This window comes from Thalia democratica, chromosome 3 (genome assembly GCF_965202585.1).
Source record: "Thalia democratica chromosome 3, ktThaDemo2.hap1.1, whole genome shotgun sequence".
Taxonomy (NCBI): domain Eukaryota; kingdom Metazoa; phylum Chordata; class Thaliacea; order Salpida; family Salpidae; genus Thalia; species Thalia democratica.
Window position 1 is genome coordinate 50,246,612 of NC_139167.1, and position 72,089 is coordinate 50,318,700.

Sequence of the window (72,089 nt, forward strand, 5' to 3'; positions counted from 1 at the left end):
GTTTTTTTTAATTTAATAATAACAAGTATTTTTAACAGGAGTAAAAACAACCTTTATGGATTTAACTTTTTCTCTAACTTTTTGCATTTTGTTCATCTGTTTATATTCAGTTATAACATAAGAAGGTCGGCATAACTTAAACTGCTTGACCAACTCCGCTATTGTTAGTCATTAAAAAAATATAATTTAAAATTAGAAAAATTGAGTTATAAGTTTGGTGTACATTTATTAAGGAACACTTACATTCAGTGTAATTCGGATTACAGGGTGACATGATTGCATTGCAAGCATTTATTGCAAACAGTATAACGGGATAGTAAATTGAATTTCCAACGCAGACGGCTACTACTTCTTGTTTTCTTAGACCTTTGTTTGCTAATGCACTTGCTAACTGTTTAATTTTTTCAACTACATCTGCACATGTGAACACTGTATCAGTTTTGTTTTCTACCTGTAAAGTTTTTGTATGTTTACAAACGTGTATAAAAACTAGTCAAACATAAGTAATCTAACAATAGATACATTCGATTATTAGTTTTACTGAAACGTTATTTCCATACGTATAATGTTTTTTAAGAAGTTTAAACCCATATCTTTAATACAAAGGATTTATTTTATGAATGATAATTTAGATAAAGTTAAACAAAAACTTGAACAGTTAGTAAAACTTCATCATAGTTTTATTTACTTGTTCAGTAAACAAACGAAATATTTTACCTAGGACTTAAGTTTTTGTTTACTCTTTCGTATGTTCATACAGAATTCTAAAAGTTCCTAGCTTGTTGTTAATAGTATTGTTAACTACGTAAAAGCTGTATTTTTAAGTCATGTTATGTGAAAAAAAAGGAAAAAAATACTATTCCGTACAAATATCTAGTACTAATGCTAACTTACGAATGCAACAGAATTTCCTCCTTTTTTGTACAGTTCTAAAAAGTAGTTTGAGGTAGACATACTTGGTATAGTAACATCTGGAAACTTGCTTTTTAATACCATTGTGGAGTTTTTATTTTAATTAGCTATACAAATAATACTGAAAATAATTTACTTATTAGAAAGTTGATTCTTAAATAAACCTTGTTTATTATTTTAGTATATACTGTACTACTTATAAATTTTTTAAGTGAAACAATTTTATAAACTGTCTCACAGTTCTTAGTATAACTCATAGCTTTTGAAAATATTTTCTGAAAATAATTATATTTCGTAAGTTCTTAAATTGTCAGTGGACCTTTTATGGATGCATTACTATTCAAATTCGAAAAAATCAACTTCTTTTTAAACTTTTTTAAAGGGCCACCACTAAAAAAGTGACGTATATTTGGATAAAAATTAAGAAAACAACTTAGGTCCTACAAACCACCGTTTTTTTGTGCAAATTTTGAGAATTTTTTGAGATATGGCTAAAATTAGTTATAAAACATAGTTTTTTTTAGAACTTTCTTTAAATAATTGTTTCTTTATCATTGTTGATTTAATCAGTCCTACAACCGTTTTTTTTATGTTTAGTTGTGGCCCTTAAAACACTTTTTTTTAAATATTTGAATTGTCATGAAACCACTTTTGATACAGTTTTATTAGCATGTTTAACAGTTGAAACAATTATTCTTGTTTAAAAACAAAGGCAATTTTTTGAAACATTTAACTTATTTTAATTTAACTTTTTATACTTAAACTTTTTATTGGCACGTTAAGATATTTTCAACAGTTAAAATAAACTGTCTTAGAGATACGTTAAACTTTTCTTCTACTCATTTTTGAAAAATAATGTTTTATGTATAATTTTTAGTTAAGACATGTTTGAAAAACACTTGAAATTTCTTTTGCACAATATACAATAACTTTAACATCTAAATCAATAACAGATTAAAAAAATTCTTAGTTAATTTAATTTCGTTAAAAATTAATTCATCTAAAACAATTTTTTTCCGATTCATTTCATAAAAATTTTTATTTGAGCTTAACATACTTCAAAGCAAAAACGTGTTTGTACTTAAAGTACTTAGTATTTTGCTTGAATATATATATATACGTTTTTTTATTAAAACTGTACTTTTTGTTATACTGATTTGTGTGGAAAAATTGTAGAAGTAGTGTTGAGTACACACTTACAGCACTTCTTAATATTTAAAGTTGTAAACACAAATAAGTTAAGCTAATCAATTTATTTTTTCAAAACTTATGAAATACTAGATTAATGTATACAAATTTCATTTTTGTACGAACTTTTCTTTGTACAATTTAAAACGTATCAAATGTAAAGAAATACTACCATATTTCTCACTTAAAAAATTTATATGCTAAAAAACCAAAATAATGTTACAACTATGATTCAGAAAATTGCATAATTAAAAACTAAAACGATATTCATTGCATATCACAAAATAATAAATCAATTTAAAAAATTATATTTAATTTTGGCAGGGATATTCGAAAATCTACAAAAAGTTTACAGATGGTATTACGATTCAAAAGTAGCAAAAGGTTAAAGTATAAATCTTAACATAATTGTTATGATCTAAATATATGTTTTAACATAAATGCATAGTATTTCGTAACAGCAAAATAAAAATTAGTAATATAATACTAATTTTAGTTACTAATATAATAATTAGTAATGATATAAATTATATTACACAACAAATAACAAACATTAAGAAAATTTACTGGGAATTAAAAAAAAAACTAAAACTAAATATTTTCAAAGTCTTACACAAAAGTTGAAAACTTATAAAACAGCTCTGAAGGAACTAGATAAAACACATAACTAAGTATTTTTTATGGCTGTAATTTTGAAAATGGACATATGAAATTTTAATGGATTGGAATGGTATCCTCACAGTTTTGATTTATTTGCAAGAACCTTCAACTCTCTCCTTAGTATCTTTCCAGTTGGGTTTCTTGGAATTTTATCAACAAACTTAATTCCTCCCCGTAAACGCTTGTAACTGATTACTCTTTCTGTTAGAAAATATCATTATTACTTTATTTTCAATTTATCATTTAACATGAGGTCAAGTAAATTTCATTTTGATGAATATAAGTCAAATTGTAAATTTCAATTATTTTAAATAGAAAGACAAAGGTTTTTTAAGAAGCTTATAAAGTTTCTATATAGTAAAAAAATGTATAGTTTATAAAACACGCGCTCATATCAACAAAAAGTGGAATAACAAATAAAACTAACTAGCTTGTTTAGGAATATTGAAGATTACAACTTGAAAGTTTGAATAACAAATTTTAGCAAAAACATTTTATTTCAGTAAGCAAACACAATTATTCAAATGCTAACTAATTTTCAAATCAAACAAATTAATAATATTCCTATTTCAAAACCCATAACATGTATACTAGTGTACTTGAAATTGTTCCAAGTTTAAACTAATAAACTTTTCCTACCATTGACGTAGCTGTGAAGCTCCTCTTCAGTCAAACTTTCATCACTCCTCACTACATAAGCTCTGGGTAATTCCCCACAATTGAAATCAGCAACTCCAACCACTCCGCAGTCAGAAACCCCCTCATGTGCAACTATAACGCCTTCCAACTCTGCCGGTGGAACCTGCAATTATGTCAATAGTGTAAAGGCTCGATAAATTTTATAATGTAAACAGTTACATGACAATTCAAATTCCGACAATTAAAATTGTAAAAAAAATATTTAAATGGTAATATCTCAAAAATTAATATACTTTTGAAAAAAACGAAAAACAAAAACGGGTGCACATCTAGTTAAAAGATTAAAATAGTAAAAAACAATTACAAGAAAAATAGATAATAAAAGACAGCTTTTAAAATTACTAAAAATTTATGTTCTAAAGCTTACTTTACCCGTATCTCAAAAATTACTTTTAATTCATCAAACAAAGTCCTTGTAGGCAATTTATAAATTTGCAATCGTTTTTTTATCTAACACTTTTTGAGATATGGCCTCTTAATTTTTTTAAGAATTTGAGTTATCAAATTATAAATTGACCGAGTTTGAACAGTCGTGCACCCAACTCAAACGTACCTGAAATCCTTTGTACTTTATGAGTTCTTTTAGCCTGTCAACAAGGAATATGAAGCCTTCTTCGGTGTAGTAACCGATGTCTCCTGTTCTGAACCATCCTTGCTCGTCAAACGCTTCTAAGTTCTTTTCCGGGTTTTCAAAGTAGCCTTTCATCACCTGTCGTATTTAATTTTAAATAACAAATTAAATAAAAGTAGTATAATACTAACAGTTTAAATTTACTTGTTTTGTGTCATATATTGTTTTACATGTTATTTGGCTCAAAAATAAAAATATCTTAAAGAGAATTACGAAAAAAAAATTATTTCACCGGTTTAAAATACTAAACTTTTAATATCTTTACATACTTTAAATTTTGGTAAACCAAATTTAGTAATAGTTGAGTACTGTACATCTTACGTTTTAACGAAAGTATATGCGAAATTGTAATTAAAAAATTTTAGAATGAAAACAATTAATATATAAAAAACCTGCGGACCAGTAACGCAAATTTCTCCACTTTTATTAGAGCCAAGCTCCTTGTTTGTTTTTGGGTCGACGACCTTTTAAAAACAATATAAAAAAAGTTTATAAGTTTAAATCTCTTGTAAATATTTATTACATCAATAGTTAAATATTAACTTATAAGTGGAGATAACATGTTGATGATATTTACTTAACCTCACTGGTGCAACAAAATTTATTATCTTTTTTGTTTAATGATCATTATTTTACCTAATGGATTTCTTATAATTTGTTTATAAAAACCTAAAACCTCTTTTTATAATATTTCGAAACACCTTGTATCAAAAAGGAATTATTTGATAAACCACTTTTTAAAAATAAGAACTTTAATCTTTTTAAGTTTTACTACTAATAAACATTTTATAAAAAATTAAAGAATTTCATCCTTTTTACATTTTTTAACCTCCTACTGAAATATAAAACATTTTAAACCTTTAGTTTTCTAGATAAAAAAAGCAATCAATGGTTACGGAAATGAATTAAAAAAAATTAACTAAAAAATATAGGAAACTATAACTACCTTTTATAATTTCGTAAATAAAAATACAGTGCTAAATCTATTGAAATCTTAAATACAAAAAAAAAATCTATACTATTTAAATGTATAGAGAAAACATAGAGGTAAAACAAAATTTTTAAGTAGTTTTACCTATTATTTTGCGAGAAATAAAATTACTTTATTGAATAGTATTCTACAATCTTTTTGAAAAATTAAGAGTGATATTTTGTACCCCTTCTTATAAGGTCAGTGGTTGTAATTAATAATTTGGTTTTAAAATTTTCAACTTGCAATATATTTTTTACCAAAAGTAGAAGATAAATTGTTAAAATAGATATAAATTTTTTAAACCAAAAATTTCTAGGTTTGTTCTATAAATGTCAACAAAAATTAATTTTGTAAGCATGTTTTCATTGATGATTTTCTTACTTTTCAAATGCAAAATAATAATAAAACTATATTTCAATAAATACTAAAAAGCAAGCAGTGTTTGAGAACTTTATTTTTAAGAAGCTTGAAATTAAAACAATTCAAACTTTTAATTTCGTGTGGGGCATTAGTAACCCAACGGATCCAATCGGACATCCCGGGATTTTTGAAGTTGCTATGACTGTACATTCTGTCAATCCCCAACCTTTATATAGATTAAAATAATGTTGAGATTTAATGAACTGCTTAATATAAATTTGTTAATAAATAATGTTTTACTTTTCGTATTTATTGATCAAAGCTGTTGTTAGTGTTCTCTTCCTTAAGTTTAACTATTTTTTGTTAGCAAAAAAAAAGTTAAGTTTTTTATCGTCTGCTATTTAAATAATAATGGTGATATTAATTTTTATTATCATAACCAGGGTGCCACTCATTTTTTCCAAATTTTTTCCAGGTTTTCCAAATTTCTTCCAGGTTTTTAAAAGTAAACATTTTTGGGTCTATTTTTAGTATTAAATTAATTTCTATAAAAGAAACTGTGTTAAATAGTACAAAAACATTTAAAAGATGCTGTAAAGTTACTTTAAATTTGTTTTTTAATAAAAATTTTTTTTATCATGTCAAAAAAAATTCATTTATATGATAGATTTTTTGTGTCAAATTGAAATTTTAGTACTGAAAATGTTAAAATTATTAAAAATTCCAGGTTTTTCGATCAAAATTCCAGGTTTTTCCAGGTGTTTTTCAAAATTTCTCAAATTCCAGGTTTTTCCAGATTATTTTTGCCTAAATTGTCGAATTCCAGGTTTTTCAAGGTTTTTCCAGGTTTCCAGGTAAAGTGGCAACCCTGTCATAACCTATCGAAAAATCTTTATGAAAAAAATGAATTATGAAAATATATAAATACACCCAAAAATCTGTAAGCATATACGAAAAAGGTTTTTAAGAAATACAAATAGTCATCGTTGTACAACAAAAATTAATTAAGGTGAGTTATAATAAATTTTACTCTACATTATTAGAACCTTTTGTATAAGTTTAATTTACAAAAGGATTAAAATTTCATTCGATTTGTTTTGCTCACTATTTTAAATAAAAAAACCTTGCGCAACTTGTACGTTCATTTTGTCTTGGGTATTCTTTTGAACTTCAGGAGACAGGGCTGCAGCCCCGCTACTAACAAACTTCAAGGAAGAAAGATCATATTCGTTCACTAGGGTGCTCTTGCTCAACGCAGTTAAAACGGATGGTACCCCACCTAGTGAGGTAATCTGTAAAAAATGAAAAAAATGTTTTAAAAGAGGTAAGATTAATATATTACATCTATAACTTAATTTATAGAAAAATCTTTTCAATGTATTCTATAGTGTAGTAGTGTACTTAAAAACAACTGAATATAGTTTATCTTACCTTGTACTTTTCAACGGCGAGACAAAACTCCCTAATACGAAACCTATCCATGATGACGAAGGGCATCTCACCGATGAGCAGGAACATGTAGAGGAGGCCGTAAGCATGGAAGAGGGGCAACACGTGGCAGTGCACTCCCGTTTCCGGTGGTCCTATTCTGAACAGTTTTTGAATAATTTGTTAAAATAAATTAATAATCATGTTCTAAAGATAAAACAACAAAAAGTATCAACAGTTCAAGAATAATAAATTAGCTAAGACAAAAACTTTATTTAAAATCAACTATAATAAAGATTTTTTAAGTTCATAAGTATGTAATGTTTTTGCGATCTTCAAAAATTTATCATGTTTTTATTTTATCATTGTTATTTATTTCTGAATAGTTTTATAATGTTATTAGCTACTCTAACATGACTTAAACTAAAAAAAAAGCTGAGCAATATAAGGTTAGAATAAAATTTCAAGCTATTTTGAATTCTAAACTGAAAAATGTATCTTAGTTTTATAACCCTTAAAAAAATGAAAAATATATTTTGTTATGCATTTCGTTAAACAAGCATATATAAAAAAAACTTTACTTTTTTTTTGTTTTTATTCATATTAAATCAAAGCTATAGACTAAAAACAGGTTGAATACTTAAACATTATCTATATATTTTATTCTTTCAAGACTTTATTATGCAAACTAAGTTTCGGTCAAAGACCTCGTCAGTGCTTATATAAGTAAACTTATTCAAATAGAATACATATTACCTATGATAAATTGAACGTATAATTCAAGAATCTTATTTACGAAATATATTTCTTTACTTAACTACTAAATTATATTTCTTTATTAATTAGCTTTGATTTGAAAATTCAAATCTAGTATAACGCAATAGAATTTTTTTAATGTATAGTTTGAATAAAGATGTTAAATTGTAAAAACAGTAAAATTTTCTGACAATGTAAATAAGTATTTATGAAATACTATCATATAAGAAAGTATGTTGGATTTTTATGCTAAATAAATTAAATATAATAAATATTTTGAGTAGTTTTTAATACTTACTCATTAAGCTTAAAACAAAAAATATATATAATTAGAACTATTTGCTAACTTCTTATCTTCAAATTTATATCTAAAAAAGTGAAAAACAAAAAATAAACAAAAAAAGGCAAACAAACGAAATTAAAATTATGAGATTTCACAGTAATAATTTTTGATAAATTTTTATTCTTTTAGTCTTAAGTTTTACAAATAGGTAGTTAGTTTTATCTGCAATATTAAAAAATATTTCATATCTTAAAAGCTAAAATAAAATACATATTCTTGATTGTACTTATAAACTGATGAAGAAATTAATAACAAATAAAAAACTGATAAAAAAATTTAGCATATATTTAGTCTAGGTTTACTTTATTAGTTTATTTAAAATAAAAATTAGTTAAAAAACCATTGATAAAAAAAACTAACTCAATTCTTAAAACAAAAACACTAAAAAAGAGATCTTTCAATAGTTTAAAAGCTTTCAATTTGATATTAAAACAAATTATATTTTTATTGTACAATTTATCACACGCTGTCACATTCTTTTTTTAAAAAGGCATACTACCTGCATAGTATTCATCCTAATCATTTGTACCAATTTATTTATAAAAAAATTGTTTCCGCTTAAAAACTACTAAATTGAAAACAGATAACAAATTTTTACAAAAATTAATAAATGTAAGTTTTTGGGGAAATCAAATTATAATGATCAACACAAGCAACAATGTGCACTATATTTATTTAAAAAATCAGCGTACGTTTAAAACATTCTATCAATTATACTACAAGTATACTTACTGGCACATGGCATTCAAAGTAACACAATTCTTATGAGTTAGCATAACTCCTTTTGGAAGTCCTGTTGTACCACTTGAATATGGTAACATTGCAACATCTTCTTCTGGATTAACTTGAATGTCTTTATTATAGTCTGTATAAATTTAATACTTCTAGTCATACATATATCTTAACCTCTTAAAAATAAAATATTGTTTCATATAAGCTGATTAAAAAATGATTGTTTATTATTACACAACTATAGTACTACAACTTTCATTAGTTTGAATTGTGTATACAATTTCAATGAAACATAAAAAAAAAACTTATACAGTTTCTAATAAAACCATAAGTGTTCGTTATTATTTATTAAGGTGCAAACGAATAGTCAACAAATGAAAATCACAAAAAATCTCAAATAAAATAAATGACATAAAACTTTATAAAGAAACAGAAAGGATTCTTTATCAAATATTCACGTATTGATAATTTATTTATTGCATTCAAAGTAGCTGTACTTAAAGTTTTAGTATACTAAGAAAATATACTTGAGTTTTAAATTAAGAACTGAAGCTATTTTTGTTAATATTAACAAATCAAAGTTATATAAACAAAAAATTGATTATGCCTTTTATCATTTGGTTAAGCCATTTTGTTATATTCTGAGATTCATTGTGTTTTCTGTTTGTTGTTGGTTATATTTTACACTTAAATTTAAAACTATAATTGTTTTTAATCTCATTAGAATCTATTTAAAAGATTATTTGTCATTGCAACAGTATACACACAGATAAAAATTTAGGTTTATATTTGTGTTATTTTCAAAAAACGTTGTTTGATTTAAATCAATTACAAAAAAAACTTACTAAATGCTTATTTTTTATATCATTTAGTTTTTTTATATTTTCTAAAGCTTTTAAACTACTGGAAGTTTAGATGTTTTTAAAACTTTATACTTTTTAACACACAGTTCTTTACTCAAAATAGAAACTTAAACAAAAAAGAAATACATAAATTTTATGAACCTTCACCATTGTCATTTTTGATCATATCTACAACTGTTGTTTTAGAAAACCTATGCTTTTTCTTCAAAGTAAAAACTTCCTATAAAAATAAAATATTTAATACGTTCAAGTAAGTATATTTAACTAAGCAAAATGAGTGTTATAAATACATACTTTAACTGATTTCACTTGGCTTGCAACTTTTTGAATTTTGTCCATTTGGTTGAAGTCAGTGATTATATATGAAGGTTGGCACAATTTGAATTGTTTAACAAGTTCTGCTTTAAATAAAAATAGTATATTTTAAATCAGTGTAGGTAAATAGTAAACTACATAGACAAAATATAAATAATCAATAAAAATTTTAAAGATATGCAACAATACAAATAGAACAAGCCAAGAAAAACACAAAATTTATACTAAACGAATTCAAAAACTTACGTTTTTATGTAGTTTAAATTATAGAATTAATTAGTAATGTGTTAAGCTTATAGGATTTTAAAGTTCAAAGTCAATGTTTCTAAGAATTAGCTTTTAAGTTCAAAAAGTTTTGATTAAGCTGATATATTATATAAATAGATATTAATTTCCTTTGATGTTATAATAAAAAACACTCACATTCAGTGTAATTTGGATTACAGGGTGACATAGTTGCATTGCAAGCATTTACAGCTAAAATTATAACTGGATAGTAAACTGAATTTCCAATGCAGACTGCTACTACTTCTTGTTTTTTTAGACCACTTTTGGTTAATGCGCTTGCTAGTTGTTTAATTTTTTCAATTACTTCTGCACATGTAAACTTTGTGTTTGAAGCAACTTCAACCTACAAAAACAAATATCTTTAGTATTTTTAAAAAGCTTCAAAACCAAAATTCTAATTTTTTTTTAATTAATCTTTGAAAATAAATGCCAACTGTTTTTCTAATTTGTGTCTGTGTGTTATTTTATTCTCTAAAAAAAATTAATGAAAAAAAAACAATTGAAAACTATTATTAAATACTTTAATTTAAAGTAAGAACAAAAAATATTTTTTAATTTTTAAAGAAGCTGTTTAGGATAAAATGATAAAAATTTAAGTGTTTTACGTGAATTTAAAAGAACTTAATGACTCACATATGCTATTGAGCCTTCATCTTTCTTAAGCATCTCTATCATGTAATTTGAAAATGAAATATTTGGTATTTCATTCTCTGGTAAAACACTTTCTAAAACCATGTTTTATTTATAATACCTATTTACTCTGTGTAAAATGAAGGCTAGTAAACAAAAAACTCTATGAAATATGTATTAATAAGCAGTACAGTTTATTATACCAGAAAATTCATAAATTAAATTAAAAATGGAAGCCTAGCTCAAACCTATTTAGAAAAAACAAGTAGCTAATTTAAAAAAAGGTGTTTATTTATAACTTAAATTGACAACTATCTTTAAATTTAAAAAATAGAAAAAAAAAAAAGTTTAAACAAAAAAAGCAAGCACAGTAATCTTCCTCTTGATTAGGCTCTTTTTAAATTTTTTACTGTTGAGTATCACTTTTGAGCCAAAAACTATGTGTTCAAAACAAAATTTTCTAAGACATTACTTTTAGAAAAGCATTTCTTGTTAAGTACGTGACTTTTAGCTGTTTTCAAAAAGCATACTCAAGAGAATAGTGCATACAAAGAACTAATTAGAAAAATAAGTTTGTAAATCAACCTAGTTTACAAAAAACTTTTGAAGATTAATACAGTGGTTTTGTCATATTTTAAGATAAAAATTAAAAGATCTAGAAAATCAAAACAAAGAACAACCTATAGAAATGGATTAAAAGGAAATAGTAAGACCTTTTAATAAAAATAAGCTGAAGTGTTGTCAGCATAAATGTATAGTGTTAAAGAGAAAACAAAATTAAAAGATACCAATTCAGTAAGAAACACATTCTACGTTTAAAATTTATTCGCATGACGACGTTTCGACTTTCAATAAGTCATTATCAACAAATTACTGTGCAAAAATAAATAAAATTAGTGATAAACAACTAAGTATACAAAAAAAATTTCTAAGTGATACATTATATAAAAAATTTTATAAATTAAGATTATAAACTCTAATACAAAAAAAACATTTTACATAAGTACTAACAAATTGTTACACTAATATATATCAAACTAATCAAAAATTCTTAATGTATGGGTAATACCCGGTTTAATTAATTGTTTATTTAAAGTTGGATTATAGCGTTTAATTAGTAGAGCTTCACTTATTAGGGTCTCAAATTTATTTCTACATTCTTTCAAAATTCCAAAATTATTAGCAGTTATTTTTTCATTTTTACAAACATTACAATTGCTAATATGGTCCGATACCGATGTTTTGCCCTTTAAATGTTCTTTAATTCTTTCTACTAATGGTCGTGAAGTGAATCCAATATATTGGATACTCTTATCATAAGAGCATTTGTACTCATAGACCACGTTTGATTTTAATTCATGGGGTGTCTTATCTTTATTACTAAAGTAATTGCTTACTTTTGTTGTGGTAAAAATTACTTTGAATTCTTCGATGTAGTTGTTTAGAAGCTTTTCTAGTTTCTTTTTATACTCGATACTAGGTTTTCCAATATAAGGTACCTTTACAACATTTTTGAAGTCTGAGTTACTTAGTTTTTGTTTAGTGCAGTCTTTATTAATATCAAGAGATCTTTCAATTATGTCATCAACAAATTTCTTTGGATATCCATTCTTAAAGAACTTTTCTTTTAAGCTTGTGATTTCTTGTTTGTAAATGTTATGCGTAGAAACTATAACTCTCGCTCTGTTTACAAACCACAGTATTAGAGCTCTTTTCCATTTAATTGGTGCCACTGCACTAAAATTTAAAATGACATCTGTATCAATTTCTTTTTTATGTACCTTTGTTGTTATTTCCTCTCTCTTTAGTTTGATATTAATGTCCAAAAATGGAAGTTCGTTTCCACCTAATTCATATGTGAAGCTGATAGACTTGTGTAGTTTATTTAACTTTTTGTGGAATTTTTCGATAGACACTTTTAAGAGTAAACAGTATAAAAAATTTCTTAAAAAGTTGACCTTAATATCAAACAAACCTTTTCAAAAAATAGATAAAAAGGTATTGTCTGGTTTTGAGACATTTATAATTATAATAAAAGATTTAAAGATTTTTACAGTTTTTAAAATAGAGTATATTCACAGAACTTTATGTTTTTAAACTGATTTGCTTGGATTCAACTGATTCAAACTGATATTTTCCTTAGTCTTTGTTGACCAAGTCACAGTTTACCTTAGAACCAGAATAAACAGCAAAACTTATTATAATAGTTGTAACTGCATTGCATATCAGTAATAGATTTTTTTTTTACATTTAGTTAGTTCCGGAAAATTATTCCGGAAAATATCACAAAAAATAAATTATTCCGGAAAAATATCACAAAATTTTATATTTTGGAATTTGATTCATGATGAAACCAAGACATAAAAAATAATGGTCTTTTTTCAGAGTGTTGTGTTACAAAGTACACATGCTTATTTAAAAGGAAAATAACTTAAAAATCTATTTTTAATGATACAAATTGATTTAAAAAGTTATTTTAGAAATTCATAAGTTATCTAGCATTTGTACTGAAATTTTATAATTAATGCCTTGATTTTGGTAAAACTTAGCTTACAAAAACCAAATGCTTATTTAGAAAGAAAATAAAAAATTTGTAATGATTTTAAAAAACAAGCTGATCCTTAATTTCTTTAAGAAACCACAAAAAAATCAAAATCATTTGTACTGACAAATAATGAAATTCTACCAATATTGCTTTAATTATATAAAAATAAGACTCAAAAATTAAATTTTTTTAAAGAAAGAAACACACCGTCTACTCAAAAAAATAATTCGAAAAAAAACTTGTAATAGTTCACAAACATCTTACCAATATTCAAAAAAAGATTTAGCAAGACACAGATGAACTTCATAATATAATATTTTCAATATTTAATTGTAATAAATAAGTTAATTTTATGAATATATTTTAGGAAGTTTTTAGAAAGTACCAAATTTTTTCAAAAATAAAAAAACTAATTAATAAGTCTCTAACTCTAGTTAAGCTCAATTTGGGTTTAACTGTGAAAATAAGTTCATTATTCTGCTTTTTTTTTGTTAAATAAAAGTGATATGTTGTAAAAAACTTGTCTAAAGAAGTTTTCAAACCTTATTCATTATAATATTTTTTAATTGATAATAATTGAAGTTTTTCAAACTATCTATCAGCATTTTTATGTTCAACAGACTAAGTTACTGCATTTACAACATATGACAATTTTTCTCATGGTTTTAAAATTCAGGACTAAGGGTACTATTTTTATCTTATATATAACTTTTGTCGTGTAATAGTAGACAAGTAGACACAGTAATATTATTATAGACAAAAAATTTTTGACTCTTAAAATTTATATAAATGTTTTGGTGTAGTTAAGAAGGAGTGTTTACCTTTTTTTAACTCAAGTTCATTACTTGGTAAATTTATATTAAAAAAAACTTTAACTAACTTTAACAGCTCAAAATAGTGTTTACAAGCAAATGGTGTGTAGTTTGATGACCAAAAGGTCATAGTCAGCTCATAGTTGTAATCTTTCACTTTTTTTAATGGTTTCTTATATTATGTAAAAACTTGCTTGAACATGCTGCATAAATGTTTTGAATGAGGGAAACAACCTAATAGTTTTTATTTTATATCTAATCTAAAACTTTCATTAGGCAGAAAATTGTAAACTGTTAGTTTATACAACAAAAATAGTACAGTAACGAAGAAAAGTCTTTAATTATGGGAGTTTAGGCATGTATGGTGCATATGTTTTGACAAACTAAACTTACTGGGATCAAAAAAGTACACAAAGTAATTAAAATATGAGGCTTACTTGATTGTTACTTCCTTGTTACTTGATTGTTATTTGTTTAGTTTACTTTATTGAACAAAAACAAAAAAAAAGTTCTCAAAAATTTTTTGGTTCTATGACCTGGATAGCAAAAAGACCTCTCGGTCATCAAATTGCATACCCAAACTTAATCAAAATTATAGTGAGCTAAAAATGAAAAAGAAGAAAAATTTAAACTCTAAAACGAAAAGCTCTTTGAAAAATGAGACTAATAAACTTTACAACATTAAATATTTTTTTTAAAAATAATACATAAATAAATATCAAATTATTTGTAAAATTATATCTATTAAACGAAATCAATAAACCGTAAAGAAAACTATTTAACTATTTCAAACAATTAGAAATGTTAGAGATCAAAAAAAAGTTGGACTGCAAAAAGTAAGAATTCGTACACGATGGGTAATGCTTAATAAAAAATTTTATTTACATATTGACTCTGAAACAGGGTTGCAATATTTTAACCAGCTAAAAGCCATACGAATTAAATTAGAAGCAAAAATATTAAACATATGCAAATTCGGAAACTATTCTAAAATTGCTAAAAATTATCAAATAAACATTAATAATGCCAAAAGTTATGAAACACTGACTACTGAGAGACTTGCAATTACAAAAGGTTAAAATTTAAAAATGTAAACCATTAATAAGTGCAAACTAATTAAAAGACTGGACTAGGTGTTAGAATATTATCGTAAAAAATTCTTTATAAAAAGTTTGAACTGCAGGTGATTTTATATTACTACATAACAGCTAAAATAATGCATGTTTATTTGGGAGCTCTTAAAAACGGCGACCTTTGAGTTTTCAGATAACTATTTCTAACAATTTGCAAATACTAAAAGAATGCCCTTAGAAAGTTTGGGAAGATTTGTTGACAATTTCATGCTAGCTTTTTTCGGTTTTCCGAAAACCACTCAATGCAAACTGTATTCTACCAAAAAGAAGCGACCTTGGAGTTATTGGAATTGTGTGCTATTATCACAAAATGACATTGTACACAGTTTTAGATGATTTAATGAAAGGTCCATAGAGATAGAGGCAATTCTTTATATTTTGAAAAATAAAGTTTTTGAAAACTTACAAAAATAGATAATATACATATATCAAAAATGCCTCTATAAAATTTTTCTTAAATATGATAATTATATTAAAACAGCAATAAAAAATACTTTTACACTTTTGTAATTTCTAGTTTTCAAAAAGAAATTAACATGTTGTACAGTTGAAACGTTTTTTATTTGCTAGTTTTGCATATTATTTTAACGATATAGTCAACTTTATAGGTATATATAAATGTTAACAATTGTAAAAATAATTTGATATTACATATTTATCTTTTTTTTAAATTACATTAAGATAAACGCTTGAGAGTGATTTACTAGGCAGGTTTTTTTACTCCACCTTTATTTAGTTTATGAATTAAGTTAAAGTTTTTTTTTTAATTTTTTTTTGCTTTTGATGATTTTATTTTTTTTTTTATTAAAAATTCATAGTTCTTAATTTTTAAAATATAATTTATGGAGACCCAAATATTTAAAATAAAAAAATCATATGTAGCTCGTGATGTCTTTCAGTACATTAGGGTCTTTTACTATGCTTTTGAAAGTCGATTTCTAAATTGTGTTTAATAAAATATTATTAAGAACAATCATTATTTTTTTTGTAAATTTTGATTTAAATGATTATTTTGCAAGTAAAAATAACCTGCTGAATATTCCACCAATGCGTCGCTGGTTTGTTTAAAATTTAATGCGCTAGTGAGTATAAAAAAGTTTTGAATTTTTTCAATTTTTACAAAACCAGGGACAAAATGACGCGATAACATTAAAAAAGCAAACATATTGTTAATAAAAAATCTAAAACAACTCTAATATTTTAAACTTAGATGAACTAAGTTAACTTGAAAAATAACTAATTTAAGTAACATAACATGAAACATTTTGTTTTTAATAATTTAGTTAGTTTTTTTATAAACCACTAAGTATTAATAATTTTTTTTAAATTACCTATAAAAAACCAAATTTACGTAAATTTTAGAATAAACAATTAAAATAAACCTACTTTTGTGTAAAAAAATATAAAATAATCAATAGTGATTAAATTTTTATGTTAAAACTCAGAAAAAATAAAAAAACCTAAAAACGTTATAACTTAATCAGTTTTAATAAAAACAATGGTGTTTAGTACATATTGTAAATAAAATAAACAATAAAACGTCTTTTAAACGACATATATAGATCAATTTTTTGTATGTAAATATCAAAATATTATTAAAATATGGTTTGATGAGAAGTTTATAGATAAATTAAGTATAAATAAAATTTCACGTTTTAAGAGACAAGAATACAATTTAAAAACATTTTGAATTCTACTTATAACCCTTTAATACATAAATGACAGAATATCAAATGTATGGTCAAAACAGGTTTACCAAAGGAATTAAATCAAGGTTCGTACAATCAAAAACTTTATTTTAAATTCTCATTGGTTGATAACCCGTTTAGTAATGAATTTTATTAATTCTTTGTTTTTTTAAAAATATTTTTCATTTGTATTTAAGCTGTTTTCATTGAAAACACTCAGATAAAACAAAATTTTAAATAAAAAATAACACAAAACGCTTACAAAACATCTTGATTCGAGATTTTTATCACATATAAACAAAAAATAGTAAAAAAAATGTTCAAGCAAGTTTTTAATATAAACTTAAAATAATTTTTTTTTGCGAAAATAAACATAAAAGTATAGTTGAAAAAATTTTAAAATTATTGAAAAACAAAACTCTAAAAATAATTAAGAGTTAGTTTAATAAAGGAGTAAATTTTATGAGACCCATATAGTTTAGAAATAAAATGAGTGTAAGGGGTAGGCGTAGGATTCAAAAAACTTTATTAATTGTAGGTTAAAATATTAAGCTTATACTTAGGCATAACAGTTTAAATTAAAGTAACTATTACTTTTATTTAGTTTAAGTAAGTCAATTATCTTGTTTGTTTTATGTATTAACTTGTTGTGTGTATAACGTATAATTTTGTTTTGTTTTTTTGTAGTTTTTTAAATAGCAAGTATTATACTTGATTAAAAATAACGATTAAATTAATTTAAATGTTAATTTAGTTGTTTTGTTATGTTAACAAAATTGGTACATAATTAATTATGTTATCATATTTTTATTGAATTAGTATTTATGAATAAATGAATTATTCAATGCAAAAACTTTTGAAAAGTTGTTAAAATTTTTACATTAATAAACGGAAAATGTGCTGCTTTACCACAGACAACATGGACGAAAAGTTAAAGCAGTGTAAACACCTGTGTAAGAGTTCAAAGCCCACCACTTCCATATTTTTATTTATTTATATAATTGTGTAAGTAACCACATATAATTATAAAAAATAAATAAAAAGCCAATTATTATTTATCTATTACATTCAAAGAGTATCTTTAAGAAGTACGCATCCGTGTAAGATAAGGATAAATTTAAGGGCATAGGGGGGTTAAAACACTTTTTTCAGAATGTGATCTTATTTTATATAGTTTTTACTGAGCTACAAGATGCTATTTACAGATTTAAAAAATTCAAAACAATCTTTGAGATATAACCGGTCAAAGTCGGAGGCAACAATAGGTTCTTTATGGGAGGCACAACTAAAACAGCAAATAACTAGAAATCACTAAGAATATATATTCTCCTAGGTTTTTTGAGATAACTACCTCAAATTTTTAGAAAATGTTCCTTGCAATGTTTAGAAAAGTCTTTTGAAAAAATAAAATAAAATAAAAATTTTATAACAAAAAAACAAAAAATGTTTTATTTTTTATATATATTTTTTAATAATTTTAATATTAATTGCACCAGTATTTTTAAATATTGCAAGGAACATTTCCTAAAAATTTGTGATAGTAATTTCAAAAATGCTTGGAGGTATATCTTTAGTGAATTCTAGTTATTTGCTTTTTTAGTTGTGCCTCCAATATGGAAACTATTGTTGCCTCAGAATTTGACCGGCTATATCTCAAAAAATATTTTGAATTTTTAAAGTCTGTAAAAAGCAACTTGTAGCTTATTAAAAACTATACAAAACAAGATCACATTGCGAAAAAAGTTTTTTAACTCCCCTATGCCCCTAAATTTATTTTTAAAAGGGGGTTACACTTTTTCTTAATGAATAACTGACCTTTAACTAACCTTTAACTAATATTTATTTCTAAAAAAAGTGTTTTAACCCCCCTATGCCCCTAAGTTTATTCTTACCTTACACGGATGCATACTTGTTAAAGATACTCTTTGAATGTAATAGATAAATATTTTGAAAAATTTGTGCGTACCTTACACGGATGCGTACTTCTTAAAGATACCCTTTAAATATAAAACATATATGTTTTAAAAATTTAGTTAGTATCTTACATGGATGCAACCCCCTGGCCTCAACTGTAATTTCCTTTTGTTTATTTAATGGAAGAATCATAGTTATATAAATAAACAAAAACATGGAAGTGATTGGCTTTTAACCCCCTATACCCTTAACAAAAAGTTCTTGTGGCAAATTAGATATCTGTTGTTCAAACAATGTTTTAGATCCAAAACAAAGTTATAAAAACAATCAGAGGCCTAAGTTACCCTGTGAACTTTATTTTATACATTTAACCTGAACTTAATTAAAACTAACTATAACTGTAAATATTATAAGCTAATACTTCAAGAAATAATAAAAATTAAATCCTAATATATACTTGTTTGCCACTCTTTGAGTCACAAAATATTCTGGGTAACCTTAACCTTCCTGGAGTTTTTTTCAAATCCTTAAATACTTTTAATAAACTGTTTAAAAAATTTCCTGAGGTTTTCTTAAAAATCTTAAAACTGCTTTGAGTTTCCCAAAGTTTAAAAAAAATAAAAATTTCCAGAGTTTCCTTGAGATTTTCTATTATTTGAAATTTCTCTGAGCTCATTAGTGTGTGGCAATCCTATATATATTTTATTACATAAAAGCCAATGTGAATTTGATAATTATCTAGTATGATGTTGCACCAATATCTAACTGAAGTTATATTGTATTTGTTGTATTCTTAACTATAATTTTTGGCTAAAAATTTATATTTATAAGTACATAAATTGAGTTATATATCATAAATTAATAAAACTTAAATATATAATTGCTTTTATTAAACAATATAAAGCAATTAAATTATTTCAATTTTTTATATTGATTATGATATTGTAAAACATAATCAATCGAATACTTTAGTTTGTCATAAATAAATTTTATTTATGTGCATTATGTATTTAATTCTTGTTTAAAACAAAGTATATTTCAGGCTAAACATAGTTAGCATAAAACATTTATTTTAAGCCTAAAATGATGGTTAGAAAGACATTAAATTCAATATAATTTCACCTTGACATTGGTGCAACTTCATCCTAGGTAATAACTGTGAATTTTTAAACCAAAATAATGAACCCCACCACTCATAACCTTATATTAGCAGTAAAAATAAATAATCCTAATTAAATAATTATTATTAAGTTAAATTATTATTTAATAATTTTTTCTCATCCTACAGATGTATTACAGTTAAATTGTTTACAAATTTCTGAAAATAGTAAGGTTTAATATTTAAGAACAGATTTTTGAATTTTAAATTAAGTCTTTTGCTAACTTGTAACAACTTGTGGCTTTAAAATATGATATAAGCATCAAAATTTACGGTTGGATAGTTTTATCTCTATGAAAATAAATCAGCCAATCAGCGACACATGTGTAGAATATTCAGCCCAAAAATAACTGTATTGTACATCGTATTGTTAAAATACTTACATGAGCACTTAAAAGTTTTCTTCATCAACTATTCAAAAATATCAAAAATTTAAGTTACACACCGACCAAAAGTTATTGACCTGATGTATAGAAAGACTACATCAATGGTTAAAAAAAATAACTTTTAATGTTTCAAACTTAAATTAAATAAATAACTAACTCATAATAACTTATCATAAAAAAATTAGTGTGTTTAAATTAAAAAAAAAAGAATAATAAACTCAGGTTTAGAACTTAAAACAATTTTTTCAAATAAGTAAAACTGTAAAAGTAAATACATCTGTGCTTCTAAGAAAAAAAAAAGTTTTACTTTTTAGAATTAGTATTCAATTTTTTTTTGCATAACTTTTTAATATTTTACAAATAACTGTATAAATTTTTTTTGTATACTAAGCTGTTCTCTTAACTCTTATACTTTTGAATAAAAAAAAATTCTGATTTATTCGACTAAAAACACATACATAACTAATACAAAGTATTAATAGCAATTGTTCTTGTCAAGCACAAAAACTATGATTTTCAGCATACTTTTTACCAATAAGTTTATTTGTTAATAGTACTCGATTTATGTTGGCTTTTTCGGTTACATTTGGCAATATAAGACAAAAATAAAAGCTATAATGGTCATTATAAAACAAATCTATTTTAAAACTGATAAAACCATAAGAAAACTATAAACAATAGTATATTAATTAAATTAATATCTATGAATATTAGCCACAATTATAGCAGCTATCGAGAATTAAAAAAATTGAACGAAAGTTTTGATGACAGTTAATCTGGTGCGAAAAAGAAGTAACATGATATACAAACTTAGGATTCGTTCTTTTTATTTGAAACAGTTTTAACTATAAGTTTAGAACGCTAATAAACTTTAAAGTTTTTAAACACATTTTTATGTTCAATTTATTAACTTTTTCTGTGTAGCAAATAATTAAAAAAAAAATCTTTTATTTTTTATTTTTAATGTAATTTTTATATCGCAAACCAGTTTTTATTTTACAAATTTACTCATAAAATTTCATTAAATGCGTTACTATTGCATATTCGTGATTACTTTAGTCTATGAATTCTGTAAATTTTATAATGAAAATACTGTTAAACACTGTTAAAATATGAATAAACTACTGTATGACAGTATTGTTATTAAGTAACACGAAACAAATTGAGATTTTGTTGTAAAATGTACCTAAAGCTTCTACATAACAAAAAACGCCTACACAGTTTTACAACAACAGTTGATTTAGTTTTTTCTAACTAGTGTTAGTATTTTAAAACTCAAAGATTTTACACTTGTGATTATATTTTAAAAGTGATGTATTTTACTGAGATTTAAAATATAACTTGTTAAAATATATACAAAACATATTTTAACTATCGTTAAAAATTATTGTAAATTTTTTTTTTGTTAATTTATTTAGCACTAGCCAATTATAGTAAAAGAGCTGACATTTTAAGTTAATAGCGTAGACTCTTAACATTAAATTTTTTTTTTGTTTCATTAAAAAATTGTGATATAAGTTTAGAAAATTTCTCTTATTCTTTAAGGTTACTACTACTGGTTTATACTGTTTTGAATTTATTTGACAAGGTCGGCTAACGATCACCGAAACCAGGTAATAAACCAAAGCAGTGCATAAACATTCGTTTTATTATAAGGTTACTACTATAAATTTTTCAAGTTAAATTAAAAGCAAGATATATTTATAAAACGCCAGATATCCTTTTTTGAATTGATTAACAATGACAGTTTATGAAATACTCAAATCATACTTATAAAATAATTAGCCATTTAAGTTTGTTGTTTTTTTTAGTGTTGTTTATAAAAAAAAAATAACTTTACTTATCTTTAAATGCTTTTTTTAAGAATTACTTGGTTGGTAGGCTTTTTTTTTAATTATTTCAAACAAATAAGTATACTTAAAGCATAATTATTTAAGTCTCATCAAATAGTTTTAACTAAATTTTTAATTTAAAGTTTGAATAAAATAATTTACCATCAAAATACTAAACATCAATTTTGGTACTCCTAATAACTTATACAGTAAAACAAAAGTTTATTAGTTTTATACTTTTATTTACTTATAGTTTACCTAAAGTGTTGTGGGAAATATGTGTTGAAAAATTGTTTTTGTTAGGATATAAAATGCTCTTATTCCGTCATTCAAGTACGATATTCTTCTTAGTCAGTGTTACGTAGTGAACAATAAAACTATGAAAAATATAGGTAGCTCTAGAGGTTTATGTTTTTTACACTTTAAAACTGTTAAGATATTTTTTAGTTTTATAGTCTGACTTTTTTAAATACTGTAACAAAATTTTAGAAAAATTGTTTTTAGCAATTTGAATCGATTACTATGGTTTTAACAAGCATGTTTGTATAAAAGAAAATTGTAGCCAGGTTCTTTAATCTGTTGATTTTTTTAACGTTTGGTTTAACAAAAAAAGTTTAGTTTGTTAGTGCAAATGCATTTTAATCGCAAGCAGAGTTTAGTTTTGGTTATAAGAAAAACTTTAAACAATGAATGTAAGTACTTCAAACAATATTTTAAGTTACAAAATGCTATTTTAAACCCAAACAAACTAACAAGTTTAAAAACTTGACCATTATAATTCTCAAGTAGACTTTATAAACTAGTAAGATGTTAGAATGTAATACAAATACTTCTACAGTTAATGTATATTCTTTAACATTTTTATTCTGCAAAATTTTTAGAAAAAAACTTTTAAAACATAAATAATAATTAAAATGATTTAGTTTAAATGTACAGTGTTTAATTGAGTCTGCTCCAAAAAATAACTTTACACATTTAGTCATTATACTATATAGTTTAAAATATTGTTTTTAGCATAGTATTTTTTTATTTTAAAATTTAAACTTGTAGATTTAATTGTAACACTTTATGAACAAAATCATGATACGAAGCTTTAAAAGAAATTATCTGCTTCTACTTAACAGTTTTACTTCAAAAAGTTAGTTTTCAACAATCTAGTTTTATATATATTTTAGTAATATCTGCTGAACAAGCTTTTGTTGATATAATTATTAGATTAGATTTACTTAAAAAACAATTTCACAACAGTTTTAACCAATACTTATAACCTAAACAAAATTTACAAATCATAATTTTTATTAAATGTCACAAAAATGTTCGAATTGGAAATTTTTATCATTCATCGTTTAATAGTAGCTTTAGATATAATTTTACTAGTAATTTTAACTTAAAATTAAGGTAACACTTATTATTTTAATTTGGCAAATTCGAATTTCTACTTGTCTTAGATCAAATCTATTATGAACTGATTTGAAAGTTTATCATTTATGTTAGAACGTTTCAGACTTTGTAAACTAAAAAATATTCATTAAATCTGTTGAAAAATATTTAGAAATGAAGTAAACTTTAAAATTCTATATATTTTTATAGATTTTAGATATTCAACTGTATTTCTTATATTTACGTGAATAAAAATGGCACGTTCTGTTTTTAAATAAGCTGGTCTTAGTCTATTTAAAGTATTTTTAACAATTAACCTAACGAGATTTAATTGAAAAAAATTCAAAAAATATTTTTCACTGTAGGGCTCATCGGTTATAGTTTAAATCTTATTTAAATAGCATTTAGAATGCTTTTAGAAATTATTTATTTACTTTCTGTTCTAATAAAATTTCGATAGTTTGTCTCGTTATATTTCTGTAAGTTTAGAACGTTTATTGTTAAGTTTAGAGCTTAAAGTAAAATAAAAATTAATTTATAACTAAAAAGATAATTTAAAATTATTATACTATATTTCTAAGCTTTTTAGTTTTTTACAATGATATCTTAATCATCAAAATATTTTTCAAAGAGTCTAAAAGGAATTTAATAGATTCATTAATTAACGCTTCAGATTTTTTTAAATACATTTTTATACTAATAAAAAGAACTAACTTAGTTTAAAAAAAAATTGAGTTTAATTTTCAAGAAGTTTTAAAAAAAACCTTACAAGCCTCTGTTCTGTTTTACATAATTCGCTAATTAATACAAAACCATATTTGTTGTAGTAGTTCACATAACATATATTCAAAAACTGCACAATTTTTTTTTCGAACAGATAATTCTAACTTTTGTTAAAAGTTAATTAAAACCACTACGATGATGAAAGTTAGCTTTTATGATATTTAACTCATATGATTGGTTTTAACTGTTTAGTTTAACTAAATCTAATCTTTACTAAAATTACGTTATGTACAGTACTTTTTAAATAATATTTTAAAGGATAAAATAAAGATGTAAAAAATCAGCTAAATAAGCTAAAGAAAGATTTTAATTTTTTTAGCAGTTAATCAAAATTTTAATTTCAAACTCGCACAGTTTCATTTATTGCAATGAGTTTTATTCTAGCTTTTGCGTTTTAAGCTCGTTTTTAATGATAAATCAAGTAGATTATTTGAAAAATAACAAGGTTAATTTTTGCCAAGTTTATTTATCAAAGCGCTCAGAAAAACCCTTAAACTTTTCCTGTTAGTACCGAAAATATTATTCCTTACCTAACACCCTGTACATTATCTTATCATAGATTTTTGCCATTAGCAATAGCTCTTAGTCAAATTTTTATTGCTAACACTTACCACCGGATACATAACCACTATCATAAACATATTATACATGCGATTTGAAATAAATCAGTTAGAAAAATACCAAAGAGTTAATATAGAAAACATACAATTAAAAAAGAACGAGTTTTAAATGAGGTAGTTAAAAGTGATACTCCATGGACAATTTAGTTCTATAACATATGTGGAGCATTTTAGTTATTGGTTATTTGTTGAAGCTTATTCTTACTTTTTTATTAATTTATCACTACTCTCGCGACTATGCCTGCCTGACGAGTCCTAACTAGGACGAAACCAGACGTAGGTTGTCTCGGATGCTGTTGTTGTTGTTGTTGTTGTTGTTGATTGTGTGGTAAGGTTCAATATCTATTATAGTTACTTTATTATAGAATGTTTTCATTTTTGGCATTACTTATTTATAGCTTTTAAGTTTACATATATTATACCAAAATTTCAAATTTAAGAAGGCAAATTAAAAATTTAAAAATTGTATAGTACTGGTTTTAAAATATGTATTCCAAAATTAACAAACTAGTACAAAGGTATAAAGATCAATTACAAAAAAATTGTTACAAAAAAAAACAAATTTTAATTTAAAATTAATATTAAAACGCTTTAAATAAGAGAAAATTACTTAGAGTTTTAATAAACTGTTTTTTTCTTTTGTAGTTTTTAAAGGAATGTATTAAAATTTCGCTAGTTAATGATTCACTAGAAAAACTTGTATAATGATTAAACTGTTTTTAAACCAAAACATGATTATTGATTAGTACTTATTGATTAGTTTTTTAGTTTATTTTAAAAGTTATGACAAAAATAAAAAATCAATCTTACTCAAACCAACACAACAATGAAAGTATGTTGTAGTTACTAGATGTTTTTATCACTTTGATATTACGTTTACTTTTTGATATTTACTTGGAGGTTAGTCAAGTTTTTAATTAATTTAAATGTGAAAAATTATTTTAAATATGTTAACTTAATATTAAATTCTAGTTGCTAAACAGAATATTTGTGATTGCAAGTAGTAGGATTTTTATTTTATTCTTTCAATAAAATACTTATTTTGAACCAAGATTAGTCAAAATGACTATTAAAAAGTTGTATTTTATAGATTAGAAAAAAATCTATTTTAATATTCTAGTGTTCAAACTAAAATAGATTTATTATTCCATATAATTTTAAAATATTTTGTAAATAAAACTTGTTTCAATTCCTTTAAAACCTGCTGTTTATTGATTTTATTATAAATTTCTAGAAAATAAAAATTATCAACAACTTCCTTTATTTGATAAAAGCAAGGTTCAAATCAGCTTATCGACAATATTTGCACTACTTAAATGATTGTAAAGTATGAAAGCTTTTGTTTTGATTTTATGTTTTTAACACTTTATTTTTAGCTCGACATGTTAGATTTATACAGTTCTGTTTTATTTCATTTTTTATGTCAGAAAACTTGCTGTTATTCAAAATAGTTCACTCATTTATCTAAGTTTTCTGTACAGAGTGTTTTATTTTCTAGATATAAAAACTTTGAACAAATTTTACTTGATAGATTTGAAATAGCTGCAAACATTACAGATTTGATTTAGATATATCAAAAATAGTAAAACATACTTTTTTTTATATAATAACATTTTTAAAGTAGTTCATATCAAATTATTTATTTATTTTTGAAAATTTGTTAGAAATTGTTATTTGTATAAATCTTTTAGTTAATGTAAGATATACAAGAACCTTACAAATAAAGTTTTTAGTTTAAAAAAAATAAAGATAAGTTGTTTATTTTCACTTTATTTTGATAAAAACAGGATTGAAAATATAAACTATAAAGTTTTGTATAAATAGCTAATGAAAGCCCAAAATATATTCAGATATTTTAAGAACTACAATATTTATCACTATTTTACGACAAAAGTTTTAATGCAAGTAATTAAATAAAAAATATTTTTAAACGAAAGTCATTTTTCAAATTTCTTTTATAATGATATTTTAGTAGAATTTTTACAATAGTTGCTGTTTTGATCATTAAAAACTTGGTTTTCCATAAAAAGTTAACTTTGCTTTCCAATTTCGTTTTCACAGAAAAACGAGGCTTGGGATTTAAACAAATTAAGTTTACATCGATTTCATTGAATATTTTCAAGTCGTTTTCAATGAGAAATTTTTATCGTCGAATGTGATAAACACTGAAGTTTTGTAAAAAATAGTTTGTGAACTTGAGCTAAGCCTTGTCTTTATAAATGTTTGTTTTAATTCTAATAATTTTTTTGTAACTGAGAAATTAACTAATTTCATTGATTAACTAACATAAACATTGTTAAACATTGTTTTATAAAATAGTTCGTGAGTTAACAAATTTGTAGCACAGATTTCTATGTAAAAACTTGATTTTTGTAAATTTAAGAGTTTTTTAAACTTTCTCTTACAGAAAAAAACTTTATAACTTAGTCAGAGTATAATTTGGAGCTAATAAAACAATGAAAATCATTGAGAACTTTTTACTAAATGAATATTTAGACTTTTTAATTATATAACACCACTGTAAACACTATTAGTTTTTGTTTCAAAAACGTTGATAGGCTCTAAATCTTTATAAATATTTTATCTAAGACATAAAAGTGTTATAAGTAATTCAATTAGCAAGTTTTAAGTCGCAAATTTTTTAGGGTTTTTTTTTTAAGGTAATCAATTTAATATTGGTACATTACATTGATAAGGATTTAAAATTATGAATTGAAAATCTTCGTTCAAAAATAAACAAAAAACAATTTTAAAATAAGCAGTTTTTCTTTATTAATTCTAAGTTGTAAATAACGTTATGCAAATCAAAAACCTTTTTACATTTATAAATTTTTACAATTTTGAACATTCCTTTAGTATAAGAAGTTAGCATAAAATATTTGTTTTTATGATAGAAACAATTAACTACTAAGAAATACATAAATAAAACTTTGTTGAAAAAAATATAAGATAGAAATAAAACTGTTAAATGCTAAAGTTTGTAATTATTTAAAAAATTTTAATTGAATGCTAAATTTAGAATAAAGTGCCATAAAAAAAAGTTTGGTGACTAAGCTTGAAGAAAGATTTTATTCTTACTTAAAAGTTTATTTGTGTTACACTTATTTTATTTTAACATAAACAACTAACTTAAACATTTTTAGAAACTTTTTTTTTCAAACTCTTTCTAACGTTAAACATAAAGTAGTCAAGTTTAAGTATGTATACATTAAGTTAGTGTATTTAAAAACACATTAACAACTTTGTTTGAATGATTTTGTAGAAGATAATACTAAAAAAACCAGACAAACAAAACATATTTACATGCTTTTATGAACACTAGAAGAGTATTTGATAAATGACCAAAACTTTTTCATCATCGATTAGCATTTACATCAACCAACCTTGCACCTTAAACTCTCTAATTAGATTCATATTGATTGTCATTAGCAAAAATAATTATACTGAAAATATTTCAAGTATAAAAGCAGTATTAGCTACACGAAAATGAGTTTAGATAACAGATCCTTTCTAAACTAAGTAAATTATTTTTGTCATCGTAAACCTTACCTAATAAATTTTTCAACAGCTATAAACATCAACCACTTAAACTTGTTTTATAATACTAAATAAAAAATGTAGAAACTTTTGCAAATGTAGAAGTTTTTATGCTTTAGCGGCATTTCTAAATTAAATTTGTTTGTTACTATACTTTGAATCAAAATCAAACACAGTTTTTTTTTTGTTATTTTATTGTCGAATAAACTCTTCTATTAAAAAATTTAAAAAAACATAGTTGTCCTATTATGCTGTTTTTCTATGTAGAAGTGTTTGTTACAAAAGCTTATTAAACAACACAAGTCAAAAATATTGAATAAAAATTATGTTTATTAACTATAAGGAAATGCGTTAGTATTTGTTTAGTAGGCGTGTGAATCACTTATCATTTTTCTCATTTGTTTAGGCCAAGGCTGATGTAAATATTCATTCAAGTTCAGCAGTCTTTATTTAAAAAAATTTTAACAAAAAAAATTAATAGTATTTTAGGTTTTATTTTTGTTTTGAGTTTAGTTTAACAACCTACTAGTAAAAAAGTGTCTTTGTGGTTTGATTTCTTTAAGTTTTAGTTAAATTAAATTATTAATAATTAGTCAACTAAAATTAGTCATTAAAATTATAAACAGAAAGTAGAGCTTTTACATCGCAACTAAAAAGTTTAACAAATACTAGTTTATGGACAACCTTGATATTAATAAAAAAGGTAAAAAGCTCACATTATAATTGTTTTTTAGGTTTATTTAAAACTAAACTTCAATAGACTTTACATTTTAATTAATTAAAGTTAAGATTTTTTAAATTTAATTTTGATTTAATCTGTGTAACACTACATATTTAAAAGTAAGTATATACTAAATAAAATTCATGACAACAGTCTGTTTATTTTCTACATTCCTTTTTTAGAATTGTTTTTAAACTATTTTGTTTCTAATTTCTAGCAGAACAATTAAAAGTTTGCTCATAAAACAGACAGGTATCTTATTTTAGATTTTAATTTAAAGTATAAAACAATTGTGTTGGTTTTCTCAGTCATCAAACTGATAGATATTAACTGAAAAAAATTTAAATACATTTATTTTTAAAACAACAAATTTAGTTTAATCTAAGTTAAGCAAAAAAAAAACATTTCTTTAAAAGGAGTATTACAACAACTTATAAAAAATCATTATTAAGCATTTTTTAATATTCTCATTCTTAAATAATAAATAATAAGATAATCTAATAAACTATAAAATATTAAAGATTTATAAAAATTGCAGTTTGAAAATATCATTTTCAAAATAATGTAACAACTGTATTGTTATACAACTTTAATATTTTACCTTAAATCGTTATGTACAGTTTTATTTTATATAAAGAGTTTGTGCGTTGATTAAATTAGTAGTTTAGTTAAATAACACTACCTTATCTACAAGTTAACTAACGTGTAAAAACTTAACACTTTTAGGTTATAAGATAAAAAATTGGTATGGTTAATTCTTGAAATATTTTAAAACCATATATTTTTATACAGGAAAACTATTAGGAGTCAAAAAATGGGCTATCATACTTTTTATATTTGGGTTTTTAGTTGTGTTATCTCAGTACTCTACAGACGGTGGTAATCAAATCACAAACAAATACCAATTATTCAAACTCAACAATAACAAAGGTATACAATTGATAGTTTTTACTAAATAATTTTGTTGTTGCACTTAAAGCTTTCTTACTTTTTTATAATTTTTAAACTATGCTTTTTAAATATAATAAAACTTATTTTTTTCAATAAAATAGTTTATCTTGGAAGATAACAGATAAAGAACTTTTTTTTGGTATACACGTTTTTCAAAGAAAGGTATGAAGAAAACCAAATATTATTTATTTTATAGATGAAAGCTATAATAAACAACTTTTAATTAGCGCAAAAAAAATTTCAGAAGAAAGTGAAGATGTTAATAGTAAAGAATCACCAACAAATCGTTTAAGCCCTCAAGTTCTTACGGTTGCTAAGAAAATACCAGTAAAAGTAGTTGAAAACTATATTAATCTATCAGACATTGCTCAAAAACTCAACTCTAAAAAAACGACTGAAACAGAAAGTACTAAAAATGCAGTCACTAAAGAAAAAAATCATACAGTCAGCCTTAAGATGTCTTCTGCTGTAAACACCACAACTAGTAATACAAAAGTAAATGTAAGTATAAACAACGACTACTTTACAACAGCTGCTTTTAATGCTGCTACAACAAAATCAATTTTCGCTAAAACAACTAAAATTCCTCAAAACCATTTCCCGTTCGTCAAAGGCATGTACAACATGAGCAGGTTTCTAAAGTTGCCTCCGCCAGTTCCTATAAGAAGCTCATCGAAGGAGCCACTGCTAAACTATCCACAAAAAAGAGACTACCCGCAACTTCTAAAACTTCCCAACAAGTGCGGAAGAGGACACAAAATTCCGGTTGATTTTGAAAAACTTGATAACTTTGACTATGACTCGGAAATTTTCTTGCTGATGGCTGTTAAATCTTCTTGTTCCTCTAGAAACCGCAGAGACGCTGTACGGCAAACTTGGGGAAACGAAACCTGGGTCAAGCAAAATTTGAACGTTAATTTAAAGCTGGTATTTTTGCTAGGCAGTTGCACGAGTGAAAGCTTAAGCAAGAATCTGAAAAAAGAATACGAAGATTGGATGGATATTTTGCAATGGGACTTCCATGATAGCTTTGGAAATTTGACGTTGAAAGAAGTTCTTTTTTTGCAATGGTTTACGAAAACATGCCAAAATGTCCCTTATGTTTTCAAAGGTGAGAACTTTGAGGATAGATGTTGTTAACTTTATACAAGTTCTTCAAAAATATTATTATTAAAACAACAAATTTTTTTTTAATTTACAGAAAAATTAACTAGATTAGTTTCTTAAAATTTCATAATCAGATCGCTGTTTTTATACAGTTGTAGTACATAGTATTAACAGGTTAATATATAAATGTACTTTATTCATAAACTAGTATAAAAATTCGTTATAAAAAGGTTTATTTCTTAAAATATATTAATAAACTGGTTTTAAAAATAGAATTTAAAGTATTTATTATTTTAGTTTATTTTAATTTTTTCATTAATTAACCACGTGTTTATGTAGTTATTTTATATGTTATTATTAAAAACAATATAAGCTGTTTGTTTTAAAACAAGTTTCTGTTTTTATTTAATATTAGTTAAGCCGAATACAGCCTTTACGTATAAAAACTTTAAAAGCTGTAAGAAGTAAAAATCTGATTTTTAAAAAGTAATTAAGCAAAAAAAGTGTTTACTTAAATTTTATCTTTTTTTTTTATGGAGCTGAATTGTGAAATGAAAACCACACGATCTGCTTACAGCTATGATTTAATGTTTTTAAAAAAGTTATTTTATATTTCTTTTTAAATTTCTTAGTATAAGTTTTAGAAAATTAGTAAACAAAAATAATTCATGTTATTCATTTATATAGCTAGACAATAGAGAAACTAACATTTTAAAGTTTAAGTTGACACTAAGTATACCAAAAAACCTTATTAATTGTTAAAACTTTAAAAAACTAGATTTAGCAACTATATCTAAACTTTACGTAAGTGTGAGAAAAAACAATACTAAAAAATACAACTTAAATTAAGTATCTGAAAATAGAAGTTATGTAAAATTTTTTACTCTTTTAGGTGATGATGATGTGTTTGTGAACACAAAAAACATTGTCGAGTATCTACGAAAAGAACTGTCACCGGAAAAAAGAAAAGACTTGTTTGTCGGGTCAGTTTTAGTCGGCAGCCTACGCATCTTAGACCCAACGTGGAAGTACTACGTTTCCTACAACCTGTTCCCTGAAAAATATTACCCTCCTTACGTGTCAGGGGGCGGATTTCTCCTGAGCTCTGACGTCATAGTTAGGATCTTCACCGCCAGCTTGCGGATGAGAATGTTTCCGATCGACGACGCTTTTGTGGGCACCTTATTAAAAAGCTGCGGGATTAAGCCGAATAACGATCCGCGGTTCAAAAGCTGGGGGATCTCCCCACCACCGGTGGGGCCTTGCAGGCTCTCTAAAGTGTTCACCTTCCACAAGTCACTGCCGACAACGCTTGTGAGACAGTGGAAGGATGTGTTGAGGTTAGACAGGTCGAAATGCGATCCCAACTACAACGTGATGGCGAGCCAGACAAGATAGTGGACATTGTTAAAGAACCAGGCTTGGTAAAAAGCACAGTATTTTATGCTAAAAAACACTGGCAGTTGGATTTAAGTTGACTGAAATGATAATTTAATTTCTACTGTAGGGGATTGTTAAAACTAAACACAGTGCTTTTTACAAATTTTAAGAAGAACTAACGTTTACATTTTTTAACATACTAAAAATTACATAGCTCTTAGTCAATAAAAGTTTTAGTAGTTTTGATTAGTAAAAGTGCAATTTTAGTTTTTATATTTATTTTAAATTTTACTGCCAATAGCTTATTGATGCTTCTAAAGCAAACTCTTGTTTTAAGAAAAACTTTATATACTAGTCTTATAATTTTTATAGTTTTATAAGTTTCATATTTAAGAAAAAAAGTATTTTATTTTTAACTTTGTAAGATATTTATAGTTTATTTTCTTAAGCTTGCAATTTTATGTCAAGTACTTGGACATTCAAAAACAATAATGCTGTTATCTTTAACATCTTAGTTATTGTTAGTTTTAGCTATTAATATAAGTTAAATTTTTCATAATTTTAAAAGGTGTATTGTATTCAAAAAAAATTGTAAGAATAAAATGGTGATTGCACAAAACATTGGTGGTAACTTTTTAGTTGCAAAATTTAGCAAGATTTACATAATACTCTATTGACCATTAAAAGAGTGCCATTTTTTTGTTCTTTTCAATGCAATTTTTGCTATTTATAAATTTGTTTTACAAAAAAAATTATCATTTCTGTATAAGTTTGCATGGAAAACTTAATTGTTTTTATTTTTTTGTAAATTTTATAGACTTTCATAATAACCGTAGATAAAGAGAAAAAATATTTAGTTAGAAGTACTTAATGCTTTATCGTATTTTTTGTTTATGTAGCTTTAAATATCAATTAAAAAATTTGAAAATTTAAGAAGATAACTATTAAATTTTTAAATTGAGTTTTTAAACTCTGTATATTTTTGATTTATAATTCGAGTTTAAAGCCGTTTATTAATATAAAAATCATCAATTTATTTTAGTATTCCAAAAGCTTTATTTTTATTTTCTATGAAAACAACAAATATTGTTAATTGAATTTATAAAGGCTACAAATTAAAATTTAGTCTAAACTGTTTATACATTTTATTTAATAATTTTTTTTAATAAAATATCGTGCTAAGTATTTTCAAGTTTCTAGCATTTGATAGTTAGACGCTTAGTGCAATACAATGTATAGTCTTACTCTATTACATAGTTTGTTTTTATTTTGTCATGAATAAGTTGTTGTCATTAGTATTTAATATTTTACAGTGCAACTTTTAGTATTTTAGTTTTTGAAACTAAATTAATAACTATTTACTTGTAAATAACAACATTGTTTTTATAATGTAAAAGCTATTGATAAATTTATTAAGTTTGTTTTTAAAATAGTTACTATAGCTTTAAATTCATATTTTATATTGCATAAATATACCACGTTTACAAAAATGAGACATTTAGGCTGTTTTATGCTTCTACTTAATTTATTTATTTTAAGGATGTTATATGTTATAAGAATTGTATGTTATAAGTGTTGACTTTAACTTTTTTGGATAAAACTTGTTTAAAAAACATTTTTAATTCGTGAATGTCACGTTCACTTAATGACGTGTTAAAAAACTTTTGAAAATAAAAATAACAATAAACAATGTTGTTGCTTTTACTAAGTGTTAATGTTGAAATAGGTTAATACTGTTCGGTACTTAAAGCTACTTGTTGCTTTTGTGGCCGTGAGAATTAGTCCTAGAATTTCAAAGCTTCTTTTCATATCAAGAATAAACAATTTTCTCAATATTTAAAATTTCTTACAACAAGATTTGTCTATACTTTGTTTGCACTCTTTTTGTTGACTTAAGTTTAACGTGACATTTAAGTTATTTTGAAAAATGTCCTTATTGTTTAAATTCACGACCCTAATTTAATTAGACTTTAAATAACTAAATTTAGATTTTATGAGGTGCTATATTCTAAAAATTAACCAAAAATTTTGATTAGAAAGAATTAGCTCATTATAAAAGTTATTTTTACTTTTTAATAGCTTTATGTTTGTTGGTAAAACTTTGCAGCTTTGGTGACTAAATAGTATTTTGTACTCAGTAGTACATTGCAACATTTCTATACGTGTAAATACAAATATGTAAGTAAAATTTTAAATACATTTACTCATAATCTTTATTTTAAATGTCATTTCAATGCATTGACTTCAGCAGGTTTTATCTATTTAACAGTACGGTAAATATGTATCTCAATATCTACAAAAATAATAAATACACTTATTACGTATAACATTACAGTTATCTTTTCTAAAGTCCACATTTAATCTTAACGTTTATTGAAGTTTATGTTTTAAAATATATAAACATTTTCTTTTAAAAACTTTTAAAAACTAAAATACAGTTGTTATATAGCACATTTGTAATAACTATTATACCTTATTTTTTACTTACTCAAAACGACAAAATTAATTTTTTTTAAGGTGAAAAACATGAGTTTCAACTCTCTAACCTTTGGAACAATAAACGTTTTCTGGTTAAAAATTAATATGTTACGTCATGTGTAATTCTACCTGCCCATTTTTTTTAAAGTATCAAAAAATACTATCTTTAAGCGATTAAACAGTTAGTTAAAAAAAATAGATTCAATAAAATTATAAAAACCAAAAAAAAATCAATTTAAAGTAGGAAGTTGTAATTTTAATAATCGAATATTATATTTTAACTTCATAGGACGAAGTAAAAATTGTTTATATAAGTTTTAACGAACTTATTATAGCTTATAGATTATTGAACAATGAAAAAATACGCTCAAATTATTTGGTACTTTGACCTGGTGCACGAAAAAAACTTTTCGGTTATCGAGTCCTCAGACCATGGATGCCTTTTCACGTCTTTTCAAGGACAATAATACTAGAGATAACAACATTTATAATTGCCTACTTTACACTATAAACAAAGTTTAAAACTTTTTGCAAAAATGTATGTTTTTTAAGTTTAGGTTGTTTTCAGATGAAAGTATTAAAAACTTTTATTTTTATAATATTAGGTCTTTAGCTAATTCATACTGAACTAAAACTTTTAAATCTTCTGAACTATTTCTAACTCATCAAAATTAAATAAAATAATAAAACGTTAATTTGTATTTCAGTCACTAACAGTGAAACAGAAATTTGTGATTTAATATTCTAAACCTAGTTATGTTCAAAAATATTTTGTTAATACATATGTTTATTCTAAAACTAAAAACTATTGAAAAAGATAAACATAAAAACTAAACAATTTTGACCAATTCTTTTGTTTATTGTCAATGCTTATAAAGACTAAAATATATATAAAACTGCGTCAAAATAATTACTTTTAGTAAATAAAAACTTTCATTTAAAATTTCAATAAAATTATTTTTTAATGACCACCAAATTATATAGTCATGAGACTTCATTTTTGATTAAGGTACTTCTCAATTTTTTCTGAAATTTATAAAAAAAAAGTGTACTTTCTTGTCCTGGACAAGTCCTTAAAGGTATCCGTAGTGTGCGACCCGATAACTAAAAAGTTCTTCGTCCACCAAGTGCTAGGACCAAATATTTTGAGTGTCTTTTTTCATCGTTCAATAAACTTTAACTGTATTAACTTTTTATTTAGGTTCATAGAATTTTTTATAAATTATTATAACTTTTTGTTAAACTGATTATAACTTACAATCGATCAAAATAATCGTTTAAAGTGTTTTATTTTTTTTAAATAACATTATCGAACTACAAAGTGCTATTAGTTTATAATGAAAAAAATAATTTTATATAAGCAATGCCTATTTTCAAAAAAATATACAAATCAAAAACACTCGCTAAAATAAATAATAATAATAAATTATTCAAAACTTAAAGAATTTAAAAAAAAGTATCAGCTTATGTTTAAAAAGTTATCTATATATTTATTATAACTAAGAGTAAATTTAATAAAAACATAAAATTCTTTAGTTCAACAGCTAGAAGTTTGTTGAATATTATCAAAAGAAGTGGTATTAAATTGCTCTTTTATTTACTGTTAAAGCTTTCATAAAATTATTTATACTAATTTAAGTATTAATTATTACTGAGTAGCGGACATTTATTTCCTAGTTCACTTTAATTATTTATAGAAGCAAATAAAACGCAAGAGGTCTGAAACAGTAGACACTAAAGCTCTAAGTATGAAGCTGAAACAGTTCTCAGTCAAGTTGTTTTCTATGTTACCAAAAAAAAAATTAAATCAAAATTATGAAACTATTTTCATAGAACTTTCTTTTTAAGTTTCCTTGTTTACCAACTCTATGTTAACTATTTTGAATTTTTTATAACTTTAAGAAAATGTACATAATGATTTGAGTTTGAAACATAGTGATTTTAAAACTAGAATTGATTTTAGATCATACAAGTAAGTTTATGTTTAGCAATTTCCAGTGTGTGCTATTTTTTTTTAATTTTGGTTAATTATCATAGCAAAAAATTTACTTTAAAGAATCTATTCACAAAACAATATTTAGCCCTGTAAGAATTTTCAGTTCTTTTGAACTTTTATTCAAAAAGAAATACTTAAACGAACAAAAACCAATTGATTATTAAATAATTAAAAACATTCTATATTACCTACAAAACACAATTTATTACTTTATTAGTTACATATATGAACTGTTTTCAGTGTTAGTAGTTGCTTAACGATGGATTTTTTGACTTTAATTATTTTTATGGTTTCTTTTTGCAAACTATATTAAACAATAGTAAAAAGTAAAAAAATTAATCTTTTTTAGATATAATATTTCTATTTATCAAATAAACGTTGAAAACATCGTTTTAGAAAATAAATTAAGTATACAATTTTCACACTCCCATTATATATAAGTTTTTATTTTTAAACTTTACTAAGAAAAAATTATAAATTTACTTTTTCAGAGCTCTGTTTATGATAACAACTTTTCCAACAGTGCCCTTAACATGTCAGTTTTCAGTTAATGCATAACATGTATTTGTCTTATGAAGTTTTTGTAGTATTATTCGCAACTTTTTGGCTGTCGTCAGCAAAACTGAGTCAGCGTCGATAGTTCTTGATGGTTGTATGATCAATCTAACAGTTATTATATTTATTGTAGTTACTTTTGTTTTCTGAACCACTTTAAATTGGTAGGTTTCTTTATTAAAGAAAATATAAACTGTTTAGATAAACTGTTTAGAAAGGTTTTTGGCTGTTTTTAATTCAGTTTTTGATTTTTTTTCTGAAAAGGATAAGGTACTGACAGACAATCTTGTTAAAAAAATTAGTTAATGCTTATATATCAGACTTATATGGTAAGTCCAACCATCTGAACAAAACTTTACAAGGTAAAAACTTGACCCTTTTGAAAGTCATAAGTAAGATAACCAGTTTCAGAAACTAACTTAAACTGTATTGAAAAAATTCAAAAATAATCAGTTTTACAATTTGCAAGTTTAGAAAACTTAAAACTTCAAATAAGTGAAGGTGAAGTAGAAGTGTTTACATCTCATCTGGAACAGCTTAAAGGTGATATTGATATACGGTTTAATAACAATTTTAAACTAAATGTCCCGAAGTGGATTATGGATCCCTTCGAAGCAGATCTTTTTGAAGTAAACGTTGACTAACAGGAAACCTTCTCAGACTTACAAACTGACCTTGAACTTAAAGTAAATTATTCCAAAGAACGATATGAAATTTTTTGGACTCAACAAAAACTAAGGCAAAAGTATCCCATCATTTTGTAGGAAGTTAGATTTTTGTTTATAGCTTTTCCTTCTAGCTATGTTTTGAGAAAGCTTTCAGTTCAATTATCAACATCTTGAGCAAAAGATCTAATCTAGATATTTGTAGAGGAGGTGACTTGAGGCTTTATTTGACTGATTTAGAGCCACATTTAGAAAAATTTGCAAGCAGTCAAGAAGCTCATCCTTCACATTAGATTAGACTTCAGTAGCATACTTTTTTTCTGCAAATTTTTCTATTTTATTTGATTTTTTAAATATTTCTTATTTAACCAGATTTGTATTGTAATTAAGTAGTCTTTTTATAGTTAAAATTTTATTACGTTATTTATTCTACAACAGTTTTGCTTAATGCCTAATGAATATTAATTACGGTAAACTTCCTCTTAAGTTCGCACTTTTTACAAAAAAAAATGCAAATTTATATTTTTTTAAATTTAACTTAAATAAAGTCTATTACTAAGTAAGTATTAATAAAACAACGATTTTTATAATATTTAATAGCTTATACAGGTCTATTGTTTTTAATGAATGCTTATTTTATATGTTAGTTGGTTTTATGTTTGTTCATAACATTGTTGCATTATAAAATGTTTAAATTTACAGTTTAAAAAAAAATGTCATGATTTCTTCAGTTCTCACTTTTTGGTTTTGTTCAAAGTAAGAACTCAAGCGGAAGTCTACTGTATTTATTAAGTTCTTTATATTTTAAAGTTAATAATAGTTTTGTTTTGACCTGGTTAATTTTGTAGTTTATATTTGTAGTTTTACATCACATAAAAAGTTTTTATAGGATAGTGATTAAAATATTTGTTTGAAAGGTATTTATTTGACAGATTTTTATTATTACATACTTGTTTAATGTGTATAAATTAAAAAATCTTAATAATCTTTAAAGTTATTGTTTCAAAAGATTATTTTGTCTTTAAAAGAGTATCTATATTTGAAATGACTTCAAATTTTCACTTAAGGATTTTAAAGTAAATTTTATTTTTTAAGCTGAATTATTATTAGTAAAAAAATATATATTAAGGAATTTTAAACTATTAGTACAACTGTTTTTTGTTTTACCATAATTCAAAATATTTTTATGGTTAAAATGTGTTGTTTATTTTAAAAGTTTAATCCTAGTTTTTAATTTTTCACTATTTTCCTCTGTTAATTTATTATAGGCTGATAGCTAGATTAAAAATACATTTCTAAACAGAATTAAATAAGCCATCAAAAAGACTGCTACAGTTACAAAACAAAATTTTAACCTAGTTAAAGTTTTTTTTTTATAGATTATTTTTAACTTACAGAATTAACTGTAAAACCTTTAAATTTTATTTTTTGAATTTAAATAAAGAAAAAAAAGTTGTTAGAATTAAGGTTTATTTTTTTAAAGGTTATTCCAAATAAAACACTATTTAATGGTATTCTACTACGAAACAAATAGTTGAAAAAATTAAAATTAGATTTTAACTTAACAACTAGTTTGCTTATTATATGTCTTAACATTAAAATTAATAGTTTTACTGTATTAACAAAAGCTATTGATGAAACCAGTTTTTATCTGAGATAATGGACCAGTCGGTCAACCTTCCTTAAACTATATCAGCAATAATGTATAAATATTTATTCCATTATGTATAAAATAAACGGTTCATTCTTTTTTAGTTTTTTTTAATCTCTGGCATAGTAATTTTAGAATATTCCTATTTATAAAATAATTTAAGTATATTGACTGGCTTAAATAAGTTACTTAGCTTTAACTTCTAAATGTCCGAAACTCGTTATATGAGATATTATTATAATGTCAGGTTTCAGTTAAGATTTTAGATGGGTAACGTACGGTCAACATCCAGTCAAATTTCGGCCCGCTAAATAACTTAAAAACTTTGTGCAAAACAAATAAAATTTAGTTCTTGTTAGATTTTTAAAAAACGCAGCCTGCAAGTACATTTTTTGAAGTTGAAACTATAAAATATTTTTTAATAAATATGACACTTGCTGACTACAAAAGTTGTCCACCACTAACCTGAGGGTATATTAGTTTCAAAATAATTCATATTTAAACAGAATTGATTACAGAATACATAAAGCTTTTTAATAATTAAGTCTTTTAATACACTTACTGGGCTTATAAGAAAATAACTGTAAATTATTTTCTCAAGCCCTGTAAATTACTTTGAACACAGCCTAATAGTGCGTGCTCAAGAAGTACCAGACTAAATTACATTTTGAACACAACATTTTTGGCTTAATAGTGCGTACTCGAGAGAAAAATTACTTTTTAAAATCCTGGGGGGCGATTTAGTAAATGAGTTTGGGAAACCCTGAACTAAATGGTCAACAGTTAAAAACAATTGTTTTTTACATTGTTTATCCCGTTGAATTGGAAACAGGTTACTTTTGCACGAGCGTCACTTTAGCACGAGGGGACACTTTTGCACGAAGGGTCATTTTTGCACGAGAGTAATAAAAATATATAAGATAAAAAGAAAAAGAAATTGCAATAAACAAAAATTATAAAAATAATAAGAAATAGAAAAAAAAATTACCGACCGAGAGTAAGGGTTAGTGGTAGTGGCGATAGTAAAATTAAATAATTACAAATTAAAAACAAATAAAAAACTATAAACAAAAAAAATTATAAGAAAAGGAAAAAAATTTACCGACCGAGGGTAAGGGTTAGGGGTAACAGTGATATAAAAAAGATATATATATATCTAATAAAATATATTAATAAGAAAAAACAGAAAAATTAAAGTCGATGTTTGTTAAGGCGATGAAAAAGTAAATGGAAAATTAATTAATAAAAGACCGATATCTAACAATTGGGTGCAATTTTTTTTTAATTCATGTCAAGGGGAAATAAATAAAATTTTATTTGGAAAACCGTAGTTTATAATAACATTTTTAGTTTATTATGCTTTCATTAGGACACGCTTAACAAAAAACTTTAACTTTGTAAAGTATCTTCTGTATTAGCTAAAATGTTATCAATTATAGTTCTTCAGAATAGTTTTTCATTAAGTAGCTGCTTGCTTTTTATTGTTCAAACTTGCTTTAAAAACTTTTTTATAACAATTATGTTACATATTTACAATCTTAAAAGTTTAAATGAAATTTTGACAATTTATTGTAATTTAATTTTTTAAGTTTTTATTAAAAACAACAGTTTTTATTAAAAACAACAGTTTTTATTAAAAACAACAGTTTTTAACAAACGTTTTATCGAAACTAGAAACTCTTCTTGGTGTTAAAAAAAGGTAAAGCAAGGCATGGAAAAATTATAGAAATATTTTTTAATTGTATTTACACATTTTTTATAATAATTTAAAAATTGTTAGGAGCAAGGTTTAGCAAGTGCCTTTAATATAACACTCAATAGTTTATTGTAGATTAATAAACTGGAGTTAGAATTAAAAACAACATATATAAAATGCTGAGATACTTAACTTATAAAACAAATGTGTTTATTGTAAATATTTTTATAGATTTGTAAAGTTTGATATTGAACATTTGTTAAAAACTTTTTACTGAAGTTAATTTTAATATGATTAAGTATAACTTTAAATAAAAATTAAAACAAAGACTTTGTTTAAAAGTAAAATGTTATGGTTAATAAAAAATTGGTCTGAATAATTTGAAAAAAAAATCTTATAAAAGTATGTTTTTTAGATTTATATCTTCTTTTTAAGAAGTTTATTTGTAGTACTAAAAAACATTTTGCTACGACAGAATAATAGCGAATAATGTTTTCAAGCACAAAAAAAAACTTTGATTGATAAAGTACGTACTAAATCTCAAAAAATCATAAATTTATATTTTATTAATCATTTTTAAAAAAGCATCATTGACTTTTAAATAAGAGATTTTTTAGTTTCATTTTGTCATTATAAACATTTAGTAGTTTAAAACTGCTAAATAAACAATGATAACAGAATGTCTGTAAAAGTTCGTAAATTTCTAAAGTAGATCTGTTTAACTATTATCAAAATAAATTATAGAACATTACAAAATATAAAAACAAACTTTTAAACAAAAGTTATAAAAATTGTTTTAAGTTGAAAAGATATTGATTTATTTTACTTTGAATTATAAAAATACTTAAAACTATTTGAATATTTAATTTAAAAATTTCTAAAAATTAAAAATAAAAACAGATCAAAATTTAACTTATAATTTAAGACAAAAAATATTTTAGAAAAACATCAAGTTTATAAAATATAAGAAACTTGAGCGGCAGCATCTAAATATAATAATAATAATAATAATAATAATAACAAAACTCAATTTAAACATGCTCTAATGCTTCATAAAACAGAAAAAAAATAAAAAATACTTGGTTCTCGTCCTAGGACCTGGTGTACAAAGGAACCTTTCGGTTATCGAGTCATATACTTATAAAGTTTCTTACGAGCTATTACACATAATTTTTTTTATCATTTAAATATTTAGTAATAAAACAATCAGTTAAATGAAAAGAAAAATGAAAGAAAATAAAACATGTTAATTATAATTGTTGCATTTTTTAGGATAACGTACTAAAAAACTTATTTATTACACTTTAATTATATTTCAATAATGTTAATCATTAGTGCGTGTTGTTAAATAGTTCACTAAAGTAATGACATACTACTGTTAGGTTTTCAAATGCTATTTAAATAGTTTTAAACAATATTGTTTTAACGGTAGTCTTTTAAGCTTAAGTGTGCTTTTAGTACTTAAAAAATCTTTTTTTTATTTGTAGTTCATCGGTTATTTGTCTTGTAGTTACTTTAACTTTATTTATTTACTGTACATACACACTATTTTGTGAGTGTAAAACTCCCTAACATTGTCTTGATTCTTTCCACATGTAAAACATTTGAATTTACTTTTTTCAGAACTGTGACATATATTATGGATGCGATACAACTCACTATCCATAAAAATTACGTTACACATTGTGCATGAATAGATTTGGATTTCTTTTTCACCCCCAGTGAAGCTGCAATCTTTTTTATACACTTTGAAACCTTCATTTTTGTGTTCTTTTATTTCATCACTAGTATACTCTGCAAAATTGTTAACTCTTTTCATGGCAGTCAGTGGTATCTTTTTGTAAGTCGTTTTTTCCTAAAGTTGAAAATGACTTAACTTTAAACTAACTTATATTTTTATAGTTTAAATTTAAATAAAAGTATCATTGAATTTAATTTTTGAAGGTAAAAAAACGCTAGTTTTGCTGTTCGCTCTACGACGATAAACTTTTTTAAAGTCAAGAAAGTAAGTTACATCATATGTGATTCTACTGGTATAGACAAATGTTTTTGCTTTTAACTTAAATTAAAAACTTTAAATAAGTATCATATTTCAATTTAAATAGTATTTTACCAGCTGAAAACCTCAGTAATTACTACATACTTACAGACATACTATTCTTTCAACTTTAGTATTAAAAGTTTTACTAATTTATTATATTTTGAAAAAAAAACTACTCTGATATGATTTGAACAATTAATACATGAATATTTTAATGAATAATTGTCTAAAAAGTTTAAATTTTAAATTTTTTATTATATACTTTTAATGATATTCAAAAATCTATCCATAAAATTTTGTTTCAGTTAAAATCAGTATTAAAATGATAGTAATTATATTAAAGCAGAATATCTATTAAAGCAAGATTCGGCAAATTGCGGCTTGTGATTTATTTTCTAGCGAAAAACTTACATTTTTGAACATTTCTTTTTTGGTAAAATTTACAGTAAGCCTCTTAGTTTAATTATCAATTATCATAATTTACATCATTTACATTAAATGCAAAACATAACATATTTTATTACACTTTTGGTTTAAAATAACATTTTCATACTTTTCATTCCATTTATTTAAATAGTCTGTTAATAAAGTTTTATGTTTTTAAAAGCTTTAAACGAACAAACTCTACAGCTTGTAATGGTTTATTTTCAATTTTAATCATTTTTAGTATACAGTTTATTTTTATTAACATTTAACTGAAGTTAATAATTAAAATAAATTTAAAACGCATATTTTTTGGTTTTTTAAACATTTATAGAAAAAACTAACCTTGTTTAAAATTTCTAATTTCTTTAAATTCCAAAGCTCTTCTATAGTCAAATCTAAAATTAAAACAGACTAGTCTATTTTTAATCAAATAACAGAACTTTTATAATAAAAAAAGTTACAAAAGTTAAATAAAAAAAACCGTAAAACAGTTTAATTTACCTTTTTCTTTCAAAAGATGTTCTTCTTGTTTTTCCATCGCAAACGCTTTAGTGTTTAAAAGATTACTTCCTTCGTCCATACTGTATCCAGTTGCGTTTTCCTAATTTTATATGAGCATGTTTATTCTCTAAAGTTGACTTTAATCTCAAAAGTACTTACAAAATTATTGTAACAATCTGTGATGTTACTTCCTCCAATAACTTGTTCTACACTTCTTTTTTTCTCACCTTGATCAAACTGAGTTGTGACCATAGTTTGACTCTAAAAATATTGCATTTTAAATTACTAAAGTATTAATTAACTGTTAAGTTAGGTGTGGCATTTAATCATAATTAACAAAAGCCATTGTTTTATTAACTTGAGTTTAATCTATAAGTATAAAAATTTTAATTTGTTTTAATTATAAAAATAGTTAGAACTTAAATATTTTTAAAGAGTTTAAAATGTTTAGCTTGAAAAATAATATCAACTGGAAAGTCATCAGTTTTTAGTATAATATGGAAACCAGTCAAATACTATTTTTTATAAATAATTTTTGATCCGTGTTTAACTTTTAAAATATTTATCTTTTTTAGTTCGAATCAAGAGGATAATAAAATTTTATAACGTATAGTTTTAATAAACTATTATTAACCACAAAAAAAAACAAGATTTCAAATGTTAAACAAGTTGTTTAAATTACTTTTTCCTTGATTAAAAATAAGTCAATCAATTTACCTTATTATTTCTTTGTACGTTTACAACATCTTGTGAGGCTTTTAAAAATATAGATGCAAGGTCTATGTAATACTGCTTCATCTTTAGCTGATCTTCTTGAGTTAGCGATTGGTTTTTCACGTGACTATGGTATTTTATCGATGTCGACTGTTAAGAAAGGTAGTTTTGAAAGTAATCAATTATGAAGTTAATGTATAACTTTTTTATGCTTTTAAAATTCTAAAAAATTTTATGACTATACCACAGAACTACAAACTTAATCTGTATGCTACTTTTGTCAAACTAAACTATACTTTTGTTTCTTGAATAACTATGTTTATTATTTAAGTTAAAACAATGTTTGTGTATAATATTAAAAAATTACCGGTGTTTCTTTTTCAAAGTCTTGGCTTTTTGGAGATTTCGGCGGAGTAGTTGCTTTGTACCAATATGGAAGTGAAGGCTCTTTGAACGTAGTTTCTTTTTCATGAGATGACGTAACTAGCTGATTACTGAAGCTTGGCTTTGGTTCAGAACTCTTCGGAGATTTCGTTTCCTGAAACAGGCTGAGAAAATCTTGTTTTTTTAGTTCTGTTGACATGTTAGAACTTGGGACTTTTTTACTCGAAGTGTTTAACGTTGTGCATGCTGGCCGTTTCTTGTTTGATTGGAATGATGTTGCTTCTGTTACAACCCTCTTTTTGAATGGCAGCTTTACTAAAGGCCTTTTTTTGAATGGTAGTTCTATAAATTTCAAGGGAAGTTTAAAAAAAATAAAGACTTAAAAAAAAAAAAGGCTTTAAGTTATAATTTTACTTAATTTATTTCTAACAATACTGAATTATGTAACACCTTTTACTTTAAATATTAGGTTATTCTACAAATATGTAACTTAAAAAAGTTTATATACCTATTAAGACTCATATTTATTTTGAATTATTTTTTACAAACAAATGATTTTTTAAAATTAGTAATGTGCTTTAGTAAATCTAAAAGTATTAGCGTTTAAAAATAAAATTCAAAGTAAATACCACCTAAAGTAAATATATCACTTTAAAAAAGTTGTAGTAAACTCTTCAACTTTTTTTATTCTTACATGTGAGACAATACACTTACCGAAACCGCAAAGTTACTCACAAACCCTTGTGAACCTTAGTTACCTCATTGTAGCTTACATAACTTACTCTTTTGATAAGCTTGAAAATTTGAATGACAACTTAAACTGTATTTAAGTTTCAGTAAATCTTAATCAACAGTTTTGTTTAATTATTAAAAAAATAACTCAATAAATTTACATTTATGCATACTTAAGTCACATATTAAAGACAAATATTTATGATAGTTTAATAAGTAAATTAAACTAGTTCTATTTAAGTTTTAAATGCTTCTAAAAAATACATTATATTTAACAAAATAAAAATAGCAAACAAACGAAATAGTAACAAACTGGAAGATTTTGAAATTTCGTTTTTATACATACATCTTTTTTGGTGTTCTCTTAATGTTGCTTTTGAATGCAGAACTTTATTACAGATCTTACAGTAGAACTTTTTATCTGAAATTAGCAGCTTTTTTGTTGGTAGCTTTAAATGTTTACTTTTAACTACTTTTTGTTTAGTTTCATACGCAATTTGATATTATCACGTGTACTAAACTTAACTTATACTTATGAGTTACTAAAAAAATTTTAGACAATTGAAAACCAGTGAACTCTTATTTTTATCAACACATACTATTAACACAAACTTGCTGTTGATGAACTTTTCGTTTTGTCGGTTTGCAAGTTAGCAGCGTTACAGTTATCTGGTGTAAATGAAGAACTTGCACAGTCAACTCTTTCACTTTCCGTGCTTCCACCGTTGTTTCTGGGTAAAAGTTTGTTCGAAGCTATTTTCAGCTTTCCGGTCAATGGGTCGAGGACGCTTGAAAGTTTCGGCTCAGTGAAAATTCGGTGGCACAGGACACAGCAGTACGTTGAATCATCTTTTTTATTATCAAATTGTTATTGAGCAAAATATATTGTTATCTTTATGAAATTTTTTAATGGTGTATGTTTTATATTGCACGCATAGAAATGAAACTTAAGACATTTAAGGTCGTTTTTTTTTTGTTTTTTAGGAAGTAAAATCTAAAAGTGGTTAAATTTTCTAAATTAAAGTCTATTTAAATATTTTTTTGATTAAAAAGGAAAGGTAATAAGCACACTTATTTAATTTATACTCTACACGCGAGCATCGTGTACTTTAACTTACAAAATCTTGACTCGTGTTTTATTATACCGGTTTAGATTTTGAATACTTTAACCGACTATTTTTTTTAATTCAATAGTAAAAAAATGTACACATGCAGACTATGATTCTAACAAGTTGAGACTTACAATTTTAATAAAGTTATATTATATTTTCAAGCACTTTCACAGGTGATTTATTATACAAAATGAAATTTAAGCTGATAAGTATCTTTAAAGTACGAAAAATATTTTTTATTTATATAAAATAACATTTTTACCTGAGTTTATCTTATAGCGACCAATATAACTACAATTTGTACAGATGACGAGTTTTTGGTTTTTCTTCCTTTTAATACCACTTGTGCATGGCTTTTCGTCAATCGTCTTTTTCTTTTTTGGTGTTTTTCTTTTTCCTGTATTTTATTTAATTTTATTTCTGTTTTTGTTTCGTAAACTTAATTAAATATAATCAAAGGTATAACAAAAAATGCTAATAATGTTATTTAATTTCCGAATACCTTTTTCACAGCCTGTTGATTTTTCTCTCTTTGAATGATTACTTTCCATGAAACCAAGTTTGTTTTCTTCTAAACCCTTTTAACTTAAACTTAGAGTGCTATAAAGTTATGTGTTTTTTTTTTCTGTCTAAATACTTGTTTTTAGATCGCCTTCTTATAATAGTTTAATATAAAAAAAAGTAGTTTAGTATGTTTATCATATACGAAGTTAATGTAATTAAGTCAAAAATAAAATATTCTTAAAGCTTTATACAATTAAAAGCTTTTCAAGTTTTAACTTTTGGAAAGCCTCAAAAAGTTCTAAAGAAGTGTACTATACAAATGAAAACGGTTTTTTGTTAGATTTTAAATCAAAAACAAAAAAAAAATCAACTTAAAATGTATATATATATATATATATATATATCAAATTAGGTAAAGTTTAGAGTTTTTATTTCTTTGCACCATTTTCTAAGATGTGACGTCAGGAAGGGTGAATAGCTCTTTTTTTTAGTACACTCTTTTTTTTTTTAGTTTTTTGAAATTATGATAAGTGGATTACTGTTAAATTGTTCTAGTTTAACTTCATGGCTTTCCAGATGATTATAATAAGCAGTTTTACCATGACAATACTGGTCGCAAAACTTGCAAAATATAGTTACGACTTCTAAATTACAACTATTCAAATGATTGTCATTAAAGTTATAGTTTTGAATTGGTAAATTGTTGCTTTTATTCTTGTTTGTTTCTTCTTTTTTCAGCAACATCAAGTTTTCATCTGATATTTTTTGTTTACATTTTCTTACATAAAAACTTAGACTTTTATCATAAACTTTTAAAAATAAAATAATTTAAATTCGTAAAATATACTTGACGTGTCTTATCATTCTATGAAAACTTGTTTTAAGTATAAATACTTGTAATCAATTCCAAAGAACTGTGTATAATTAAATCAATCGATACTTTTAAATCAAATAAAATACTAACTTTTTAAAATCTTTTTCTTATTCTTCTTCACTTTAAACGCCGTTTTTATTGATAGAAATCGATTCTTTTCACTCATTTTGAAGTTATTGTTTTACACCATTAATTAATAAAGTATCATATTAAACTGTAAAAGATCTAATTTTAAAAAAAGTTTCTAAAATATTTTTTTATAAATTAAAATTTTTCGACTGTTCACTTTAAAATATATAGTGAAAGCTGAATATTTTATACTGTAAATTGAAACTTGCTAAAGAGTTTTTATGCATTTTACAATGAGCTATACTTTTTTTTTTTGTATTATTTGTTTTTAAAATAAACTGCAAAAATTTTGATAAAATTTTATTAGTACATCTCATAAACACTCGCAAACATTAATATTTAAACAAGAGGCAATAAAAAAATGAAAAATCTGTATTATAAATTGATTTAACTTTTTGCTGCTATTTTTTTTTTAAATTTCTTTATTAGGTCGTTAAATATAATTAAAAGAAAATATATTATATTTGTCCTGGACAAGACGTTAAAAGGTACCCGTGGTGTACAACTCGATAACTGAAAGGCTTTTTCGTGTACCAGGTCCTAAAACCAATTGTTTGAGCTTTTTTTTTTTGTAGTTCAATAAAAATATATCGAGGCTTTTATTTTCAAAGTAATTATTTTATTTAAAAAGTTAAATTGTGTAAATCGCTGTCAAAGATTTATGAATTAGTATCGTTGTTACTACTTTTGTATGAACTAAAAAGCACAGTTATTTGAAGAAGGCTTGGAAACCTGAAATCTTTTTTTTAAACTAAATAACAAAATTCTTTTTGTTTAATAAAAACGACTCGATAACCGAAAAGCTTTTTTGTACACCAGATCTTTAGACAAAAATTGTTGAGTGTTTTTTTTATCATTTAAAAATAGTATACAAAACTGTTGTCTTAGGTTAATTAAAGTACTGATAAAAGTTAGTAAAACTTCATTTTAGTATAAAAATATTTTGAAAATGTATATTTAAATCTATATATAAGATCTAATTTTAGCAAGCATTTCTAAAAACGTTACATATATACTTTTTAATAAGTTAAAAATATATATTTAAAAACTAAATTAATCGATATGAGTACCAGATTTTCTTAATAAAAATTTTTTAAATGGTAAAAAATGTTTTTTGCTAATTTTGCATATTTAAGGCTAAATTGTTTTCAAAACTAAAATTACTTAAATAAAATAAAAACTTAAATATTTTTGCTTGAAAAGGTCGCAATCTCTTGCCACCGAAACCGGTCGCGAATAAAATATACAATTTGAATAAATCTATTCAAAACTAAAGTTACTAAAAATTGTTTATTTTTTTCTAATTTTTGTTTATAACCTTTATTATGATTTTCCGAGAGAAGTAGTCAAACCCTTAAAAAAGTGTTTAAAATTAGGTTTTGCAAAAAAAAGCAATGACATATTTTATTTCATCGATAAAATTTTGATTGAAAGTATAGTATAACAAATGTATAATAACAATATAGTACTTTTACTTTTACATATACCTTATAAATCAAAAGTTATAAGAGAATAGTTAACCTTAAAAAAGAAATAAGCTACATATAGTTTTTGATATTATAACTTTAAATTTCTGCTAACTTATTGTTAATACTTTATACTAGTAACATTTAAAAAGCTTGTTTTTTAACAAGTTTTTATGTTTTAACTAATTTTTTAAGCAGATAAAGTTTCAATGCTGCCAAACTTAAAAGTAAAAAATAATGAAAAAATTAATACTTTAGTTGCAAGTTAAATTTTAAAGCAGTATACAATACTTTTTAAAAGTTTACACTGTGATATCAATACACTTGTTTAAAAGCAGAAATTTTTTTAGACTTTTACCACTATTAGAAGTATTATAAAAATTAAATTTCTTAACAAAAGTTTCATCAAAACTTTGCGTCATTTTTAAACATGTTTTATTTGTTTGTTACTATAATCTGAACCGTTAAAAAAAAAACACTTTTGTAACTACTTTAAAGTATTAACTATTTCTTATTTAAGTAAAACTCACAAGCATACGCGGCGTAAGGTCAGCACACTGTTTCCATTATTTTTATACAGTTTCTTCAGAACAAAACGTACCTTTGAATTATATTATCTCGAAACAAACTATTAACTTCAACTAGATTCTGAAATAAGCCAAGCATTCCCTTTGGTACCTTTCCAATATTCTTAGAACGTTTTTAGAACCTACCACATAAGATTTCAGAAATATGCTTTAGAAACTTAAGATCTGAATTCGCATCAACCGAAACCTTGTGATGGCTTCAACACACTTCCTGGGACTTTTAAATCCTTTTTTGTGACACACCCCAAAGTACTTCTTCCTTCAGTCTCCTATGTCCATACTGCTGCAATTCAAAAAGAAAATAGCGCCGGCTCTGCGGCATACTACTGCTAATATATTCCCGGCTGTGTGGAGAAATAAAGAAACGACTGGCCGGAGAAAGTTTAAGCGAAATTCCGTGGTTAAAGTTAACCGATGCGACGTTTTTTTTTAATATATATTTCACCAATGTACTTCTCTTTTTACGCGAAAACACCTGATAATACACATAGAACACGCACTATGAGTTTACCTTACCATTAAGACATTCCATCTAAAAACCACACGCCCGCTCGCCTGTCGCGTTCTGCAATTTCTTTGCCTTCTCCGCTAAAAAGATTGAAAGACAGATATAATTTCGATGCAACAACATTTTTTGATTGCGAAGACATCAAATTTGTTGTATTTATTTCCAAAAGCATTGAATGGCTAAAAGTTTGTTCTCGGCAGTAATATCAAACACTTGTAAGTAAGTTTATTTTTATGTATATTCTTCACATTTTAAATATCATTTAGTTAAACAAAACCAAAATAATGATTAAAAATTATAACAATAAGAAAATTGTATGTATATAAACTTTTTCGACCTTTAAAGTCTGTAGTACTTAAAGTTTAGATTGTATTTATTTTATTCCATCATTGACAGGGAAGCTGTTTTCCTAATTTTATATTTCAAAAAAAAAGTAAATACGTTTTTTTGAAATATTAAGCAAAACTTTAAAAAGTAAATAACCTTCTTTTTTAAACGAAATGGCAGGTTTCAACCTAAACACTTTTGGTAACTAGTCTCTTAGTAATATGGCCATAACACAACGATAGTTATTTTTATATGATGTGTAAAGTAAACTTTGATTTATTATGCAAAAAATATATATAGGAACATTTATTTTGAAACTTTTGAACATACTTGATAATTCTTTGTTTTTAAGTTTTGTTTTCTTTACTTATTGTTTTTATACTTTTGAAAAAAATAAAACTTTTTAAGTAATTCATAATTTTAACAATTAGATACAATTTATATTCGCTGATAACTTATACAAATATGTTTGCAATTTTATTTTACTTGTATGAAATCATTCAATTTTAAATTCGACTAATATTTTTTTAAACTAAATTGTTTCTGACTTTATAAACAAGTCCTTTAAATAAGCGTTGTATATAACATTAAAATCAAATAAAATCTCGCAAAAAAATTATTATCTTTGCTGTTTCGGGTTAACAAGCCGCCTACAAAATAATTTCAAAAGTTTAACAAAAAATTATAATAAACCTCCGTATAAAGCCAACTTTCGAATTCCACCGGCAGAATGCAATTTTTACGGTTGAAAGGCTGAAAAATATGCCGATGAGCAGTTTACTTTCATTCAGCCACCAAGAATAAAGTGTCAATACACTGAAAAAGATGAACTAGTTTCACTCTCGATTACAAAACCTGCATCAATTAAGAAAGTTACATGCATGAACATACTTCGAATGAAGTACAAGTTGTGCAATCTAATGCTTTTTTCAAAACATACCAACGACTAAATATTTTACATTGATAAAAAAAGGCAATTTATTAAAACTATTTTTGTAACATATAAGATTACATAGACTAACTTTAAAGGTATTAGATTTTTTTAGGTACTATTACCTATATTTGCTTATACTTTTTAATGCCACATTATTGAATATATTTATTGAGTTGATTTACAATAATTATACACTTTGATTTGTTATGCGTTATGATAATTGGAAACAAAATAAGCAAGTATCAGGTGAACAAAAACTTATTTGTTTGTATCATTAAACTCTAACTTTCATATGTATGTTTAATGACCAAGTTTTAAAAAAGTATTTTTCAATCTTAAAAGTTGTTGCATGAAAGAAAATTATGGCATTTGAACATTTTTACTAAGACTTAAGTATATAGTTTTTTTTTTTAGCTTTTGTCTTTAGTTTATATAATTTAAATTCTTTAAATGTCAAAGTATTTTGTTCTAGTCTGTTCATATTATTTAATCGTATACTATTATGAGGTTGGTATCACACTAAATTACTAATTAAATTAGCGAAGAAGTTTCTAAAATGAGCAATATCGCCCGCTTGAAGATGATTTTAACTATCCATGGGAAATAACTAGTACGAGGCAAAAAAAAAATTGGTAATTAACTAATTAAAGGGCGATATTTGTTAAAGGGGCAATTATTTATTAAATTTATGTTAAGTGAGCGGTAGATGAAATTAGTTTTGCTTTATAGGCAAATCTTTAAAACAACGATATAATCTAAAAGCTCTATACTATAGTAATAAGAACATGAAAGTTCAAATAAGTAATTTCAAATGCGACAGCGAAAACTTATTCAAATCACAAAACGTAAATGCAGTAGTTTTATTTTTTTCTAATTGGAAAGTCGTCTTAACAAAGTTTAATTTTTAATTTTATATATTGCTGATTTTAAAGGGACTGGTAAGTACCCATGGCTGACACTTTAGTAATCATGACCTATTCTAAAATTTTTAAGCGATTTCAAAAAACATATCCTTGTATTAGGCAAATGTAAAGGATTGTGCAAATTCGACAACAAAATGTTTTACATTATGCTTTCGTTTACAATCTTTTGATTCAGCGAACCGATAAAAAAATCAAAGTAGACCAACTAGATGTAGTTTGAGCAAGCAAAACTTTTGTAGAGGTTTAATAACAAGTTTAAAAAAACATTCAGGAAAATATAACAGAAAACTGGAATAAATCATTAAATTTTTTTCTAGTAAATTTTTCTAACTGTAAAGATACCTCAAAGAAGAATACTATCGAACGTAAAATACAAAATATCTAAGAAGAAAAATTATGAACAAAAACTATGTTTATATCGAGAAAAAATAGAGTACATAGAAAAAATTAAACAGCCAGATACTAAAAAAAATTGTACAATGTTACTATGTTTTAGTATTTTAGTTTTAGCTCTGTTTTTTTTTCAAATAAAACAAATCATAAGTTATTTGAGAATTATGCACAAATCGCTAAATTGATTTACTTTTTTTTACTTCTGGGTGAGTGTCATAATGGCACAGCGACACTTTAGTACGGGTCGTCAATTCAGCACAGTGCGTCACTTAAACACGGTGGTTCACTTTTGCGCGGCGTCATTTTAGCACGGTGCGCCACTTTAGCACAGTAGGTCACTTTTGGACAGTGAGTAACTTTTGAACGGCGTCAATTTTGCACGGCGTTATTTTAGCACGGTGCGTAACTATATGACGATAGGTCACTTTTGCACAGCGTTACTTTAGCAAGGGGGTCACTTAAGCACGGCGTCACTCTAGTACGGGGGTCATTTTTGCACGGTGTCACTTTATCACGGTGGGTCAATTTTGCATGGAGCTTTATTTTTAGAAGAACTAAAGCTTTTCAATGGGAGGATTTATAAAACGTTTTAGTTAACTGATGAAAAATAAATGTTTAAACTCTAAACTTTTAGGATTTTTAAGCTTGAATTAAAAAAAATAGTTTGTCGATTAGTTTTTTAAGGAAAACTTAATTTATATTTTTTAGTACTCTGTATATGCAATAATACTAAATATTTCAACATTTTTTAGTATCAAGCCTAAAAATGAATAAGTTTGTCCTAGACATGACAATAAATTATATCCTGGTGTACGACTCGATAACTAAAAGGTTGTTTTGTACACCAGGTCCTTGGACCAAATTTTTGAGCGCTATTAATAATAATATACATTTTAAACTAAATAAATAACAAACAAAACAATAAGATAGTAATGATTATAACTAGTCAATACGATAATATATTAGATTAAAAGGAAGCTGAGATTTTTCAAAAATTTGTAAAAACATTTAAAATACCAAGTAGGAAAATTGTTTGAAAACTAATTAAAGTATGTTTTTAGAGACTATTAGTGTATAACTATTTACTGATTTTGAAGTTAATGTATGATGTTTTTAGTTCTTTATACTATATGGTAATATAATAATCTCAACAATCTAAAGTTTTCCTTTTTATTTTTTAAGGCTAAAAGTTTTAGTAAAACTAAGAACAGCTTTCAAGTATTAATCCTATTTAATTAAATTATACTTAATAAATTTATTTAAGTATACCAAAAAACTTGAAAATCTTATACTATACTTTTTAAACAACTATATTTTTTCAAGTATTGAATTTAGTTTTATACAACATAAACTTTTTTTAGACTCAATTTTACTAAGTTCTACATTTTAAAAAACTATTAAAATACTTCCACAATTAAGTTATACATTAAGTTAAAGTTTTTCACGAATCTAATGCGTTATTACTTTTTTTTTTTAATTTAGTTTTTAAACAAAAAACTTTCAAATGAAGGTTTAAAAATTTTTGGATTGTGCAAAATAACTCTTAGTCAAATTTTTTTAAAACGCTTTAAACCAAAATAGAATAGAAAGAAATAGTGCAAAAACGACGCTCGGTGATAAACTGACGCCATGCAAAAGTGACTCTCCATGCAAAAGTGACGCACCGTGCTAAAGTGACGCCCGTACTAATGTGATGCCGTGCAAAAGTGACCCACCGTGCTTAAGTAGTGGCGCCGTGCAAAAGTGACCCTCCGTGCTAAAGTGACCCACCGTGCACAATTGACGCACCGTGCTAAAGTGACGCCGTGCAAAAGTGACACACTATGCTTAAGTGACGCATCGTGCTAAAATGACGACGTGCAAAAGTGACCCTAGGAGCTTAAGTGACGCCGTGCGAAAGTGACCCTCCGTAGTAAAGTGATGTACCGTGCGAAAGTGACGCACCGTGCTATTCTGACGCCGTGCTATTCTGACCCCGCTCCCATTGAAAAATCTTTAAAACAACGATCAATAGTTAAAGCGTGAGCAAAACAATAACATATTAGTAATAGTAAAAATTCAAACAGTTCAAAAAATTCGTTTGAAATGTTTCAATAGAAATGGTACACCTAGATCTAGAAAATTAATTTAAGGTTATATATTCTCAAAAAATATAAATACTTACAGACTGAAATATAACAGTTCAAGTTAATTTTCAAACTATTAAAATATTTTTACGAGAATTCAATTCGTATCTTAAATTATCGGATTTAAGCCAAGGAATTTGAGTCGTCATAATCTAAACTTTTGTCAATTTTATAATTCTTATTTTTTATAATATTGTTGAACTTATACTAGTTTTAAATGATATAGTTTAGTTAGTCTTAACTTTGTAATTTTAATTGTTGCATCCAACCATTTTCAATATAATTTTTATAATCGTAGCTGTTGTAAATTAAGTTGACAGTGTTTGAAATGATAGACGTTCACAATTTTTTAAACCGTATTAATAAATTTAAAAAAAGGACTTTTAAGAACCCTACTAACAATTCTTTTATCTTTTTGAAAAGTTGGTTTACCTGTTTTTAGAAAGACTAGGTAATGTTTTTATTAATAACAAATCTCAAATGTGGCGCGACAGGAAAACCTGGAAAACCACTAATCTTTATAATCGGTTATTTTAGTAACAATGATTTTTGCAAAGTCGTAGATTACTTATACGTTTATTTCCGTCTTATCGATATTTTTTCAACTAAAACTATAGTATTGCCTCTCACTAAAGTTAAAAAAACATATTAAAAATTTTACCTATCCTAAACAATTTTTATGATTTTCATTCTAAATTTATGAGTCTTTCGAATTAAGTATACTTTTATAAACAACTGATTTTAAATTAAACAAATTCGTAAGTTTTTTATAAACTAAAATTTTTTTAAGTTTTAAAAATTTCTTCATTGTACTACAAAAAATAAGTCCGACGGTTTAAAAATATGTCCAGTATCTTTTTGTCTAATTAAACAAACAACCTTACTTTTATTCTGTAAAAAGTTGTTTTGATCAAGAACTGAGTATGCATCAAAAAAACGCTTGCAGTTATTAAATTACGTATTTTTCTTAGATTGAGGTTTAACAATAGAACTCAATGTTTTCAAATTCAGATAAGCATATTTTGTGGTTTCATCTCAGCAACGTGGCTTCAGTTAATCAACAACGATTGTAAAATAGTATGTTGTTATTTTTTTTGTAAAAATGTTTAATAATATAATATTTTCTGCCTTGTTAAACTTCTATAATGTAAAAGTATTTTTCGAAAACTTTAACAACCTTAAACTTAATTAGCACGGTAGCTATAAAGTCTAATCATTAATTATCGAAAGTTCAAAAAGTTTATAAAATATAAAGTTCGAAATTTTTATTTATAAGTCTATGAAAAAGATTAGAAATTTGTTTGACTATCAAAAACAGAAATTTAGCGTCTGCTTGTTACGTTTTGAAGACACAGTAAAGTTCGACTTCTTGAGAAAGGGAAAGTTTATATGAAACTCTGAACAACTTACTAATGCTCAGCTCAGTAATAAAAACTGTTTCAAAGTTAAATGAATTTAAATATATTAACAAACTTAATAATGAGCTATATTTAAAATAACTTATTTTCATAACAGCAGAAAAATTTTAATAAATAAAGTACTTTCGATTATTTCAAAATTTTTAAGTTTCTTTTTTCTTGTTGAAACAGCTTTTTCTAGGTAAAAAAAAAAACTTTTGTAAAAGACAACTTATACTCATCATCTAACTTCTTATTTCTTGTAAGTTTTTGTTTGCAATAGTAAAAAAAATTGTCAGTTGTTTTTCAATACATGATTATCTTATTGCTACTAACTTTAGTGACTAACCATTTGTAAGATAATAAGTAATCCATATGGTCTTATTTCATAATTAACTTTTAATGCTACCACCATGTATATTTAAATTATTTTTTAAGTTTTATTTTGTTTTTGTTCAATTTACTATCAATGAAACAAAATAACATGTTTGTGAGAAATTAAGCATCGTGCTTTATAGAATAGCACTTATTTATTTATGTATAGATACCATTTTTATTATTAAAGTTTAATATTAAGTTTGGGGACATGTATTTTAGTACAAAACTTGAATAAATAAATAAATTCATCATTTATTCTAATTTCAGTCTAAAAAAGTAGTATATAGTATTTTTCCTCTTGAATATGCACTTTAATCAGTATAGCGTTTCTAAGAAGTATCTATCTTAATATTTAAACTGCATTTCACTACAAAGTTTTTGAATTTAAACTAGATACTCATCAACAAGTGCACAATAATTCAGAATTTAGAGGAAGGATACTGTGTAAGATAAACAACTTAGCATATGCTATAATTTTAAATAAAAATAAACTTTTTGCTGATAAAGACTTCATAAAAACCTGAAAAGCTACATTTGCACACTTATTTTTTGTATTCTGTTTTACTTTTATCAATTAAAGATAATATTGAACTAAAACATCTATATAAAATAAACTTTTTCAATCTGTCTTATTACAAAGTAAAGTCAGTTTTTTATATGGTGCATTTTTGTTTTAGTTCAATGGTTTAGAACAGGGGTCATGCGATTCATCACGGGTAAAAAAAGGCCCGCGACAATGCTTTTATTTTAAATGCGATGTTGCCCATGATGGTACAACTTGCTGCCCGTGAGCATTTTATTGTGGCCGGCGGATAAACGTTTTTGACAGTCACACTAGACATTCTGAGATTGGAAGTAAAGAACAAAAAAAGTGTTAGGTAAAATTTACAGGAAATTTGAAACTTACACTAGTAATTTTAGGTCTGTGATAAAAAGTAAAAACTAAACTACAACTGCTGCTCGCGATATTTATATTTTCGAAGTTTGGCCTGCAATCAAATTCCTGCCGATCCTGATTAGGAACAATAAAATGAAACTTAGTTAGCATTAAGAACAAATGTTTTTAGATTTTTTAGTTATTTAAAGAGACCTAAGAACTAACCATAACTTTATATTTGTTAAAACTTAACTATTTGCAATATATTAAGGTTTGCTTATCATCTTAAACTTGTATCAAAGTTTAGAGCATTTAGAATTCCCATAATTCAAACCAGCTAAAATAAATTAGTGTTTACTAACTTGTTAAAATTTGTTGTTTATATCTTTTTGTGGTATATGACATGGAAGTTACTGACCGATGGTAAAACCGTTTTTTTAAGCATAAAAGTTAATTAAATTGTTTTTTTTAACTTTAAGTTGAAAGTTATACAAGAATTTTAAATCAAAAACATAATAAATTTATTGGTTTATTGCTTTTGTACAAACTAGAGCTTCAAAATAAAAACTGTATGATTTGTTTTTCTTATAAGCGTCCTTTTTTAATTTTAAATGTATGTATGGTATGAATTTTATTATAAGTAGTATTATTAAAGGGTTGTAATTTATGTTTTATAATTTTATAGTTTTTTATGTTACAGTATCGTAGTACGGTACTGTTGTTATAATGCTTATGAACGTGTTTAATCACTATATTCAATAATATCCTTCATTTACTTTTTTTTAACATTAACTTTGTATATCAAGTACGTACCTTTGTTGAGAGAAAAATGATTGATTAAAAGTGTTTGTATTTATAGTTAATTTTGCATAACTAATGCTAGAATACGAAAAAGACTGGCTCGAACTTGAATATAAGTATAAATACCAATACATACTTCGTATTTTGTTTTATTTATTCTATTCTTCTTTTTTATTAATACTTTTAGACAAACAAAATTTATTTTTCTTATAATTTTTTTTACACATTTGAATAGTTTGTTATGTTTATCTCTAAACTATTATCCATTTTTAAGTTAACGTTTTTTAGAATATAAATATGAATGTATACAAATATTTATATAGACAAACGATGGATTAGAAAAAAATATTTTGAATTTTCTGTTGTACGTTGGCTTACAGTTTAAAATTAAACAAGAGCCTTAATGAACTTACTAGCATTTAAAACAAAGCAATATTTTGACTTTATAGGAACTTAACGACTTTTTGAAATAGACCTATTAAATTTTAAGTATGCTTTTTTTTGTATAAGTATATACCTGACCAAATGTTTTTTTTTCTCTAAAGTAGAATTTTTTTAAATAACTCTTTATTAAAAAATATTTCGGTTTCTTTTAAACTAAACGTAATAGCCACATTTTAAACATTTTTCCATATTTCATCAGCAATGTACAAGAAATTGTTTTGTTGAAAACTTTGAAAATGATCTTACTTCATTTAATTAGAGTATTTCATTTGTTGAAAATATACTTGCTTAAAACTGTCTTATTTTGGCAAATTGGTTTATTGTTTGTTTTTAAGCTAATAAGATAAAATAACCACATATACATATTTACGAATAAATTTATGTATTAATTAAAAACGAATTATTAAAAGTAGCTTTATATAAGTAGCTTAAAATAAATCTTCATGTGGTTATTATTGGCAAAATAGAGCTAAAAGTAGCTACACAAACTAATTTACTAAACCCACTAAAAAAAAATTCTACAAATTATGCCTTAATTTTTTCATAAATTTTAAAATCTAAGGTGTAGTGAAGTAATTGGATTAAAACAAGAATATTGAAATTTAAAAAGCCGAAAGGATGTAGTCTTTTTATGGCTTTAAAACTGTTAAAGGAACTTTTTTTTAAGCTTATAATTAATACATATATTTTTATATGATCGAACACCATAAACTTAAAAAAAAAAAAAAGATTTTTGACAAAAAACAAGCATAAACAAATTTCATCTATTCAAGAGTTTTAAATGTTTAGTTTTTGTATATTAAAGGTTTACAAATATTTATACCATTTCTTTTGTTCAATAAAACCGTGTTGATAGACTCATCGTATTTTTTTCCTTTTTTTTATGATACACCAACGCTTACTTTTGTTTGAACTGTTATAAGTTTTACTGGAGTTTTTATTCCTAAATACACTTTTTTTTACAATTTTCTCAATACTTTATAATCGGATAGGGCAACTTCAATGGTCCATTTGTGACAGCCTTTTATAATGGCGTTTTGTTCTTTTGCATAAACTTTTGCGGGCCTTTTTTTTTGTAAAACTTTAGTAAAAAGTATTTTTAATTTCTTTAAGTACAAAATTCTTTCAATATTACCATGAAACTAGCATCATAACTCATTCTCAATTTAATTCATTCGGTTCACTTTTAATATTTTGTATAGATAAAATTCTTTTTAGAAATACTTATGGTGCTAGTTACAGAGAACTCTACTTATAAAGTCAACAGATAAGAAAGTACAGTTTTACATAAAAAGTTTCATGAATTAAGACTCATTTTTTACAAACTAAAACTCTTTTTTTGAACTTTCCCAAGTGCATAAAACAATATCTAAGTAAATTTTATTCATTTAACTTTACTTCCAAAGTTTTAAGTAATTTGTCTACTTAGTTGAAGTTTTCATCATTAAACATTAGTTATTGTTCACATACCATCTACGAATCGGATAGTGTCCATCCCTTTTCTATAACAAAACTAGTTGAATTAAAAATCAATAACAATTACAGTTATCACTTTCTAATCAATAAGTTCTTTTATTCCAAAGGCATTGTGTTCAAAACAAAGTATTTCATTTAGACTGGTATTTTAAATGTACGTTAAGTTCGCGCTTTTAGGCTTAGTTCAAAGTGCATATTTTAAATGGATAAAACTTTAGATGTTTTCTATATACCTAGTTTAATATGATTAATAGAAAGGACATAATCATAGCAGTTTGGTTATAGACTGGTTTTGTCAAACTACCTCTGAAAACGAAGTTAACCAAAAAGTTTAGATTGTTTACTAAAATCTTTTTAGAATTAGAAACTTTATTTGTAATTATAAATCCAATTTTTGTTTTAAAGTATGTTGAAAATGTTAAATGTTTGACTTCGAAAGTGTAAACACTAGGTAAGAATTAGCAAAAAGAAGATTTGAACACTATAGAAAAATTTTCAACTAGTTTGCTTATTACGATGTCATAATGAGTTTTAAAGTAAAGAGCTTCTTGTTGAAGATCGAAGTACTTCAATGGTTTATGCATATCTGTCGACCCACCGGGTTTCCACCTTTAAACGTTCACCTCAGAGAGTTTTCAAAATTTTCTTCTCTAGGATTTTACGTCATCAGGCCTCAATCCTTAATCGTAAATTAGCATAAATTAACTAATGTTGTTGAATTTAAAACACTAGTGAAAGTATAAAAAATGATTCTTTGTTTTTGTACTAGAAACTGCAACTAACTTTGAAATATTTAAACATGTGTTATTGATGTTGTGTGTTGTGTAGTATTTAGTTGTATAAATATTGTTTGTTTGCAGTAAATTTTTAATTTTTTAAAGAAGCATTGTTTTAGAAATAAGTTTATTTACAGCAGATTCAATCATGTTTTAGCCTGATACTTATTATGTAATAATGTTTCTTTTAAGTTTAAACTCTGATCCTTAAAGTTCACCGTAAATTGACAACACATTACAATAGTTACATTCAATTTTTTTATTATGAGCTTAGTATCTAACTAAAAACTAGTGTTAACTTAATAATTAAAGATACTTTAATACTATTTGGGCTTTAGTCACTAGATTCTATCATAATGACATTTATATATTTTTTTAACTATGTATTCACGATTTAAATGTTAAAAAACCTAACAAATAAAACTATTGAAACGTCACTGCAGTGTTTTTTACAAGTTTAAACTGAGATAAGTTGCTACATTAATATAGTTTCAGGCTCTTTTGCAAAGCCATTATTTTGTGAATATACTTTAGTTACAAAAAGCAGTTTTATCTAAAAATTAATTGATATTAATAATAGTTTTTCGGTCTTTTATGTTTTTTAAAAGATTTAAAAATGCTTTGTTTAAATTATTTATAAGAATTAATTTCTAGGTAGCCTGAACTAAATGGAATGTTCAACTTTTCTATAATTTCTGGGTTTTCTAACAGAAAATCTGAAATTTGTTTTCTATTTTTACCAGAGTTGTTAGAAGAAATTATTTTAATCAATCTAGTATTTTTCATAACTTATTTAGGAAAAATGATGAACTTTAGAATAAAATAAAACATGTAAAACTTTATTTAAATAACACTTTATCTAGTAAATTAATTTTAAAACTACTTATTCATTCAAGTATAACACAATTACAACAATATTTTATATTTCAGAGAAGAGCATGGGTAACAAAGTACATTTTAACAATTAGAGATCCGATAAATACGGTTGAAAAGTTTAATGTCTTTTGATGGTGAGTTTGTTTATTTATATTTTAATGTTAAAAATAATTGCATAAAACTTTACAATTAATACTTTAATTAATTAAAAAAGAATTTTTTTTGATTTTATTTTTACTTTTCTTGATTGATCGTTATCATACAAAACTTTATTTAAAACCTCATTTCTTGTTTTATAACTTTCAAAATCGATTACTTTTGATTCTTTTAACCACAAAATCTTGAAGAGACTAACTTTTGAAATATCGTTTTACAATAAAAAAATAAGACTATTATTTTTTTATCTCAATAGCTTAAAATGTTGATCCCTTAGACAAATTTTCATTTATTCGTTAAAGGAGTTTTCAAAGATAACTAAGTCAATTTTGAATTAAACAAGATTTATCAAAAAATACTGTATAGTTTTAATTTTCTCTTATTCAATATTTTTTTAAGTTTTGGTGTAAGAATTTAAGGTAAATCGTCGCAGCCTTTTTCTCTAATTTTTTGTTTTTATTTAAGTTTTAGAGTTGGTTAGGGTTACACACTACTCAAAGTTATTTGATTTGCTTATTAGTTCTGATTTGTTTCGTTATTTTTCGAATTTTAAATACAGAAGCGTTGTGAATAACGAAAGAACGAGGTTGCAAGATTGGCTGTACGCTTATCACGACAAATTACTCAAGCAGGACATTTAAAGTTAAACCGTACAAATTTTTATTCAGTTAACAAAACCCCTTGTTTCTGGCACTCATGCAACCCTATCAGAGAGTTTTAGTCAAACAAGGGTGGGCAACTCTTTTAGTCTTCGAACAAGATTTACTAGAAAAAGTATTGTAGAAAGTAATTTAGAAAGTTATTCTATAAATATTAATTTTACCTTTTAAAACTAGAATGTATTAAAATGATCACTTGATAAGCACTACTTTGTTTACTGGAGATAAATAAGAGCACGTTCGAAAGTATTTGTTTTAAAAGTACTCAAGTTTACCAGCTTAGTATATGTTTTTTTCAAACTAAAAATTAGCCAGAAACTTTACCTTGGTGGACTAAATCCAGTCATTAGATGTTGCCGGCTGCTAGATGATCAAATGCAAAGCTTAAAATTTTAAAACTAAAGTTAACTAATTATATTCATTAAAGGTTGTTGTGATACTGGGAGTTTATATTTTTTCAATATTTCTACTACAAATACTTCACTATTACAGGTTTGAAGAAACTGTTCAGTTTATAAAACAGATGTTATAGTTATTGAAATTAAACAAAAATTTAATTTTAATTAAAACAAATTTCTAATATTTTAGTTTGCGTAATTAAAGTCATTTATTATGTACGTATATATTTTGATGTTTTAACTTCTGAGTAAGCATTTCTCAACAAAAAATTGTTTATTTTAATTATAAGATTGAAACAGAGTTTTTCTTTGCATTTTTTACTGCAACATTAGTTCTTTTAATCATTTTAAACTTTTGGTAAAAGTTAAAAAAACAATAAATTTAATATGTTTAGTAACTTTTCAGGGCTTAAGTGAAAATATAAAGTTGTTTTTGTTTTCTACATGTGTATATTACTTAACTTTTTAGTTTTAACTTATTTTTTAACAAACATAATACTCTAGACAGACTTATTTAGTTATTTTGAAAAATGTTTAATAGTTACCTGTTTTTTTGTAAAATACTTCATATATTTATAATGCAGTTATAAAACTTTCTAGCTGTTTAACAACAAAATAAACCATTCTTTAATTTTCCTCTGTTATATTGAATTTTTTTTTCAAGCTTTCAGGCAGCTTTTATTTCTAAAATATTTTAAAAAATAATATAAAGTTTTATATTTCTTAACATATATTTAGTTGGCTTTTTTATTAAGTTTTTTTTATACAATAAACACCTTTTTAATTAGTTATCTCTACTAATTCTTGTCAAACAGCTTTGCAATAATAACAATTAAAAACTAAAACTAAGTACATTAATTAGAATTGTTTACAATTTTATTAAACCAATTAAAATTTAATTGTAAACTTTTTTAAGAGCATTAAACTATAATTTTAATTTCGTTTAACGTTATTTCTTTGAACAGTAGCTAGGTTAATTTTAATGACATGATTATTGTTTTAATTATTTGTTTTTACTGATTCAAAATGATGTTAGAATAATAATCAATACTATCACTGCATTCTTTTGGAAAAATATAAAGAGGTAGTATTTTTATTTTACCCTAAAATATTTTGTTTATTCATGTCCTGGACAAAACACTAAACTGTATCCGTAAATTATGATTCGATAATTTAAAATAATTTTTTTACACAAGGTTTTAAGACTAAACTTTTTTAGAGCTTTTTTTTGCTCAATAAACAACTTTTGAATTTTATTTATCTTTAAGTTGTTTTGCTTACATGCTTTCTTTGATTCGTTAGTATTTGTTGAAAAAAAAAATATTCTTTAGTGTTATTTATTTTTATTGTTTTAGTATGAAATAAATGTAAAGCACAGTTTGATAAAAATATATAGTTTTTTATCAAGTGCAGTATTTAGCTTGTTATGCTTTTTGTTGTTAGAAAAATACTTTGAGTCAGTATGAACGGTTAGTTTGTTGAACGATGATTGATTTTTGGGCATGGTGGAACGATATTTCTTTGATTTCTAAATGATTGTGGGTTTTCTATTTCAGTTTTTTTTATTCCATAATTATTTTTAAAATAGTCGTTTTTAATTAAGCCCTTTGATTTCTGTTATAAAGTTTACATTATATTCTGAGATATGAAAAAAGACATTAAAAGTTTACTAAAATATAAGTATTTTTTATGATTATGTATTATCCCGTTTAATCAATTTTTTTATGAATAATTTACAATCATAATCTTTGTTTAATGAACCATCTGTAAATTATAATCTTTTACAACATCAAATTAATTTTTCAGATATGGTCCACGAGAGTTAGAATTTCGGAATCAGAGCTGTCTTGTAACTGTTTTTCGGAGAAGTATACTTTAAAGTTTTATTGTGCTTTTTTTACATGCAAATCATAAAAGTTGATTATGAGTAGTTTTTTATTTAAGTTGCTTTTTTTATAGAAATAACTTTACATAACCAATTCATTAATAAATTTCTAAAATCTTATGATTTTTACTTTTTACTGTTTTAAATAGTTTTTATTTACTTTTTTGCAATTTTTTTTCATATTAAAGATGATTGTTGTTTATATACAATACAAATATAATATTCAAAAATGATAGTGTTTACTTTTTTAATACTTTTTCGCCAATTAAATTATTTCAATTTGTTTATTAACCTACAACTAAATTTAAAATCTATTTATGCAATAAATGAGTTATTTTGTTTTTTATCAACTAGTACTAATAAGATACCTTTTTCGTAGTGTCAGTTCTCTAAGCAAATAAAAACTAAACCAAAATAACAGTTATGATAGTTTTAATCTACTGTTAAATATTCTTTTGAAATTTATTATACTGTATCAGTACTTCTGATATTGAATGCTTATTTTTTTTCTTTTTTTTATGCTTTTTTTGATTAAACATACTAATAATTCCTTAATAGAGTATTAAACTAACTGTGCTGAACAACAGTAATGAGTTTAGTGAATTTCATTAGTATAAGGTGATTAAACAATTGTAAAAATATATTGTAAGGAGCTATTTGTTCTAACTAGTAAGCTTAAAAAAAGTGATGCAAGCTTAGTATTTTTTTTTACTATACGTTCTATTTTTCATACTTTCTAAAAAAAGCAAAAAGGTTTAAAATTGGCTTTGATGGTGTTATTTTCTGTTTTTATGAATGAATATATTTACTGTTATACTTTGCAGTTCATTTTAAAACACTTACATTTTTGGCTACTATAGTAGTCTATGTAACAATTTATAAATTAGAAACATTTTAAAACTAAACTGTTAGTCCAGTTCAATTATTTATGTATTTTATAAGTATATCATTTTAGAGTAAGTATAGTAAAGTTTTTAAACATATCGTTTAACTCTCTTTGTTATATACTGCTTTAATACTTAGAATAAGTGGATAAGGTAGTATATAACTCGATGACAATGAAGTCTTTTTTTACAACATGACATTTTTTATTAGAAAATATTCATTTTAAGCGTCATTATATTTATTTTCTTTCCTTTTAAAATAACTTATAACTATACTAAAAACTTATGTTAAGTCACTTAATTATATTTAGTTTAAAGTTATTTAAAGTGCTTCAATTAAAATTGTAGTTCAACAACTTTTGAGGGTATGATATAAAGACAAGCTATTTTGTTTTTTTTTTTGTATGAAGTAAGGTGTTTTGTTAAAGGAGAAATTTAATAGGAATAATGTGGTTTTAAATATTAAGTTGCTTGGATGTAGATAAGTAAAGTGTTACTTAAAGTTATTTATAATAAATTGACCGAGTAATTTTAATAACATAAATACATATTAATAAACTACTATAATTATAATAAACTGTTTGATTGCTTTTTATTCTCTAAGTATTTGTTACTTTTTTTAAATTCTAGTAATCTACAACATCCATAAAACTAGGTTCCGGCTAGATCCAAAACTTAAAATTTTAATTTGCTCTTAATGTAAATAAAATAATTACACCTCATAATTTAGTACAAAAAAAGATTAAACTATATTTTTCATTTGTTAGTAAGTAATTTTATTGGTATTGTTATTAATACTTTTTTGATCCTGATTATTTTTGAGCTTTTCGGATAAGATTTTAAGATGATCTGAGAGCGCCCTTACTAAAATGAAATTTAATACCTACAAGGATATTTGTCTTGCAAATTCTCGTAGAATAAAAATTTGGAACTTACAACCGAAATAGGTTTATGAGTTAAGACACAAAACTGTAGTGATAAACTAATTATGCAAAAAAAAACTAAAATTTAACGCATAAAATAAGTATTTAACTATATTAGAGAGTTTTCAAAAAATAATTTATAACAGTTTTTATAATATATGCAAAAGTATAAACCAAGGGTCGACACGACAGGCCAATATAAGTTGATGGCCTAGAAACTTTTCTTGAAAAAATTGAGCGCAGGCCACAGTTGTGGTAATCAATACAAAAATATTATTAAAACAAGTATGTGATAAAACGATAATAGTAAGGCATTAGTAATTACTAACTATTAAATTAAAATCCTAGTTCTTAGTTTTTATCACAAAATTAACTCTTAAAAGACTATGTTTATACCTGAAAAGTACATCGCGAGCCGGATATTTTGCTTTCTGGGCTGCATTTTACTTAGGTAGGTGTCAGAAAACCACAGCGTCACTTAAGCACAAAGTGACATTTTTGCACGGAATAATTTTGACTCTTTTTAAAATATTCATTTAAGTAATGTTTAGTTATTTTGTAATTATCAAGTTTAGAGACAAATAAATGTGAAAGTTACTTCTAACACTTTTGTAAGTATCGTCTTACAAAACTTATAAACATTTTTTTAAATTAGGCTGTTTCTTAAAGTATAAAAACATAAATAACGATAAAAAATGTAAAAATTGTTGAATTAAGTTTATTTACCCTTGTAGTAGTCTATATTTAAATTTTATAACACATAAATAAATTTTAAAAAAGTTGCTAGATGCGTGCATGTAGAAATAGGAGAAACTTAAAATCTTTATGTAACATGATGTTCAATTCTATATGTATTTAAAAAAAAAACAGTAGTTAATACTGCCATCATCAACAGAGTTGAGATGTTTCGCGCCATCAATAATAACTTATGAATTCTACCGCAAGATCAACAACAACAGGATCCGAGACAACCTACGACCGGTCGTAGGTTGTCTCGGATCCTGTTGTTGTTGAATTTGCGGTAGAATTCATTAATTAGTATTTTAAAGATGAAATGATTTATTTTTAAACCTTTATATATCTCACCTTTTATTTAAAATTCACGCTGAAATTTTAACTGTATTAAAATTAATTTAAACATTCTAAATAAGTTTTAAGAATCCTAGAGCTTGTATATATTGCTAGCTTCATAAAAAAATTTTTATGTCGAAAACTTTAAAGTAAAAGTGTCAAAATATTTTCATTAAAAACTATATAGAACACAACAGCGGTTTCTCGCGAATATTCCTACCTGATGAGCCCTAATTAGGACGAAACCGGTCGTAGGATTGCCTCGGATGCTGTTGTTTTTGATCGTGCGGTGAAGTTCATTGTTTATTATTGTTATTTATTGTTTATTAAACTATATAGAAAAATCAGTTAATAAAATTAGTAAATTTACTTTTGTTTTAGTTTTAATTAAAGATTAAACTTGTAACTCTACTAAAGCTTCTTAATTTCTAGTTTACATATTGCATAAATCGTTTTTAGAATTTTAAACATAATAGTACAAGTATTATTTAAGCAACAAAAAAAAATCAAAAAAAATTCTATGCTAAAATGTCGCTCCGTGCTAAAGTGTCACTCTGTGCTAAATTGACGCCGTGCTTTTCTTACCTGTTCATATTTTACTTAATTATGCTCAAAACTATAAAAAAGATAATTCTTTTTAATAAAGTTGTTGCTCCTCTTCGTTTTTAAAACAGAGAATACTATAAACCAAATTTAAAGAAAACAGCATATAATTTATAATAAACTTTGTTTTTTAACTTCAAAGAACCCAGAAAATATTAATGTTAGTATTTTAATATCTTTTGAAAAGCTTTTTCTACCTTAAAATAAAAAGTAGCATTAATTTTTGGCTAAACGAAAGATTTTTTAAAAGAGGCTATAAGGCCGACATAGTTAATTTATGGTCGATAAAACATTTAAAAATCGAAATAACAATAACAATGTCTAGTGAAGAATGGAAGTTTGATTAAATTAAAACATAAAACTAGAAAGAAAATACATTTCTTTATAAAAATCTGGATTTAACAATAAGCTTTAATAAAACGTTTTAAAATATATAAATTGTTTAGATATTGAATTATATTGTTGATTTAATAAAATATAAATAAATGTTTCTTTAACGGCAAAAAATAATTGGTCTTAGGACCTGGTATACAAAAAAACATTTCGTTTATCGAGTCGTACACCAATTAGATACAGTCTAACATCTTGTCCAGGGTTTAATTGTATAGTACATAATTATTATCAACAATAATGCAATTTAAATAACAAAAAATAAGATCTTTAACCCTTTGACAAACTGTATTTTTTTAAACTTTTACTCAACTATTTCATTCTTTTTTTTTCTATTCTAATAAAATTACAATTAAAAACTATTACAAAATTTAACATTTCTAAAGTTTTGAAACTTCATGAAATATAAAATGTTTAGTTTTATACTTTCTTCCTGATTTATATGACGCTGTGAGACTTTTTTCATAACATACATTCATTATATTTTAAAGAAATATTACAAACTCTTTAGTTGTAAAACTGTCGATACAATAATCTAAAACGATTGTATATCAACTAATTTAGTGCTAATGAGCAATAAAATAACAAATTAGGTGTAAAAACTAAAAGTAGCTAAAATAAGTATAATAGTTTTGTAATATAATTTATCCATAGCATTAAGATCAGGATCTTATTTTTAAATTAGGATTCAGTCGGCACCAGATCTAAAAACGAAATATCTGGCCGGATACTGAAACCGGTAGATCACAGTTTTGTACACTGATCTTAAAGTCATTTAAACACCTTTAAATAATTATTAAGGTTTGTTCGTGGTAGTCATGTCAATGAATACAATACCAATTGATAGAAGTCAAAGTAATTTTTTTAATCTATACAAACATAGCAAGTGTTACTTTTATAAGTAGAGTGTAGTTATTTAAATGTACAACGTTTTAATTATTTTTTGAACATAAATGCTAAAATTTTTAGTATGATGGTTTTTATTTTTAGGCGTTATTCTTATTTAGTACTGTTTTTATCAACGTGTGCACATATTTATAGATAAATAGTAGAATGGTTTAACAACAATATTTTTGTTTTTTCTAATTGTAACTTTTTTACCGATTTTTTTACAGCTACACACATTTAAACTAAAACAAATTTACTGATTATATTAAAGTATAGTCTAAGGTGTCTATTAAATTAATAATTTTCGTTAAACTAAATGTGTAAAATTATTTAAAGTTTTAATTACTCAGAAGAAAAATATTCATGTAATGTAAAAAAAAATTGTGTTTAGTTTTGACTTAGTTTATCATAAGTATTTCTTTTTGATTTGGAGAACTGCAGAAAATTTTTCAACAGTATTTAGTTCATAAAAAACTTATGACGTTCTTAAAGTTTATAGTTATTTGTCGTACAATGCTAATGGAGTAAATTAGCTAAATTTGAACAGTTTAAAAGTACTAGTTGTTAATAAGTTGCACTAATAAAATATCTAAATAAAACAAGCTCGTTCGAGTAAAACAAAAAGTTAAATTGCTAAATTATTTAAACTAACGAATAGTTTTTCTATTTATCTATATATAGCACGTTAGTTTTAATAAAATGAGATAACTTCAAACTCTTGTAGTTAAAAAATTTTAGTTACAGACATGTTTAGTTTTT

General features: G+C 24.5%; 3 protein-coding genes and 1 long non-coding RNA gene across 5 annotated transcripts in view; 2 read left to right on the forward strand and 2 right to left on the reverse strand.

Annotated features, from left to right (window-relative positions):
- Positions 1-996, reverse strand: part of LOC145832357 (uncharacterized) — a 7,019-nt gene extending 6,023 nt beyond the window's left edge. Inside the window, exons 1-2 of the mRNA XM_082939675.1 lie at positions 895-996; positions 244-451 (exon numbers count right to left, since the gene is read on the reverse strand). Coding sequence (XP_082795801.1) covers positions 244-451; positions 895-996 — 310 coding nt within the window. The remainder of the gene's footprint in view (positions 1-243; positions 452-894) is intronic.
- Positions 997-2,792: 1,796 nt separating this feature from the next.
- Positions 2,793-10,907, reverse strand: LOC145831502 (uncharacterized). The gene is made up of 12 exons (XM_082938779.1): positions 10,782-10,907; positions 10,284-10,491; positions 9,840-9,946; positions 9,687-9,765; positions 8,683-8,815; positions 6,855-7,011; positions 6,547-6,715; positions 5,552-5,649; positions 4,483-4,554; positions 4,013-4,168; positions 3,400-3,562; positions 2,793-2,961 (listed from the first exon to the last, which is right to left on the reverse strand). Exons 1-12 carry the CDS (start codon positions 10,881-10,883, stop codon positions 2,837-2,839), a joined length of 1,569 nt encoding a protein of 522 aa, XP_082794905.1. The 5' UTR covers positions 10,884-10,907; the 3' UTR covers positions 2,793-2,836.
- Positions 10,908-28,913: 18,006 nt separating this feature from the next.
- Positions 28,914-32,744, forward strand: LOC145832358 (UDP-GlcNAc:betaGal beta-1,3-N-acetylglucosaminyltransferase 7-like). The gene is made up of 3 exons (XM_082939676.1): positions 28,914-28,917; positions 30,484-31,350; positions 32,239-32,744. Exons 1-3 carry the CDS (start codon positions 28,914-28,916, stop codon positions 32,742-32,744), a joined length of 1,377 nt encoding a protein of 458 aa, XP_082795802.1.
- Positions 32,745-58,002: 25,258 nt separating this feature from the next.
- On the forward strand, positions 58,003-66,855 carry LOC145831991 (uncharacterized). Of its 2 annotated transcripts, none has more exons than XR_014369704.1 (3): positions 58,003-58,107; positions 63,528-63,607; positions 66,493-66,855. It is a non-coding gene; the product is annotated as an uncharacterized LOC145831991 (long non-coding RNA). The 2 variants fall into 2 exon arrangements; XR_014369705.1 differs by lacking the exon at positions 66,493-66,855 and adding an exon at positions 64,189-64,360.
- The last annotated feature ends 5,234 nt before the right edge of the window (positions 66,856-72,089 follow it).

Bases quoted from the DNA above. Each gene is read 5' to 3' on its own strand.
- LOC145831502 (XM_082938779.1), bottom strand. From the start codon at position 10,883: ATGGTTTTAGAAAGTGTTTTACCAGAGAATGAAATACCAAATATTTCA. The intron at 9,766-9,839 runs GTATGTATTTAT...TTATTTTTATAG, and splicing joins GCCAAGTGAAATCAGTTAAA to GAAGTTTTTACTTTGAAGAA. The intron at 4,555-5,551 runs GTTTGAATTGTT...TGTTTTTAAAAG, and splicing joins TGCCCCACACGAAATTAAAA to GTCGTCGACCCAAAAACAAA.
- LOC145832358 (XM_082939676.1), top strand. The intron at 31,351-32,238 runs GTGAGAACTTTG...TTACTCTTTTAG, and splicing joins TGTCCCTTATGTTTTCAAAG to GTGATGATGATGTGTTTGTG.